Genomic DNA, 72,089 nt, shown 5'->3' on the forward strand with positions numbered 1-72,089 from the left:
TTTATTGAGGATTTTTCCATTGATATTCACTAAGGAGATTGGCCTATAGTTCTCCTTTTTGAAGGTGTCTTTGTCTGGTTTTGGGATGAGTGTAGTACTGGCTTCATAAAATAAGTTAGGCAGTTTTGCTTCCCTTTCTATTTCATGGAACAGTTTAGGGAAGGTTGGTATTAGTTCTTCTTTAAAGATATGATAGAATTCAGCAGAGAATCCTTAAGGTCCTGGACTTTTCTTTTATGGGAGACTTAATATTTGCCAGCTATACATCAATAAAGGACTGATAACTAGAATATACAGGGAACTTAAGAAACTAAACTCTCCCAAAAATCAATGAACCAATAAAGAAATGGGCAACTGAACTCAACCAAACTTTCTTAAAAGAAGAAATTCAAATGGCCAAAAACACATGAAAAAATGTTCACTATCTCTAGCCATAAAGGAAATGCAAATCAAAACCACACTAAGATTCCACCTCACCCCTGTTAGAATAGCCATCATCAAAAACACCAACAATAGGTGTTGCCGAGGATGTGGGAAAAAGGAGCATTCATTTGCTGGTGCAAATGCAAACTACTGCAACCACTCTGGAAAAAAATATGGAGGTTTCCTAAAAATCTAAGCACTGATCTGCTATATGATCCAGCAATCTCACTCCTGGGGATATACCCTAAGGAATGTGACACAGGTTACTCCAGAGGCACCTGCACACCCATGTTTATTGGAGCACTTTTCAAAATAGCCAAGTTATGGAAACAGCTGAGATGTCCCACTACTGATGAATAGATTAACAAAATGTGATACTTATACATAATGCAGTTTTACTCAGCCATGAAGAAGCATGAAATCTTATTATTCTCAAGTAAATGGATGGAACTGGAGAACATCATTCTGAGCGAGGTTAGCCAGGCTCAGAAGAACAAAAATCATATGTTCTCTCTCATATGCAGACTTTAGATCTAGGGCAAATATAGCAATGCTGTTGGATTTGGGTCACATGCTAAGAGGAGAACACAAACAGGAGGTATGGGGATAGCTAGGAAACCCAAAACGTGAAAAAGTTCAACGTACCCACTGCAGAGGAACTAACACTGAAACCTTAAAGCGACACAGGTCAATTTGGGAAGGGGATCTGGAACTAGTGAAAAGGTCAGGTAAGGATGAATCAATTTGGGTTGTAACATGCTTATACATGCAAGCAATGGTAGGAATCTCTCTGTATAGCTGTCCTTATCTCAACTAGCAAAAATGCTTTGTCTTTCTTATTATTGCTTATGTCTTCTTTTCAACCAAATTGGAGAAAAGGGCAGAACAGGTTCTACCTGGAAGCAGAGGGGGGGTGAGCGAGAGGGGGCAGAGGTAGGGGGGAGAATTGCCCAAACAATTTATGCACATGTGAATAAATGAATAAAAAAATTAAAAAAGAAAAGTGACATTTTGGTGAAATGGTCACTTAATTTGCAAAAACTAAAAAAGAAATATGAAATTTTATCATTTGCAGGTAAATGGATAGAATGGCAGAACATTATTTTAAGTGAAGTTAGAAAGGTTCAGAAGGCTAAAACTGCATATTTTCTGTCATATGTGTAATATAGCCCTAACACAAATATAGCAGTATTATGAAAACAGGTTACGCTAGGGGAGGTCACATTTGAGAGAAAGGGTATAAAAGAAGGAAGTTAAGAAGATGAATATGGTTAATGTACTCTCTATACAAGAATAAATGTAGAATTTTTAAACCTGTTAAAGCCACCATTACCAGGGGACTAAGGGAGAAAACAGAAAACTAGAAGAGATGAACCGATTCAGGTCATATATATAGAAATGTCACAAGGAAATTCCCTATTTAGCCATTAAACAAACAATGTCATTTTTTTCTTTTACAAAATTGGAGAACTGAAGGGCATAACAGGTCCTGCCTAAGGGTATTGGTATCAGTGGGAAAGGGAAGAGGTGGAAATAGGATGGGGAAGGTGAAGATGGTGCAAATACTGTGTACACATATATGTGTATGCATGTAAATGGAAAAATGATACCTGTTGAAACTATTCAAGGAATGGTGGAAGGAGGGGATATAGGAGAATAATGGAGGGGGTGAGTTCAAATATGATATATTTGATGTATTATAATAACTTTTGTAAATGATACAATGCATCCCCACCCAGCACAACAATGAAAAAAAGGATATATACAGAAAGACCTGTGAACCTCAACACTCATTTTATTTACTTTGTTACTGTTAATTTATTTATGCATTCATTCATTATTTTTGCAGCACTGGGCATTGGATTTAACACATGTATCTCAATATTTTTAAAAAGGAAATAAAAAATGAGATATACTTTAATAACTGCATAAAGAAATGTATACAAATTTCATGAAACTATAGACTAATGCTCAGCATCAGTTGTTATGGGAGAAATGAAAAACAAACTACAATGTGATCTCACACCCATCAGAAAGGTAAAAAATAAAAGCATACTAACTTCATCAAATATTGGCACATACATGGCCAGGTATTACAGTCCATACCTATAATCCTAGCTATGCAGGCTAGCCTCCAAGTAAATGTTAGTGAACCGAGACCTCAAAATCCAGATGGAGCATGTTTGTGTACGCCCACAATCCCAACTACATGCATGACCACCATCTGAAACTGGTTCTGTGTAAAAATATTTTACAAATAAAATAAAATTACACAAAAGTAAAAGGGTTGGAGGGTGGTGACTCAACTGGTAGAGCATTTGACTACCAAGGACAAAGCTTTAATTTCAAAACTCATTACCAAAAAAAAAAAAAAGAAAAAAGAAAAAACAACTTGCCCAAACAAAGAATTCTCATACACAATTGGTAGGATTATAAAACAACAAAATTTAACAAAATTCTGGATGGTTCTAAGAAAACTCAAAAGAAAAACTTACTAAGCCAAATAAAAATGAAAAAACCATGAAAGTATTATTCCCCATTACAGTGATTCCATTCTTACAACTTTCTTTGATTAAATTTGAAGCCCATATCTTCAAAATAACTCTTATAGAATGTTGCTAACAGCTTTATTCAGGAGCAAGCAGTCCAGGAAAGCACCAGTTGTCCATAACAGGTAAATGGCAAAACAACACATTGTATTCCCACAAGGGAATTCAATCAGGAATTTAAAAAGAACAATTGATGTATGAACAAGCTGGATCAACATCAAAAACAATTACACCGAATCTTTTATTAGCTAAAACTAAATAGTTTTGGCCTATGAATAGTCAAGCAGATTACTGAAACTGAATGAAGATACAGAAATAAAACCATGTGCACCTAGATATTTACCATATAGCATATGATAAAGCTGGCATTTCAAGTTACTAAGACAACAAAAGACAACTTAATAAATGATGCAGGATGACTGGATAATCATATGGAAAAAGATAAAATTAGATTCATACTTCACCACTATACTTGAAAACTTACCTCCAAATATATCATATATCTAAATGAAGGGAGTAAATATGGAACACCAGAAGTAATAGAAAAAAACACATAAATTCCATTTTCTAATAATACTTCAAAAACCAGAGGAAATAAAATACTGGTATCTTTATCTTAAAAAGACAGCAAATTTTATGACATAAAAACAGCACCATATATTGATCAGCTATAACATATATCTAAGATAATTAATTTTCAAAAGTAAAGGTTCATTTTAACCCCAGACTTGTTTTCCCTGTTTCTTTGGGCAAGACTTGAAATCATGGTAATGGTGTATAGCAGAGAAGATCCACTAACCTCATAACTGGAAAGAAGAGGAAGAAGCCCAGGGTCCACCATCCAGGTCCAGAGCATGTCCCCAATAACCTAAAGTCCTCCAACTATGCCACACGTTTCAAAGACTGAACTCCCTCCAAATAACATCACACTGTGGACCAAGCCTTTATCTAATGGGTCTTCAGAGAACACTTAAGATTCAAACTAAAGCATGCCATAAATTAAGTAAAAAAAAAAAAAAAACAGCTGACAAGATTATCAGGAATATTTGTAAAATATACTTATAAATCTTAAAGGTTAATATTGCTAACATGGGGTGACTTTAGCTATGATAATTGTGAGAATGTTTGTAAATGGCACTATGTATCCCCAATACAAAAATAATAAAAATAAAGTATAAAAGAAGGTAGACAGATAAAAAGAGAATGAAAAACAGGTCATACATGGAAAGGTCATAATGAAGCTCCCTGTATTGCCATATCAAATGAACAAAACTGTCTCCTTTCAAAAATGAAAGACAGGAAAGTAAAACAGGTCCTGTCTAGGGAATGGTACCAATGGGATGGGGGAGTACACAGGAAAGGGTCAAAGAGGACAATATGGTGGAAATACTATGTACTCATGTAAGAAAATGGGGGGATAAAGAAGAATGATGAAGGTGGTATATCTAACTAAGATGTATTTAAGCCCTTTTGTAAATGCCACAATGCTAAAAATATGCTAATAAAAATGACACATGCCATAATATGCTAATTTTAAAAAAGCTGGATAAAAAATTAAGGATACTACCCCCAAAAAACACAAATTATGAGAAAGATATAAAACACTTATATTAAAGATATAAAGATTGTCATGTAGACATATGTAGAGTTTTCCTCACTCATAGAGAAAGACAAATTAAAACCTCATTAAAATAACATCTCTCATCTATGAGACCAGGAAAATGAAAAAGTATGGTTTCCAATTCTGTTGGCAAGGCTGCAAGGAACCTGACACTCTCTTAAAGTGCTAGTGAAAAGGCAAATAATAGACGCATACTGGAGGATAATTTTCCAATAAACTGAGCCAATTACATATACACTTACCCTGTGGCCCAGAGCATCCATTTCTAGGGATTTATGCTGAAGATCTGCCTCTAACAAGAAAAACTGCATATTTGTAAGGCCAGTCATCAGCATTATTTGTAGTCAAATAATTTTAGAAACAATCTAAATGCTCATATCTATTCCAACGATTAAATAACCTATGGTACACACAATACTGTACATTCTGCACCAATGAAAAGAATGTGGAGGGTCACTATGTACAAATATAGACTGATTTTCAGGATATATTGCTAAAATGAAAGTTACAATTTACTGTGCATATTAGAAAGAAGGAAGAAATAAAAAAGAATATGTGTATCTCCTACTAGTGCAATAAAGGAAAAGAAAATTATAGTAAGGATAAATAAATTAATCAAATTGATTACATAGACTGAAGGGAAACTAGGTAAAAACAAAGTGAACTCTGAACAGCACTAGCTTAGCTTTACTTTACATAAGCACAAATATTTCATAATCATAGTTTTCTGTATAAAGATAAGAGCAAAGTAATTTTAATTAAAGTTGCTTCCTTTCTTCATCTGTTATGGGTAGATTTTTTTGTTTCTTATACATCTTGTTTTAACTAAGTATCCTTTAATGCCCAGTTGTCTGTACTGAAGCATTTTCTTTCTTTTTGATTTTTAGAAACCTCAGTTCACTCACAGATACAATTTTCTTAACAAAACATAATTTTTTTTCTTATTTGAATTATGTATAGATAGATAGATGATGGATAGATAGATAATATAGAGGTAATATTGCAATATATTTAAAATCAGTCTTTGAACTCACAGAATGATGAGCTTAACTCCTATTGCTTAAGACCTTTATTTTCTTTATGATATTTTGCAGATAAGCGAGATATATAAATTATCTAAGATCATGTAAGTAGTTTTCCTGTCCTTTCAAAGTCCTTGTATGCTTTATAAAGTAAAATATATAAGTTTAAGAAAACCTGATCACTAAAAAATTTCATATAGATTTTTCAGTGAAATTAGTTTAATACTTAATTTTTTAATTTATTTTGGTATAAAAAAATTAAAGTTAGCCAAATTTTAAAAAGAGCACTGAACTGAATGTTTAACAAAGTTAACTTTCAAGAATTTCAAACTTTATCTTCCATTTGGTCATTTTAAAAATCATTTACTTTAGTATAAGTAGATTTGACTCTAAGAAATTGTAATTTGCCTGTGTATTTATTTCATAAAGTCCTTCACTCTTAGGTCAATAATGAACTCCATTTGTGAAAGAACATATCCATTCTTCATAAATGAGCTGACTACACATGCATACTTTAAGAACATGTGCTTAAAGTGCTTCTTCAGGTATTTTAACTTGGTTTTAGTTCGAATGCAGTGAATTAAAAACCTCCTTAGAAGGTGCCCAGTCATTTGACAACTGAGATTACTTTAATGAACATTTCATTTTCAACTAAGCCTTGAACATCTGTTTTACCAGAAATTATGACCATTCAGAATGGTCATAATTCAGAATTTGACCATAAAAGAGTAACATTAAATGATTTAAATATATCAGTACAATCTTTGTTCAATGCAGCATATACTTTATAAGACTTTTCTGATTCAAGATACAAACCATGAAATATATTCTCATTATTTGTAAATTAGATTCACAAGAAGAGTACTATGATTGCTGTATATTTCTGACCATCCAGATATCAGATTAAGATTATAGTTAAGATCAAATTTATTAAAAGTGAGCTACTCAAAATGCAGGAAAATGAGCCATCCCATAATATTTCTGTCTCTTACCCCTAATGTTGCAGTAAAGGCTAATTCACATCACCAAAGTAGAAAACCCATCAAGATGGCAATGATTCTTTTGTCAGTAAGACTTCAGTCTAATATGAGCTTTAAAAAAACTGAATCTCATAAAGACTTAACTTTTAATGTAATAATTGCTGAGGTAATATTAATTTAATCTATGTTAATCAACAATGAAATTGGCCAGTAATCAACCCAATGAATGAATGATGAAGAGAGTAGTATAGTTTTTCTACACATAGCTGCTTCTCAAAATTCCAAATGCTGTGTGTTTCTATTTTCTGTTTCCTGAGGTCAGCTTAATCATGTATTTCAGCATAAACCACTTTAAATAAGTTGGAAAAAATTTCATTTAGTCTTTACCTGTAACAACCAGCTATTCAATTAAAATTCTACTCACACCCCCACTGTATACATTTTCCTTACATCTCTAAAGTTAACAATATGCCACTTCATATTTCCAGCTTGTGAAACAAATTCACCAAAGTAAAATGATAAAAACATGTTTTACATCTAAGAGTAATCTCAGAATAAATCATAACCTGTGATATGATTAGAGGCTGAGCCACATTTTAAATTTTAAGAAACTTAAATAAATGAGTGTGTGTGTAATTTGATGTGTGTTCAATGTGTGTCTCTTTCAACTACTAATTTCAAAATATTTTGAAAACTTAATTTCTTTGTTAGTTTTGTTGATGGCTGAACATCAGAGAGTGTACCCCGATATTTATTTATACTTGTAAAACTAAAAATGGTTATTTTATCCACATATGAGTTGAGGAATATGTAAACAGAATATGGGCCAAGAATATAGATTTGTGGTAGGTTTGTGTAGCATGCACAAGGTGCTAATTTCACTCAGTAGCATCACCAAAAACCAAACAAAATCTAAGTGAAACAATCATTTCTGGCACATAGAAGGAATCCCTAAAACTTCTGACATAATTCTTAATTTGTTATTTTCATTGACCCTAGAACATCTCCAACAAGCATTTCTCAAAACATTTTATAAACCTGTTATCATCTAAAGGATTGGGTTCGTTTCCTCCACCAGATAAAGAATTAAGAAGCAGGAAAAGTGAGAGAGTTTAGCCAATTTTTATTGGGGGAACAGGAAGTTAAAGGTCTTTATGGGGGACACAGATAGTGAAAGTGAATGTGGAGATCACCTCCAAAGAGAAGGAGACCTGGAAATTGGTAGTCTGTTAACGTTCCTCTTTGAAGATTCTCTCTCTCCTTCCCAGGGTGGATACTGTATATTTCAATTTGCCACGGTATTTGTCACCCTCTGTCCATGTGATGTTTCCTTGTCCATGATTGGATTCCCAGCCTGTGAGTTCTGGGAAGTGTGGGGGTCCTCCAAGTCTCAGGGCATGCTGGGAAGAAGTCCTTGTGTCACTACTGCCATGTCAGCCATGTGGAGTCTGACCCAACAACTGTGTCTGCACAAGAATAATAAGTTTGGAAAAGCAGAGTTTTGGTAACAGCACTCCCTTCTCGGATAGTATGCATACATGAGTCACAGTCCAAGGCCTGGGGGTCCCTGGGTAGAGAGCTGACCAAGATTAGCAAGACGAAAATACAGAAGGGACTCATCCTTACAGGTGAGATGGGTGACTCCTCAGGGTGACACCTCAAGCTTCTGCTGTGCATAGGCTAGTCAGCTTCCAGAGTGACTAGAGCAGGGTTGAGGTGTCATTGTTTGTGGTCTCCTGTTGTCTCCTGGGAGGCGGGATCCTGCCAGGGAAGGGTGCAGGTGTTCATAAGGGTTATCTTGCATGGTGAGGCTGGGTCAGTGATGCACTCCTACTTGAAGGAAGCTGGCTTCACTCACCTGTGGCAGATCCAGGGAACAATTTCTGCTATCTTAACCACAGTAGAGAAGGATAAAACAACAACAAAAGGGCCCCTCCAGTGGGGCTTTAGTAGTTGAATGTTGCCTTCCTTAACCAAAACAGCATCCCCTGGTTTAAAAGGGTGTGTGGGAGTTGTCATGCTAACAGGGATTCTCTTTCTTACCCAGTCAATGATTTTTGAGTCAACACAAGGGTCTGCATCTGTTGTCTCAGTGTGAGGTCACCTATTTCCTTAAGGTCCCCATGCAGACCCTTGACTAAACAGGATGGGCACCCAAAAAGAATTTCAAGAAAGAGAGAGACCCATCTGCTTGTTGGGGATAGACCTAATTCTGAATAAGGCAATGGGCAGCAACTGATCTCATTGTAGGTGGGTCTCCTAGCGTAGTTTTTCCAATTGCAATTTTAGAGTTCTGTTCATACATTCTACTTTCCCTGAACTCTGGGGTGGTAGACCATGTACACCTTTGAAGTTATTCCTAAACCCTTAGCAACCAACTATACTACCTCAGTTGTGAAGGTCAGCCACTTGTCCAATGCAATAGACACAGGTATTCTGAACTAAGGGATAATTTCCTTTAACAGGCACCTGGCCATTTCCCTGGCTATCTCAGTCTCAGTAGGGAAGGTGCAGATAAACACCAGCAAATATTTATATTCTCTGGCCCATGGTACCTCATTAAAATCCATAATCAGGTTTTTTAAAGGAGTTCTTCCAACACTTTGTACTTGGGGTGGCATTCTTGGCCCTTGTCAGGGATTGTTTTTGGCACACAGACTGCACCTCTCACTTACTTATGCTGGAGAATTTGGGGACATAAAAATGCTGGGCCAAGGTGATCTTAAGAGCTGTCTGCCCTGCCTGAGTTCCTTCATGGAACTGCTTGAGAAATGTGGGAGCCAATGACTGGAATTGCAATAAGGCTGTCGGCAAATTTCCACCATCCATCTGGCAAGAAATTTTCTCCTTTAGTCTCAAAGCAAGTCTTTTCTTGTGGTGTGTACCATGGGTCCCATTCAAATAAGAGGCATGAGAACAAGGTAGCCCTGAAGACAGTTCGGGATGGTCCCCTCGTGAGGGCCACTGTTTGGCCTCCCTGGCAGCTTTCAGGTTTCCCCAAGCAATTGTTGTATTTCCCTTTTGGTGCCCTCAACAGTGTATAGCTGCCATCAATTTAGGGACCCACACTGCATCTAGCAGTTTGAGGATATCCTGCCCATACTTGATACTTTTTCCTCCCAAGTTAATGAGCCCCCTTTTTTCATGTAAAGCTCCATGGACATGAATAGTAGTCAAGTCTGGCAGGCTGGAGAACAATCAACCAGTAATAAGGTGGCCATGTTTAGAGTCTTAACAATCTCTAGTTGGATACATGGTTTTTCACATAATATGTTTTGATATCTGACCATTCAGGAGTTTGTCAGCCAATAATTTTCTTTATTTTCCATAAGAGTCAAAATGGAGTGGGAAATTCAGACTGTGAGTTCTTTCCCAAAGTAAGTTTGTCTGCTTCAGCCACCAAGACAGCAGTGACCACCAGGGCACACAGGCAGGTTGGCCAGCCTCAGGAAACTGCATCAAGCTGCTTTGATAAATAGGCCACCAGTCAGTGTCAGGAACCTAGCAGGGGTGTCAAAACTCCTACATGAGAGCTGTCCCTAGTCTCTCATGTACATATAGGAAAGAGGGCTTCATCACATATGACAATCCCAGAGCAGGGACATTTGCGACTTCCCTCTTAATCTTTCCAAAGGCCTCTTTTCTCCTCTCCCCATACCATGGGTTCCCATTCTCCCTGCTTTGTGGCTTCATAAAGGGGTTTTGCCAAGAGAGGGTAATTAGGGATCCAGATCCAGCAGAAACCTCCAGCCCCTAGAAATTCTCTAATATGTTGATGGGTCTTGGGGACTGAAATGGAACAGACAGCCTGTTTCCTCTCAGGTGAAACCCAAGGTATTTGACAATATACTGGCATATCTGGTCTTTCTTTTGGGAAACCTTATATCCTGCCTTCCATGAAAAGGAGAGACAGAGGTGAATTCCTTCCATACAATCCTCCCAAGATGGTCCAGCCAACAGAAGATCATCTATGTACTGGAGGAGTGTACAGCCATGCTAAGAAAGCCTTAAGGCCAAGAAAGCCTTAAGGTCAGACACAACCATATCCAAGTCAATTGTCCCTTCTCTCCTATACTAGAACCTTCCCTTTGGAAGGCAAAGATGGGTTGGCTCTGTGGGCTAAGTGGATGCAGAAAAATGCCTACTTAAGGTACAGGCAGGTAAAGAACTTTGCCTCAGCAGGGATAAGGCCCAAAAGCACATATGGGGGTTTAGGACCACAGGGTGTAAAGATGCCTTTGGATCTCAATTTGGGCCTTGCAAGGAATGTAGTATTGCCTCAGGCTAACAGGAATGGCTCATGGCTTTAATTCTACCACCACCTGAGGTATGTTCTGACCAGTCAGGGAGGTTTGTTCACAGCCCATACCCCTGAAATCTTAAAGGGAAGCTCAGGCATCTCAGGAATCTCTTTCTTACAGGCGCAGAGTAATTGCCACTCCTCCTCTTGTGAAACCTTGGCTTCAGGCCTTCTCAGCTTTAAGGCTGACATGCCATCAGAGTAGTCAGAAGTTGTTGGCAGTTTGTCCAGGTGGGCTTATGAGTTTGGATGATGTACTGCATTAGATCAATAAGATCCTGAGGCTTTTGCATGAAAGAGGAGGTATGGTGCTTCCAATCTCGGAAATTTGTGGTGGTAAAAGGCTGGTGGATGAATGTCTGCCTTCTTCCTTGTATTTAACCATGCTGATCGTAATATATTGGACCCTGGACCTCTCTCAGGGCCATCTGCAGGGCAGTGGGTCCCAGACAGGGAGGCTAGGCCCATATTGGGGCTGTTCAAATGTTCCTGGTTGTACCTAGGGGCCAATCTCACAGGGAGCTATGGAGTGAGCACTCCATAGTGAGCTCAGAGTGAGCATGAGGTTCATGGGGCCTGAGGAAAGTGGGGTTGATGCAGTTTCAAGGACTCCTGGTCTTTTAGGTGTATTTGTTGCTGGGGCTTCCCCATCTGTTGCTGCTTCCCATTTTGAGGGTGGAGGCAAAGAAGCAGAAAGGGTGGGTACAGTGGCACATGAGAGGGCAGGGACTCCTCTGATCCCCTACAAATATGAGGTTCTCTGGCTTTTTACGTTTTTCCATGCACTTGGGAGATGCTGCCACCCTGGCTACCATGACCATATACTTCCTCTTGGGAGGCTTTGGCCATGTATGTTAGCTGAGGACTGCATCCTGCCAGCAACCAATATAAGGGAATTGATGTAATCCTGGTGTCCAGGCTCCCCTACAACAACTTTAAAAACTCTATTGACTATGACTCTATGTAATGACCCTTCCAAGGGCCATCCTACACCAAAAGCAGGCTGGTCCATTTCACAGAAAGTCCTAAGCCTGTCAGGAGTCAGCTTGACTCCATAATATCCATTAAATCCCCTTTTAAAGTTCTTCAGCACTCTGGGGGGGGTGGGTTCTTATGCTGACCTCCTCCCATTCCTCTTGCTACCAGATATCAAGAAAGAGAGAGAAATGGAAGGGATAAGGGTTGTGGAGAGGAGGTAAGGGGTCCTCCTCTCTGCCACACAGGGGAAAACAAATAACACCACTTGCTTCATTCATCTCTGGCTGCTCCCCTTGTGGGGAGTTAGGTGTCTCTTAACCATAATGAGTCTGTATAAACCCTGGACCAGAGGCCCTGTTAGGGCTTACCCTGGACCATATAAGTTCACTACTGACCCAAGGATCTCTTTGTAGCCAGCTACATCTCATTCACACATGTTCACATACAGACATCCAATACTTCTGCCCTGTACCCTGAACCTGAGAGGCACCCTGAACCTTAGAGACACAGTTTCACCCTGAAAGGTGGCTACTTGGGTGTCTTTGGGATTTGATCAAGCTTCCCTTCTGCCTGCTTAGGAAGGCCAGAATCGAACCCAGGTTCTTACCAGTCTGATGAGTGGGGCTCCCAAGTTGGTTCTTGAGCCTTTCTTGTATCCTTTGTGCAACCAAAAATCACCTACTCTTTTTTGCCGGGAGACAGGCTCTCTCCGCTTGGATCAACACATCCAGTGGCTCCTGGCAGTGAGCCAGGGACACTGAGCCAGGGACAAGAAGTTAAAAACACCACCCTCTGACTCCTGGAGCCTCCAGAAATGTTGCAAGATGGTTCAGACTGAGAGGTGGGGCACCATAGCTTTCAGGAAGTAAATTTATTAAGCAAGCTGGCAGCAACTCAGCAGACTCTAGTTCAAAGTCTGAGCCCTGAACAAAAGGAGTTTTCTTATATACCATTTAGAACAGGTTACAGAAATGGGGAGTATAACTTGTCCTGTACATGGTCACATACTATTTCATTGGCCACTTTAAACTCTGGGGCAAGGTGAACCTTCTCTGGTCTCACCCCAAGTGACATTCCTCAAATCTGGTTTTTCTTTGTGTCACTGTTGTACTCATTATCTCTTATTATCTCTCATTATTTCCTTTTCCCCTCTCTGCCTTTCTGCCACATTGCTTTTGAAAGTTATATCTGTGCCCCTGACTGTTCTTCACTTTCTGCTTTCTGTCATGAAAACTGCTGCCTCATGATCCATATACTCTCACCACCAATTGCATTTTGCCAAGCAACTGTGGACTGAACTCTGAAATCAAGACCCCAAATAAATCTTTCATTTATTAAGCTGTGTCTGTCAAGTATTTGGTCACATCAATACAAATATAAGTAATACAGAAAAATGGTATTAGAAATAGGTCTGTTGTACTCACTCAATCTGACCATGTGGATGTTAACCCTTTTGAACTGGTTTGTGGGAAGTAAATACAAAAGTTTGGAGATATGAACTAGAAAAACCCTAGAATAGTGTAAGCAGAGTTCAGTGAGTAATACCCTTTGTTAGACAAGTCTTTTCCTCTGTCCATTCAAAGATACTGGTGGCTTAACATTTCAAGACAAGGCAGGAATAGGTAGCTCCTTTGTCTCCCTGTTCCGGTAACTTAGCATCTAAAAGAAGATGGGTAGAGGGCTAAATGTTCTGGCTTTTTAGCATTGATGTCCTCATTTCAGAGATTCAGTCTGGCCCTTTAAATATTTATTAAAATAATGTAATTTCCCTTTCTCCTCACCTACCTCTCCTGACTCACTTTCAAAAGTCACAGTCAAATGCTGGATATAGCTCAGTGGTAGATTACTTGCCTAGCATGCACGAGGACCTGGCTTCAATCTCATCACTGCAACAACAACAAAAAATCACAGATAACATCACAGTGCAAAGCATTAAATGTTAAAATCTGAAAGAAATGAAAAGCTATAAAAATTTGAGATTGAGAAAGAAGATACAGTACAATAGACATAATACTTATATAAGAAAAAAAATAAAGACATAAGATTAATAAGCTAAGTATTGAATTCAAGAGCAACAATAAAGAAATAAGAAAGGAGCCAATTAAGAAGGAAGTAAACAAAAAAAATCATTAAGGAAGATATAGCTGACAGTGACAAAAGAAATAGTATAATCAGTACTTAAAATCATGTGTCTATTGTTGAGGAGACAACTGATTTTAGATAAGAATTAAAATATGAAAGACAAAAATATAGAATATGGAACACTTAAAAAGAATATAGCCACAAAGATAGCTATGCATTTTGAGACAATATTTATTAAATGACTAAGAAAAGGATTAACCCAACTTATTCAAAATATTTATTAAATATTTTACAGCAATAAGATGACAGGTATTTTACAATATCTAGTTTAATATGATAGTAATAACACAGAAAGCAAAATAAGTTGGTTAATTTTACAACTTGACTGGACTATAGCTTGCCCAGATCTTTGGTTACACATTTTTTCTATGAGTATAGTTTCCAGATGGGTTTATCATTTTAAGTGTTAGACTGTGTAAAGCAGGTTGCACTCCATAATGCAAATGGACAGGCTTCAGATTAAATGACATGACCAACTCTCCTAAGTATCCAGTTTGCTAATTCACCTTGTAGATCATGGGACTTGTCAGCTTATGTAATCATGTTATATGAGTGTGTATGTATATATGTACATGCATGCATATGTATGTGTATCATGTATTTGTATCCTATTGGCTCTATTTCTCTGAAGAACCTAACATAGTATTGCAAAAAATTGGTGGGCAACTCTCTTAATGAACATAAAATACAGATAATACAACAGAACAACAGTAAGATGTATATAAATAGCAGACAACAGTGGCTAATGCATGTAATCCTAGGTACTTAAAAGGCTGAGATCAGCAGGATTATACTTTGAGGTCAGCAAGGGCAAAAATTTCATGAGACCCAACTGGACACCAGTGGCTTATACCTGTAATCTTAGCTACTTAGGAGGCAGAGATCAGGAGGATGGCAGTTCTAAACTAGCTCTGGATGGACTGGCTCAAGTGTTAAGCCTCACAAGCATGAGGCTATGAACTCAAACTCCAGTGCTACCAAAAAAATCAAAATTCCATGAGACTCAATGTCAATCAATAGCTGGGCAAGGTGAAAAGAGCCTGTCATCTCAGCTACAGTGGGAAACTTAAAACAGAGGATCAAATTACAGGCCAGTCTGGGCAAAAAATGAAACCCTACCTCCAAAATAACCAGAGCAAGAAAAGCTGGAGGCATGGCTCAAGTGGTAGAGCACCTGCCTAGCAAATCTGAAGCCCTGAGTTCAAACACAAGTACCACTAAAAATATATATATATATATATATGCTTATTTCCACATATAGAAGTGCATGAACACACACACCCTCACACACCATAATGAAGTTGACCTATATCTAGAAACAAAAACATCTTTCAATGATTTTGATATGGTTATTAATTAAAGGAAAAATTGGTGATAGAAAAAAAATTAGATAAAATCTAAAGCTCATTTATGCCAAATACTCCCTGTAAAACAGAACTCTAAGAAAAATATTTAGCTTAATAAAAGTTATCTATCAAAACTTTACAGTAAATATAGTAATTATAAAAATACGATCTTACAACAAGGAACAAAACAAAATTATTCACTTTCATTGATTCTATTCAGCAAGATATTTACTAGGAGTCTTAGGTAGGCCAGAAAAGGAAAAGAAAGAAAATATACTAGAATTAGAAAGGAATGATATTAAATTTCATCATAATCTTCTTCAATGATAAATAATATGGAAAATTCCATAGACACTACAGACAAGAAAAAGAATAAGCAAAATTGAAATATAAAAATCAACATAAAAAGTAATACATTTTACTCTTAGCAATCTTATGCTTAGCATAACTAGCTTTGAAATAAAAATTTTAAAACACAGTTCACACAAACAGCAACTAGGAATATAGGATGCATAGGAATAAATCTAATTAAATGTATTATAGCACTTAATAGACAAAATTATTAAAAAATAGCTGTTGTGTATAAAAGGACCTAATAAATAAGTGGAGTAATAAGCCAACTTAAGGTAGAGAAAGATCCAACATCACAAGTATAATAATCTCATGACGAGTTTCAAAAATCAATAAAATATAAATAAGCACAGGACAGAAACATGAATGACATATAGTTCTCTCCATAATACATATGTTTATTTATTGCTTTAATTACTTTTCTTTTTAAAGAAAATATATAACCTTCTGAAATATCTAGGTTAGGGTTATTTGTAAAATTTTTAAAATGTAAATGTGGAGGAGCAGTGGAATTATTCAAAAAGTTTTAAAGTGTATCTGATTATTAGTTAAATCAATATAAGTGTGTAGTTTACTTGAAGTGGTCTTTGGCAAGGAATTCCCATTCCACAGCTAAAGATTCATTTAACTAAATGTAGTAAAACTAAAGGGCATTATAATCAGGCACATTTTCAGTGATCAAAATGTAAGCAAATATACACACTTAGTAGAGAATAACTTCTTTATTATTTGCCTATTGCCCTATTTAATATAAATTTCTTTTTTAACATATAAAGAATTCTTAGTTGAGTTCTAGATCTTTATATAAAGGTTAAAAAATTTCTGCTTTAATGTCTTGTTAGCTATTTAGCTATTTTAGATATTTTAAGTTTTTATGGCTCTTTTAGCACAATTAAGAGTTATGAATGCAATTTACACATCCATATAGATAATATATACTACACTGTACAATACTATAATATGGTATTTCATCACCAGAATTACCTCCAGTCTCAACTTCATTGATAATTAGCTTTCAAGAGCTTTCCTTTCAAGTTCAGCTATCTTGAAAGCAAGGCCATGCCTGTACTACCTTACCATACCCAAATCATTCTTTCTGTTCCCTCTAAAATATTTCCAATTTTAAATTACATGTCAATTCTTGCCTCAATCACAATATTTAATTATACCAGTATCTACATTGAAGACTCTTCCATGTTTATGAAAATATTTAATATTCATAAAAACCCTTTGAGGTAAATATTTTCAATTTGCTATTATAACAAAACTCCTTGAAAGCACTATCTGTATTCTGAGTTTCCAAATACTGTCTTTCACTTCTCCATGAAATCAATCTCAAAAGGTTTTCCTCTTCCAGTACAACTCATTACAAATGAATATCTCCAACAAGACAACCATTCTTAAATTTAATGATATGGGTAATTGACTAGCACTTTTATGAACATCTCAAATTCCCCACATCTAAAATTCTTTTTATTAAAAAAATGTGTGGTTCTGGGAATGAAATCTTTGTCCTTGTGCATGCTAGACAAGTGTTCTACCACTGAGCTATACTTCCAGTCCAAATATTCAGTGTCTAAAATTCTCTCCCCATCTAATTCTTCATGTGACTACACATACCTCAAAAATGATAAACTTACACTTTCAGTTGCTCAGGAAAAAAAAAAACAAAATATTTTGACCCATTTCTTTCTTCAAGTAGTCTTTAAGTAAGCCATCCATATATCCTTTTTGTATCATTTTCCAAACACATATAGATCATAACCAGTTTTTTTCACCTTCAACATTAACCTCCCACTCTAAATAAGGTCACCATAAAGTTATCTCAACTGATACACATTCAGCAACAAAAAATTAGTGGTGATTTGTCAGAAAATCAATTATACTGGGATTGTTTCAGGCAAAGCAGAGCATGCATTCACCCTCTGTCAGAGCTACCATAAAATTCTAGCCTACTTAGTTAGAAATACATAATCTCTCCAGTAACCTTGAATCCAATTAACAATCAGCACTGCACCCATGGTGACCACACCCAGTGTTTTCTTGTCGTTAGATTTAAATCCCAAATTCCAGTGTATTGCTTTGTAGCCCAGGCTGGTCGCAAACTCATAAGTGTCCTGCCTCCACCTCCTGAATGCTGGAATTACAGAGATGAGCAACCAAGCCTGGAAATTAGTTACATATTAATAGCCTATTCTAAACCACTGTAGCTGTACTTTCTCCTAGCTAATCCTAGAACATGATGGTTCATTATATTTGTTATTTTCTCTGCTTGAAATGTCCTCTTCAGATATTCAGTGACTTCTCTATCACTTTTGCATATTCTATGCACAAATATTACCTCAATACACTTATTTAAAATGACAACCCAACACTCACATCCCTATTCTCTGTGTTATGCACTCCGTAGCCTCTAACATCAAATGACATACTACATTATATTTAATTTTATAATACTTATGTTATACTTAAACTTACTGTCTGTATCCCCCACTATTATGTAAATTCTATTACAATAGACAAGTTCTTTTTAAATGAAATAGATTTACAAAATCTAGAAGTTCATAAAGTATTCCCAGATTTTGATTGGTGAATTGCATACTTCAATAAAAATTAGAGATAAAGTATTATCGTTTGCTTGAGAGAGTTTCAAATAATAAAAGATATACCTAAAGTTAGAAATCACATATCTTTATTATAGGAGGAAAAGGGAGCTAGAAATACAGTGACAAAATCTTTTTAAAATATATATAACATGGAAATTATATAACACAGGAAGATAATACAGGAACACAAAAGCAGTTTTTGCAATAGCTGTAATTTTATTATAATACTTATGTAGTTTGATTTATTTGAAAGTTATCACATCTCCTAATATATAACAGATTTTAGAAGGGTGATTATTCTTTTTATCTTCTTTCCAGTGCATACTTAAATTTTTAGTTTTCCACACTGGAAAACAGGTAAAATGCAATGGTGCATTCTATGGTCGTGCCTACATTGAGCAAAGGTTACTATTATAGTTGAACAAAAGTCTAGTCATCACTTCTTTTACTATGGAATTTAAATAAATGGGCCCTGAAGAATAGTTCCTGAGTGAACTTTATTAAAGATTAGTTTTCCAGTGATTTTTTTCCTTATTACAAAATCTCTCTAGTGTTTGCTCTTCTGACATCTTTTCCAGCCTTAAATTTTAAAGAAAAACTTAATACATTCTTAGTTCAGAATATCACAACTTTTCAACCCTCTCCTGTGGTTAAAACATACTATTCACTTAAGGTCAGCATTATGAACATAATCAAAAAATTGAGTCCTGGGAAGGATTATGCAAACCAACTACAAAAATATATCAAAAGCAAGAATAGGCATATTCATCTCTTAGTAAAGTCAGTTTTGTGTCAAGACTGTCTGCAGAAATATTGGCATATTTTTCTTCCCTTAAACAATCAAACATCTTTTCATTCTTTGTAATCCTCCTATCATTTAGTGCAAGAAATTGTTAGACATTTTTGTCTGAGAACAAATCTAATTTTAACAATTCATTTTGTCATTTTTTTCAATAAAAAAGTACTTATATTTAAATAACTGTTACTATTAGAATGAAGTTATACTGAATTTCTTACAACTGGCCAAGCAAATACTAAGCTGCAAGCATAATTTATGCACATATTTTGCTTATTATAATTGATAGATCATCAATCACCATTCAATATAAGTCAAACTCACTGAGCAAATCTTAATCTGATGAAAGTTAAACTTTATGTATTCAACATTGCACTAGCTCAAATTATAGCATATTAAGATGACTGAGTAAAATGCAGCTAATTCATTATTAAATTTTCTTGTCAAATAATATATATTGACTTTTAATATGACTAAATAAAAAAATAAAATGTCAATAATAGATGTGTTACAGTTAAAAGATAGAAGCAATGTGAAAATCATTCTAATTAAAGATGACAACTGAATGTATTACATCAATTCCAGTTTTGTTTCCACTTAGGGACCCAAAATGATATTGGCCTCTGTCAAAGAAACTGACTTAAAATTGGACTTTGCATGTACTACCTAGATCAAAGACTTCAACTCTTATTCTTCCAAATACAATATAACTAAAGGAGTTTGGTCAGATTTCAAAAGACATCGAATTCTGGAAATAATAAAAGTGTTTAATAACAAGTATAAGTAATGACCAAAATCTGAATAAACCATAGTGTTAGAACAGGGTTCTAGAGCTGCTTGGGATTGGCCCTTTAATTGCTGAGTGTAAAACAGTCCCTGTGAGAGAGGTCATGTGTCCAAAGTCAGTACTGAAATAGTTCATTATTTTGACAACCATTATGGATAAGCAAACCGAAATAGCCTGAATGAAAGTTATGTCTTGAACATAGTCCAGCTTTAAGGATATTATTATTCCAAAATGCAAGTCTATTAACTGGTTTCCCTGATACAAGTCAACCACAAATACCAAAGAGTCTGAGTATTGACAGCTAGAACCTCCAAAGTAGTATATCCCTCATATACATGGGGTCCCTGGGCAGGAACTTTTTAAATTATCCTTTTTAAATTTCCTTAGTGCAGTGGCTCATACAGTCTTCTTAAGCTATACGACCTACTATAACTATAACCTCACCATCACTTTATATACAAATTCTCCAAAGTTTAAATATGTGCATTACATATTGAGCTCATTTTATCTCCTATCATAGCAATTTGACTCTATGATACATAAAATAAGAACATTATTGACAACAAAAGCTATAAAATGTGTCAGAAGAATGAAGGGTGGACAACAAAGGAAAGTAAATGTTCAGGATATAATAACAGTTGTCTCGAATTAAAAATTATATGTCTAACATACAGAAAAGGCAATGATGTAAAAAATAGGTCAGAAAATTTTAAATACACTTATTATATAAAAATTGAATATTACTAGTTATCATTTCAGTCAATCCTGGAATAATCCTCTACTTTCCATAGTATAAAAGTTGTGTTTCACTCTATAATTTAACTTGTTTCCACTTCTGAATTTTGAACAACAAAATTGAATAATGTAGTCACATTGAAATTCATACCTCTGAAACAGATGAACACCCCTCTGGTCTACAATATTTAATTATTCTACTACTTTGAATTCAATGGTAAAATAAAAATGTATATTCTTTTTGCATTTAAATATGTAGTCATTTGTCTGCATAATTCCAGTATTGCTAAAATTAAGAGGTGACTTAACTCCATGAGAACACTTTTCACAAATGCATATTGTACACTTTCAGAACCATCCCATTACTTCAGCCTCATTCCAGGCTTAGTTTTAATTTAGAAGTAGTATCATATGCTACAGAGGGTACACGGAAAACTTCTTTAAGAAGTTGCCATCCAATTGAAATGAAACCACTCAAAATCTTTAATAGAAAAACTAAAAATATGCTCTTATATGTTCTCTAACTTTTCATACATAAGTGCTAAACAAGGCTAATATTTCAGCTATGAATTTTCAGTAAATTTGGACAATAAATTAACTTTTCCATGCATTTCTCTTTCCCAAAAGAGAAATATATCATTTATTTGCTGATAAATAAAACTGACAATATATTTTTCTACTTAAACTAGACAGACGAAGAATTGTAAATCTTGACAGAAACATATCAGTGAAAAACAATTTAACTGGATCAAGTTTGGTTCTAAGCAATGATTGATATTCCCAAAGTTTAAGTTCATTAAATCAATGTATTCCTGGTTTCTTTATAATTATCAAAGCTCAATATTAATTAAACTATGTGAAAATTATACAAATATTCATGTGTTAATCATAGAAAAATTGAAAATCAGGAATTGTATTTAGTAAATATATATTTATTATCTTACAAAAGTAAGAGAAATTTCAATATGATACATGTCTGATGCATTGAAGCAAGTAGCTTGCAACAAATGTGTGATTAGTGGAAGAAGAGTGGGTCTGAATGTGCTCAACCATAGTAAATTTTACAACTAGACAGATGATAGATAGAAAGATAGATAGGCAGAGAGACAAAGAGATAGATAGATATAAATATGAGATAACATATAAAATAATTATGTGTCTTTTTTAGAAAGTAATAATACTAAAATGTACTACGTGGATGTATATGTAAGACTGTCAAAGATAAACCTTATGTATGTGTGCTAATAGATGTGAAGAGGGTAGAAGAACAGTGGGACTCACAGAAATGGGCTGTCTAAAGTACTTGGATGTGGAAACAAAGCCTCTGCCTGTCTACTTGTTGGCTGTTGAGTAGCACTTAATTGGGTAGAGCAGCCCCTCATGGATTCCTGCATCAATGCATATTGTACATGGGAACTTTAGGAAAAAAAAACCTCTATTTTTAAAAGCCTTGTAACAATTAGTTTTTCTTGTAACAGGATGTTCTGTCATACCATTCAATGTTAGAGGCAGAGTTATGGTTGCTTAGGCTATTCACAGAAAATAACTCACTTGAAATCTTCATTTTTAATAAAAAAATACAAAAATTAAGGAGCTAAATGGAAGAAAAAAAGAGCTTAGAAGATTTTGATGTAACATAAACAGTGGACACACTTGTCAAATTCATTTTCATTCTTACTGGATACAGATAGAGTACATTTTCTACCCTGTTTTATAATTAAATGTGGCCAAAGGATAAATGCCAATCCATGGAATATAAGCAGAAGTGGAGAAGACCATTAGTGACAATATTCTATGACTTTTACATTTCTGGAAGCTTTCTAAAGATGAACAGAGTGACCTCGCAGGTGTGGATGCAGAGCCATAAATAGAAAATGAATGAATGAATGACTGCATTATTACTTGGAGGACACCATATGCCAGTAACACCACTATTTGTGCTTTCCAAGAAAGACAAATTTACCTTCCATGTTTAAACTATGTCCAGAGATATTTACTGTTACCACAAGTAGCCCCTAACTGACACAAAAAATTGTTTATAGAAGTGGGGAGCTTCATCAAATTTTTCTTAGTTCTCCTCCTCCCCTTTGAAAACAGGCTATTAAACATTATCATTAGATACATGCCTGAAAGGTAAGAATTTAGTTTTAGTAAAGTAATAAGGGTGAATCATAAAAGAAAGCTGAGAAATTAGAGATTGGTCTCAAGTAAGAGAAAGACTTCTTTTAAAAAAGCATGTTGTCTAGAAATTTTAGCATAAAGGAAGACAAGTATAATAAAACATGCATTTTTTATTTGGAGGATTGAGGATGAATTGAAAGCACTCTTTGAAAATTCATAATGAATCTAGGCTGCATGGCACATACATGCAGTCCAGCACTGGATAGGTCGAGGTGGGAGAATTGAGAGTTCAAGGCCAGTCTGGTTTATATAGTGAAACCTTGTCCAAAATATCATAATCAACTTATTGCTTATGCTATAACTCTACATTAGCCAAAATGGTTCCGATTTATTTATTATTCTGTGCAAACAAGATCTTGCTGTGTATTAAAATGTGTAACTGATTCAAGCATCTATGAAAATGCCAATTATTTTCAGTACAATCTTGAAGACTTTAAAATTGCCTCAAGGACTTTATAATGTTAAACACATTCTGGGAAATCTACTCGTAAATCCCTAACTTGAAATTGTTCATGTCTTTAAAATTCAGACTAATTCATCTAGAGAATTAAATTGAGTGGATAGTTTTTAAGAATTAGATCAGATCCCTAAATGCTTACAACATACCCTAAAGGCATATATTTTCATTAAAATGCTCAAGAACTTACAACATAATTTTATTATTTCTTGTCTATCCTTTCTTTGCCTATGTCATCATTTGGGAATTAAATTTCTCTCATGCCACCCCTCTGTAATCATGACATTAATCATCTTATGTGCTCTCAGTACAGTATTCATCTTCCAGTTAATTTTCTGAAGTTTTCTCTGACATTCTACATCTCTCAAAATAATCTGGAAAATCAATTTGCCTCATTATTGTACAACATATGTATGAATATAAAACAGCATTTGGAATTTGTCATATAGATTATTTTTTAATCACACTTAAATTTATCCTACAATGAAGAAATTATAGTTCCCATGCAGTTTTGTCTAACTTCCAGGGAAATTTTGAGTTTTCTCTAGGTAATCTTTTGTACATTTACTTAAAAGTAAAGTTAAAAAGATATTAAACTAAAATTCAAGTCCTTAAATGTCTGTAAGATTTTTGAGCATGTGGAGGTTTTCTTTGGCCCTGGGTATATATTAGAAAACTTGTAAAAAGGAAACACACTTTGAAATTGTAGATTAATCTGAGCAGCAGTGTCTCAGAAATGGAATGTGTTTCCTGGAGAAATGTCAAGAACGTGCTTCTTCCAAACTGTTCTCTTTGATTATATCTAGTAGAGTTTTATCCCATCAAATTATTGTTTTTCTTTAATCTGAACAATCAGAATGGCCTGCTATTTCCTTTAAAAGAATGCCATAGAGATGGGAAAAGGATATGAGGGAAATTTACACCAGAAACTGACTCGAAAAAATGACTTATCAGTTGTTCTGACTAAACATTCCAAACTATTACCCACAACCCTCATTGCTGCAATAAAATAGCTGTCCTATTATAATGTTAGCAAGAAGAGGTTATTGCAATGCAGTTTACATATTTGAATAGGAGCATCTACTAAGTGAATGTGGCAAAGGAGAGGAAGCTAGTTACTTCTGAACTATACAAAACTCTGCCTCAATATGGCTGCCACATTTTCCTAATTAGTGTAGACAAGGCAGATGGGCAAACTTCCTTATAGAGTTTTCCATCACTGAGACAATGTTCTGCTCTTTGCAAACATTTCATATCCATAAAAATATATTATGTAAATTGAATTCTTAATAACATATGTAACCATACAATAGGCAAACCATAGCTTATGAACAGTCATTAGGTTCTAGAATCAGCAAACACAAATCTTATTTATGGTATTTGACAATTATGCAACTTATCTTTAGTTTCCTCATTGACAAATTACAATTTTCCTGTAAGATAAGATATGAATGAAATTTAAGGTGATACAATGTTAGTTACAAATATGGTGAGTCTCACATTGGCCAATTTATATAATCATATTGCTTCATGTGACAAAAATTGTAGGTAATACTTATAAAGATATGTGAATGTGAGTAACAACCTTTAAGAAGATAAGGATGTATTACTCCTGTAGTGTAAATAATTTACTGCAAATCTAGTCTTTATAGGAAATTAGAAGGTGGCTAACAGATGTATGTGTATATATTAAAGAATGTTTCTCTTTATCAAAAATCTCTAATTATTATGTATGTAAAGACTTGCAGGCAGACTACACATTACAAAATTTTTGACACACTTCATATTCATTTTCTCAAACATTAAGATTTAGTAGTGACAGAAATTTTGCTAGTCATCCCTCATTTCCCATTTATTCAATTGAATATCTAGCGTAATTATGAGTTTATTCTACACTACAGGCAACAAAATCAGAGGCACCATTTATCTGGATAGGCTAGTCACAAAATAATCTTACTCTATTTTTCAATTATGTGCACTATCTTTATTTTTCATTATTTCTGTCCTCCTCAATCCTCCTATCAATGTCTATATGCAATAACAAAGTCTACTTGCAAGTCATTTATGGAGGACAGTATAGACAGCCTCATACTCACCAACCTTGTGGTTTATGACTTAAATATGCTCTCTAAAACTAAAAGTCAGAAAGTTAGCTATGTGACCAAGGTTTTTCTCCCTGTTAGCAATCTGGTTGTTCTGTCTAGTAGTCCAATCATTCTCAGATATGGGCTGAAGTACCCACAATTCTTCCCACTGACATTTTACCTTAAGTGTGTCTCTATTTTCTCTTAATATCTTCTCATCCATCTCTGAATCATCTTTTGACAAACGCTCCCATCAGAAATCACTTTCTTTCCACGTATTGTTCCCATTGACAACTGCACTGTCTTCTGCTGTGCTCACCCTCACCTCAGTTTTCCATCTGAATTCCAGGGACACCTCTTTAATCCTGTGCTTAGGATTCATACTCTATCTCCTCTTGCCCATTCTCCTGCTACTGGTTCCCCCACACATCCCTGTATCAATCCGGTGCTGTCAAAGCTCCACCATAGCTCATCTTCCTTCTTCTACCTTAGTGTCAAGAAGAAGCCAATCTAATTTTCTCCCCTCACTTATTTTGATATATTTATATTATAACTGAGTCTCTACTTAATATTTTAATTATTTTCATGAAGAATGTAATTAGGATAAAACATCTAGTCCTTTAAAGCATTGTAATCAAGTCTCATGTGTTGATGTAAGGGATAATACTCTCTTTAACAGAACTAGACTGAGGAGCATGCAACCTATGTAGTCATATGGTGTCCTATGCTGAGAAACTGTGATTTCTTTATGCTTTCTTGTTGTCATGCTTCAATCTATGTGGTGCAGTAACTTACAATGAGATGATAAAAGGTATGCATGAGTGGAGGTTTCTTGAAACTTTATGTCCTCTGTTACTTATCACCCTATTCACATATAGTATTACAGGTCCCCTTAACACAAAATTCCAGTGGATCTATAATTCAGAAGAGTTTGATGAGATTCAAATGAGTACAAATAACTTTAATTTGATTTCACTGGGTAAGCAAAGGCCCTGACAACCAGAGAGGCCACACACCGCATCAGAAGAATTGACTGTGAAGATATTAAGAAATACAAATGACAAAGGAATCATTTCCTTTTATTTCTTATTTGTGCTCCTTCCCTTAATTAATGAAGCTACACAATACAATTTGTGTAATTTCAGTATTATTTCATACGGCTTAAATATTCTAATATTTGCATTTAAAATTGGCATTGCACAGTATAGTGTCAAAATTCATACTAATGGTCGATGTATTTTTATTTAGGAATTAAATAGGAAATAAAAGCACCAATTTAGGTGAAAGGCACTTTTAATAACATTTTTCCTGTTTTTTAAGCAAAAGGCTCTGTATTTTCATTTTTCACTCAGTTCTGCAAATTATATAGCACATCCTGATCTTTACAAGACATTTGAATGTGCAATTGAGACTGAAGCTAATTAATATTTCGCATTGTTAGTAATCACATTGTATCAATTATGAGAAATAGTCTATTTTGTTTCTGCTCTAGAAATATCCATAGTTGACAAAAGTATATGTGTTGGTTTCAGTCCTCTCTTTTATTTTTATCCCCATACCCAGTAAAGTACTATATAAAACCTAGCCATGTTTCTCTTTGATCAATGAGATGTTTCTCTTTTCCAACAACAGCTTCTGTATCAGACTCTGTCTTCAGAGACTTAAACACATTGATGCTTCTATTCTGCTATTTTTCTTCATTAAGTATCTCATCCTAAGAGAGCACATGAGGATAAACAGATTGCTTATCCAGGTGTAGTGTGACTATTGTTACACACATAACATGCTGACTCCCTGTACCTTTCCTATACTCAGTGGGATAAAGCAAAACATATCCTAATGTATATTTTTCTGCTGTTTCATCCCAGGTGCTTTATTGCTATTTTTTCCCCTAGCTGAATGAATAACCCTACAGATTTCTCTAGACTTGGAGTAAAACGTATGTTCTAAGGTGGAACTTTATTCTCCTTATCTGGTAACAACCATTTTACCCAGAAAGTACTGGAAAGAACCACACAGAATAAATCTTGTCCTCGAAATGTAAGTCTTAAATAATATTAATTCCATTGTTCTCCAGTTTAACGTCACCATTTGAAATAACAGTTGCTAAGTATTATAATTTTAAAGATACATCAGCTGTTATTTGTGGGTTATTTGTTTTTGCTTTTAGATTAGAGTGACATTTAAACATCTGGGGCTGGTGGGGTGGCTCAAGTGGTAGAGTGGCTGCCTACCAAGTGTGAAGTCCCAAGTTCAAGCCCCAGTGCCACTAAAGAAAAATAAGAAATATTTGTTTAATAATAGCTTATTATATTCAATGCTATGGATACATAAAAATAACAAAGGGAGAATATTAAATGGAAAATACAATTTCTACAACATGATTTATTATTTAAAAGATGGAATTAGTATGCTAGGTTTATGTATTCCTTAATTAAATTTTTAGAGTGACCTATAAATATCCATTAATTAATCCATTGGGCCTACAGAGACAGAGTAGTCAACTTCTATATATTTTTTAAAAATTTAATATTCATTGTATTTTCTTTTATTAACCTTTTTATTAGCATAAAATAGTTGTACAGAGAGTTTCATTGGCACATTTCCACATATGCTTACAAGGTACCAAAGTTAAGTTCATCCCCACCATTATGCTCCTTCAAAAAAGTAGACTAACACAATATTTGAATAGAGTAAAACAGTATGGCATTTCCTCAGAATACACGAACTGTTGACAAATTATTTAAATAGCAAACTTTGAATCTTTTTAAGCATGGCATAAAAGACAATAAACCCTGGATATGTTTTAATCCAAGCACCAACATTTTCCTGAAGTACAAATTCAGTACTTGCTTCTCTGTGACTTAGCTAACTCATCAGAAAATGAAGATCTAGAATTCACTCTGTAGGTATAATAAAATAATTATTGAAGTAAAATTTGTGACGTGCATAGGACAATTACAGATGCACAATAATCACTACATGTGTTTTGGTACATGAAGCTTAAGATTAGTATAATTTATGACATTAGTATTACTTATTATGTCCAAATATGTAATTTTAAATAGGTGAACAGATATCATTCTGAAAACTGTCAAGCCTATAAGGAAATGAATTGAGGAACAGCATCTGGTGATGTTAAAGATTTTATATTTGTAAAGAATTTTAGCTAATGTCTGAATGCACAATGTAAGTTATAATATGAGTGGATTACATAAGCTTTATTAAATCAACCTGTTAAATTCAGGTTTAATTCACATGCCTACACAGTAATGCAGGGAATAAGAATGCCAAAGAGAACTGTAGGAATTTTAGTTGAGCAAAAAGTCATAAGACTGACATGTTGCATTCTTCTTCATTCTTTAAAATTATAAAAGAAAACATAAATGTAATTAATGTATTCTAAATTTCCATCAGATACTTTAGAGGTTTTTTTTTCCATTCTAAGTTTTGATTTTCATTTACCTTGAGATCACATTTTAATTCTTTCAAATAGATTGTGAACTGTCAGTATTTCACCTGTTGGTATTCCATCATTTATCTTAATATGAAAGCCACCTTCATTATATATCAAATGCCTATCTATTTAAGGGTATTTCTTGATTTTTTTCATAATGCTAAACAATTTGATTGTTCCTTCAGTTCCCAAATTACATTTTCATTAACTGGCCATAGCAATCCTGAGCAAAAATAGCAATGTTAAGGTATCACAATACCTGACTTCAAATTACTCTACAGAGCTGTAGTAACAAAAACTGCATGATAAAAAAAAAAAAACAGGCAGATATATCAATGGAATAGAATAGAAAATTGAGAAGTAAGCCCACATAGCTATAGTTGTTTCATACTTGACAAAGATGACAAAAACCTATGTTAGAGAAAAGATAGTATTTTTAACAAATGGTGTTGGGAAAACTATATCCACTGGAAGAAGACTGAAACTGGACCCATTTCTCTCAGTCTGTGAAAAAATCAATTCTAAATACATCAGAGATTTTAACATAAGACCAGAAAATTTGAAACTGTTAGAGGAAAACAGAAAAATCCCTTGAAGTTACAAGCATAGGTAATGCTTTTCTAATTGCTCAGAACATAAGAATATCAGTTGAAAAATGGAATTCTACCAAATTAAAAATCTGAACAGTGAAGGAAAAAATTACCAGAATCAAAAGAAAATCTATAGAATGGGAAAAAAATCTTTGTTAGTTATTTGTCAGATAAAGGAATAATATTCAGGATATATCAAAATCAAAATATTGAGTACCAAAAGAATAAGCAATCCAATTAATAAAAGGGCAAAATAATTAAACAGTTTTCTAAAGAAGAAGTACAAATGGCTAATAAGCACAAGAAGAAATGTTCAACCTCCTTAGCTATAAAGAAAATGCAAATCAAAACATTATCAGATCAAACCATGGTCAGTCAGAATGGCCATCATCAAGTAAATAAATAATGTCAGAGGCATATCTCAAACAGTAGACTGCCTGCCTCAAAAGTGAAAAGCCCTGAGTTCAAACCCCAGTATAACAAAAAAGAAAATAACAAATGTTGGCAAGGATGGATAGATAAAAGTACCCTTGCACACTGTTTGTGGTATATAAATTAGTACAGTCCCTATTAAAATCAGTATGGAGATGCATTTAAAATCTAAAGATAGAACTACTATATAATACTGATATGCTATGCCTAGGCATATATCCAAAGAAATGTAAGTCAGCATAAAATAGAGATACTTGTACACCCATGTTTTTAGCAACACTGTTCACAATAGCCAAATAATAGAACTACACAGGTGTCCATCAACTGATGAATGGATAAATAAAATGTATATATATACAATGGAGTATTATTCCTACTGTACCAATGGTACACATCCCATAAACAAAAAGGAAATTATGTTATTTATAGGAAAATGGATGGAACTGGAAATCATGATGTTAAGCAAAGTAAGGCAGATAGATGGAGACAGATAAATGTCATAAATTCTCTCTTATCTGGGCAATCTAGTCTTTAAAAATGAATTACAGGAAAGTAAAACATGGCCTGTTGTGGAGTGAGTACCACTAGGGGGGAGAAAAAGAAAAGGGTGACATTGGGGAGTTGAGTATGGTCAAAGTAATTTGTACCCATGAATAAATATAGAAGTTTGAGTCTTTTGAAATTTCTTTTAGAAGGGAGGAAGAAAGATGAGGAGAGTGATAGAGGAGATGAATTTGAGGTATATTGTATGCACATGTGGTAATACCACAATGAAACACTTTTGTACAAAGTATATATCCTAATACAAAAGAGGAAACAAATTAGAAAATGTTAACCAGAACTTTTTTCGGAATAGTAGTATTTGCATATTAATCACAGACAGCAACTTTGCTCTAAAAAAGGGAGAAGAAATGTATTGGAAAAATATAAGATAATTAGAGTGTTTTCAGCTGAAAGGCTTCCAAAGTCATATATTAAAATTTAATCCTCATTGCAATGATATTGATAAATGGAGTCTTTTGGGAATTAAGTCATTGGGCTCTATTAATCCACTACTGCCTCACAAAAGGGTTAGAGTAACACACTGCAGTGTTGTCCCTTCTGTTCTTCAGCCCTTGTAGGATACAGTCCTCTTTCCTTCTTCCATGTAAGAACCAAGGACAAAGACCCATGCTAGAAACCCAAGGTGAAATTTTGGTCTTGTACTTCCCATCCTCAGGAACTCTAAGAAACAAATTTCTGTTTTTATAAATTAAAAAAAAGTGATGGCTAGAGCACAGGCCCAAGTCCTACCTCTTCTTTCTACTCCTTTATTTTCTTTTCTCTAAACTATATCTGGTCTATACTTTCACTATCACACATCTGTCCATGAGTGTAAGAAGTATTGGCACTCTCTCAATTTAAAAATAAAAACTGATTAAGGCTGGCAGAGTGGCTTTAGTGGTAGAGAACCTGCCTAGCTAGTGTTAGACCCTGGGTTCAAACCCCAGTACCAAAACACACACAAACACAGAATGAAAAGCTCTCCACAATTCTTTGTGGAATATAGACCTTATAAAAGTACAGCAATATTATGAAAAACAGGTCTCACTAAGGGGAGGTAACATACGAAAGGAGGAGGTTAAAAGAAGGAAATCAAGGTGGATATGGTTGATGAATTCTGTATATAAGAATGAATATAGAATTTTTAAACTTGTTGAAACCTCCATAAGAAGGTGGCTAAGGTAGAAAGCAAAAACAATAGGAGACATGAACAAGTTTGGGGGTTATAACACACACACAGTGTGTGTATATATATATATGTATATATATGTGTATATATATTTATATATATATATATAAAATGTCACAATATAATGTCACAAGGAAACTCCCTGTAGAACTATCTTTCACAAACAAAAATGTCATTGTTTTTTTCTTTTACAAAATTAGAGAACCGGAGGGCAGAACAGGTCCTGCCTTGAGGGGTTAATACCAGTGGAAAGGGAGAGGATGTAGGGAAAAGGGTGAAGGAGGATGAATATAGTGCAAATACTGTGTACACATGTATGTACACATGTATGTAATGGAAAAATGATGCCTGTTGAAGTTATTCCAGCAATGCAAGGAGAGAGGAATGAAGAAGAATTATGGACAGGACAAATTCAGCCATGATATATTTGATATATTGTAAGAACTTTTGAAAACACCACAATGTATACCCAACCAGCACGGCATTATAATCTGATGAAATTATAACCAATACAGAAACATTGAATATAATCAACCTCTGTAAAACACGGAGTTTTCTGTCTTATCAAAGTGGCATGGTTCAATACACTTAGGACTACTTTTACTACCCTTGGGAATAGTTTATATTGTTTATCATAAAGAACTGATGCATTTTTACTAAATAAGTTACTAAACATTTTATAATTTTTCTCAATTGTTTTGGGATCTTTATTCTATTACATTTTGTAGTTGATTACTCTTGTACTATTAGTTTTCTTGTTTTGATCTTGTTTCTGACCAACCTGCTCAACTGTCTTAAATCACATTATTGTCAGATGACTTTATAATTTTTTATACAGAGAAGCACTTCACATAAAAATAATGAGAATATTAGCTCTGTCTTTTCAATATTTATGCTGCACAATTTCCTTCCATTAATACATGTTAGCACCTCCTATATCATCTTCGATGTAAGTAAAAATTGTAGCACCTTATTTCTTAATCCTGAGACAAATTAGAATAATTTGAACATTGGTAATTAGATAAAACTTTTTATATAAATTTATGGAAAATAAACTTTCTAAAAATTACAGAACTTTATTTATAATCCTTGTTACTTACCCCATTTGCTATAAATGTATGTTCAATTTTGTTAAACTTTTTGGAAAATCCAAGGAGTTTATCATGTCTTATTCTGATAATCTCTTATGTAATAAGATTATGTTGATGAGAGTTTCTAATGATGATCAAGCTTGCATTTCCAGATTAACTCTTACTTCTGCAGGATACAGTCTTCTAAAGAATTTCTTTTGTGAATCTGAGAACATTTTATTAAGAAATATTGACTCTGTGTACATAAGTTAATTTGATTTATAGTTTAAATTGCCTTTTGTTAGCTTTGTATGGTTTGACTGGAATTATCTTAGTTCTTTTTATTTTTTATGTTTTTTCTTCTACAAAATCAGAGAACAGGAGTATAAACAAGTATGATATATTTGACAAATTGTAATAACTGCTGTAAATGCTATAATGTACCCCCACCCAGCACAACAATAATAATAAATAATAATTCATTTTCCAACTTTTTCATGTTTTAAAATAATTTTACATCATGAATTATCTTTCCATAAATGTAATCTAAGGCCCAGTTTTAGTAACTCACACTTATAACCCCAACTACTTGGGAAGTGGAGGTAGGAATCAAGGTCAACTTGATAGAAAATTTTTGAGACCCTTTCTTAAAGAATAAGCTAGGTACTGTGATACATTTATGTAATTCCAGTTACTTGGTGGCAGAGGTAGTAAGATCATGGTCTGAGGCTGGCCCTTGGCAAAATCCCAAGACCTTATTTGAAAAATACCTGAAGGACAAAGGACTGGTGGCATGACTTAAGTGGTAGAGTGCTTGCTTAGCAAGCACAAGGTCATGAGTTCAAACCCCAGTACCTCAATCTAGGCAAATATATTTTTATTAGTCTATGTTTTTAAAGAGTACATTTTAATCATTTTTAATTCTTTCATATGATCATTTCCTGCCTATTTTTCACTTCTGAAAAGAATGAATTATATTTTTTCTCATGAAAGTATCTAATTCTCTTGTGTCTTAATTCAAAATTTGCACAAATAATGGGAAATTTTGGCTTGTATCTACTTGTCTTCTTGGTTTAATGAGTGCTTTTGAATTGTATTTTTTCTCTATTTTTCTTTTCAGATTTTTTTCAAATATTTGTCTTTTCACAGATTTTGTAAACATTCCACCACAGTGTTATATTTGTGACAACTGGTCAACCTGCTATGACATATTCTGAATATCAACTGAAGTCCATAGTTTACATGACAGTTTATTCTTGACATCACATATTTCATGGATTTAGACAAAGAAATCTCCCATTATGGTATCCACAATTATTCATATAGAAAGGAGTTCCTGTCCTAAAACAATCTGTGCTCCTGTACTCATCCCACCCTCTGTAGCAATCTCTAACCACCACTAATTTTTTGTATCCATAACTCTACCTTTTCAAGAATGTGCAATAATTGCAACCATACAGAATGTAGTGTTTTCCAGACAGCTTCTTTCACTAGTAACATGTATCTGTTGCCTTCTCAAAGTCTGATAACTCATTTCTTTTTAGCACTATAGAATATTCTATTGTCTGGATGCATCACAGTTTTCCCACTTACTTACAGAATGACATGTTGATTGCTACCAAATTTTAGCAACATGAATAAAGTTGCCATAAACATCCAGGTTCAGGTTTGTATGTGGACATAAGCTTTCATTTTCTTTGGGTAAGAAACAGGATTTCTGAGTCACATCATAAGAATTTGTTTAGCTTTGTACGAAACCACAAAATGTGTTCCAAAGTGCCTGTATCATCTTTTGTTCCCATCAGCAGAGAATGACATGTTCTGTTGCTCTGTGGGTTGGACAACATTTAGCACAGCCAGTGTTCTGGATTTTGGTCATATACATGGATCTTTACAAAGGTCTTTTCATGGTTTCATTGATTATTTGTGTATATTTATATTTTATTAATTTTGCCTTTATTTTCATTAATACTTTCTTTCTAAGAGTTTTGATTCTATTTTCATTCAGTTATTTCTCAATTTAAATTTTCTAAACTTCACAAAAGAGTAATTTAGGGATACAAATTTTTCTGAGTTAACCTTTGTCTGTTCTAAAGATATCCATATTTTCATACGTTGTCATTACTTTCAATTAGTATATATTCTGTTTTGATTCTTCAGCAATGTTCCCATTGAAATTGTCAGATATATGGACAATTGGTATTATATTTTATTGGTCTCTATTTTATTTATTGTGTCTCAGTTTTTAAAATATCATAATTTATTTATAGTTTCTCAATTGTTTTTCTTCCCACTTTCTTGGGACTGAACAAACAATACTGAACAAGACAAACATGGCCAGAGTCTTGTTTAATTTTGTAGTCTTCCACTGGTTTATTTGGCAAATGTATAAGTAAAATGTGTTCCTAAGAAAAGATATCCCCTAATAACCACACTTTCCAGGCACTTTACAGTCTAAGGGGATAATGAAAATAACTAGGAAAATCTAGTTAGGTAAATTCTACACTGTTTTCACTGCTTCTGTTAAAATGCTAGTAGCAAAATTTGTGGACAACACTGGTACTAAAGTCATGAGGGCACTCCAGATAAAGTTAATTGAGGGAATTACACTGGATCCTGAAATGTAGGACCCTCTTTGTCACTGATACTAACCATGTCATGTGGAGTCAGCAAACAAAAGAGGAGTATTCGGAGAATGTGTATCTCTTTAACTATATAATACTTGAACAAAGGGGTGTACATTCCTAATCTACACATTACTCTGAGAAAATATGCATTTTACTTTTCTTTTTCTAAGACTACTTATAGAAATTTAAAGTATATGAAAAAAACTTAAATGCATTCAAACAATGATGTATATAGGATCATCACAATAAAATTTCCCAAGAGTATAGCTTTACTTATTTGTTTTTCTCTACTTTCTGTCCTTCATTATGGCAAATTACTTGCAAAACTGGCACTGTTATTTACCCTATTAATGCCATTTTTGAATAGTAATCTCTACACTGGTTCTGCTTTGGTTATATGATTGTGTTGGACAATGGAACAATAGCACATACAACATAGGCAGAAACTAGAAAAGTTCATTAACAATGGAACTTTTCCTGAAATAGCCTGAAATGTAAAGTGCAGCACATCACTGAAGCCCACTGTGAAGCCTCATCTAAGAAAACTCGTTTGCATATGGATTGACTTAAATGGTGAAATCACAGGATTTTGCTTTTAGAGCAGAGGAGAGTAAATTTTCTATGTGAAAGAGATGCAAATTAGTACATCCAGATAGTGAAATGAAATATTGCTTGCAAGATGACTATCCTAGTTCTCCTTCTATGCGCTGGGCATTCACTGAATCTGGGATGGCCAGGTGTGTTGATTTGGGCAATCTGACCATTTCTAATGTGATACAAAGAGAAACTGAAGATCCAGTGAATGATTGTTGCTTTAAGCCACTAAATTTTGAGATACATTATTAAGCAGTAAAAGCTAACTCATTTAACCCAAATCCTTGCTTCACCTTGATCAGTCATGGTATGTATGACATTGACAGTAATTACAATCAGAGAATGGCTTTTTCTGTCCTAGTAAACAAGTTAAAATAGAAATATTTTTGCAAACTTACTAATGCAAAAATATTTTAGCAATAAATATTTCTTAAATAAGTAGGGTAATAAGAATATATAATATTTTCTTGTCATTAATAAATCATCATTAGCCCACTTTTTTAATTGGGTAATTGAAAATATTTCTTCCAAAAATTTACATCAATTTATAATAAATTTTCAATAAGTAAATTTATTGCAATAGACAAATCAATCCTTAAAATTTTGATACAGTTTCTTATTTTCCAATAGCTAATAATCAACCAATGCAGGTTTCTATATAGACATGGATTTTTCAAGAAAAGAAGTTACCATAGCAACTCTAAAATCATATTACATTGATTTAAAAATATTACTAGTTACTAATATTTGTTCAAACATGATACATGTGTAAATATATCAACTATCAATTAAATGCATTGATCTATGATAAGTTAGTTTGTAGCCTTTTCAACATTGTTGTCATTGAAAATAAATACAATATCCATCATTTAGGGCTGAGGATGTAGATCAGTGTATTTGCCTAGCATGCCTAAAACTCAGGTTTCAATCCTCAGTACTGCTAAAAAAAAAATACTTTTGATCATTTCAACTGCAAGAACAAGTAAGTAGAAATCCAACAAAGGATCAAGCCCTGAAATAGAGTCTCTTTGTAAGATATTGAAAGAAGTGCTGGGTCCACAAGAGTCTATAAATTAGGAAAACTTAGTAAGTACCTGAAAATACTAGATTCAGTTCCCAATTCTCAACCATTAATTAATGGACAGGAGAGATGAAACAATGTGAGTGAGAGCAAAGAAGCAAGATGACTACCTAATTCCAAGTGTGGTGTTAGTTATTGAAAAGTAAAGAAAAGAAGGGTGGCTTAGAATCCTCAGCTGTAGACTTGGTGACTTCAAAATTTCCCTGGTGGGCTCTTTGTTGAACAAAGGGTCTTCCCAAGGTTTTATTTATTTATTTATTTACTTATTTTTATTGTTTTATTATTCATATGTGAATACAACGCTTGAGTCATTTCTCCCCCTGCCCCCCACCCCCTCCCTTACCACCCACTCCACCCCCTCAATACCCAGCAGAAACTATTTTGCCCTTATCTCTAATTTTGTTGAAGAGAGAGTATAAGCAATAATACGAAGGAACAAGGGTTTTTGCTAGTTGAGATAAGGATCACTACACAGGGAGTTGACTCACATTAATTTCCTGTGTGTGTGTGTGTTACCTACTAGGTTAATTCTTTTTGATCTAACTTTTTCTCTAGTTCCTGGTACCCTTTTCCTATTGGCCTCAGTTGCTTTTAAGGTATCTGCTTTAGTTTCTCTGTGTTAAGGGCAACAAATGCTAGCTAATTTTTTAGGTTACCTATCCTCACACCTCCCTTATGTGCTCTCGCTTTCATCATGTGCTCAAAGTCCAATCCCCTTGTTGTGTTTGCCCTTGATCTAATGTCCGCATATAAGGGAGAACATACGATTTTTGGTCTTTTGGGCCAGGCTAACCTCACTCAGAATGATGTTTTCCAATTCCACCCATTTATCAGTGAATGATAACATTTCGTTCTTCTTCATGGCTGCATAAAATTCCATTGTGTATAGATACCACATTTTCTTGATCCATTCCTCAGTAGTGGGGCATCTTGGCTGTTTCCATAACTTGGATATTGTGAATAGTACTGCAATAAACATGGGTGTGCAGGTGCCTCTGGAGTAACCTGTGTCACAGTCTTTTGGGTATATCCCCAAGAGTGGTATTGCTGGATCAAATGGTAGGTCAATGTTTAGCTTTTTAAGTAGCCTCCAAATTTTTTTCCAGAGTGGTTGTACTAGCTTACATTCCCACCAACAGTGTAAAAGGGTTCCTTTTTCCCTGCATCCTCGCCAACACCTGTTGTTGGTAGTGTTGCTAATGATGGCTACTCTAACAGGGGTGAGGTGGAATCTTAGGGTGGTTTTAATTTGCATTTCCTTTATTGCTAGAGATGGTGAGCATTTTTTCATGTATTTTTTGGCCATTTGAATTTCTTCTTTTGAGAAAGTTCTGTTTAGTTCACTTGCCGGTTTCTTTATTCGTTCATTAGTTTTGGAAGAATTTAGTTTTTTAAGTTCCCTATATATTCTTGTTGTCAGCCCTTTGTCTGATGTGTAGCTGGCAAATATTTTCTCCCAGTCTGTGGGTGTTCTCGTCTTTTTAGAGACCATTTCTTCTGATGAACAGAAGCTTTTTAGTTTTATAAGGTCCCAGTTATCTGTGCTATCTCTTAGTTGCTGTGCTGCTGGGGAAAAAAATGCATGTCTGAGCTACTGTCTTCCAGCCACTTTTATTATCTACAACAGCCCCTAAAGGATCGTTCTCACATTTATTAAGGGTGCTTCTCTGAAACCAATCATGTGAATCCTTGCTCCAAAATCACTACACCTCACTCCTATCTGCATCATACTTCCACAGTGCTCTATTATGGTGAGCACCTATTAATTTGCCTACATCATTGCAGCCAGTTATTTAAAAGCTTGCTTAACTTTTTTCCTTTAAAGTTCTTTGCTTTAATTGGCTACACAGACCATTTGCAGTTCAGCCCTCTCATTCCAGCTCAGCTGAGCTCCTGACATGTGGCACTCAGGCTGTGTACTAGTTGACTTTCTATCATCATTATAAAATACCTGAGGAAAAATGAAGAAAATAGAGACGAACCCATTGGGGTTATAATGCATATGTACATGGAAATGTGACAAGGAAAAACCTTGTGTAATTATCTAAAAAAATTTTTTTCTTTCATTTTTTTCTTCTATAAGAGAACAGAAGCAATGAACAGGTATTATTGGGGGAATAATTGGTTCCTGTGGGAGGGGGGAGGTGATAGGGAAAGGGTGTAGGAGGGTGAATATGATGCAAATACTGTGAACACATGTATGTAAGTGTAAAAATGATACCTGTTGAAACTATTCCAGGAATTGGCTGGTGGGGAGAAATAAAGGAGATTGAGAGAGGGGGTGAATTCAAGTATGATATATTTGATACATTTTAAGAACTTTTTGTAAATGCCGCAATGTACCCACACTCAGCACAATGATATTTTTAAAAATATCAAAAAATAAAATATCTGAGGCAATTAAGGTATAAAGAGGAAAGCATTTATTTGGGGTAATAGTTCTGAAAGCTACAACCCAAGCTCAGGTGGTCTCTTTGCTTTGGCCTCTGGTGAATGTGACACCTCTTGTGTAGAGTACCTAAATGAGAAAAACTACAAAACCTTACAAGCATGTAGGCAAAAGGAAAAGAAAGACTAGGTGTCACAAAGCCACTTGAAAACCTGCTCTCAGTGACCTAAGGACTTACTACTAGGCCTGAGGCCTGACTTACTGAAGTCCCATGACTTTCTAAAAGTGCCCTGTTGGGAACCAAACCTTTAATACATGGGCCTTTGGGAATAGTCACTCAAATGGTAGCAAGCCTGGCCAAAGTTTGGGCCAACATGTCTCCAGGGCCTCTTCTCTCCCCAACTTTCCCCACACCTCATATTCAGTGGCACTGTACTTATAGCAGTCTCTTCACTCATCCTTCTCTGTCTCAGTGGTTTTGAACACTGATTTTTTTAGATGTCACCTTACTCCTCATCAATGAACGATAGAAAATTACTGATAATTTTAAATAACATAATAGTGACTTTTTCTCCAAAGAGATTACTTTTTCATATATGTGGAGTCAACATTGTGTTCCCTTGAGCTTTCAGGAGCTTTGCCATGATTTTGCACATGCTAGATTCTATTTCAATATGGAGGTAAACAGATTGCTTTCTTTTAATGATGACTGAGCTCTTGGAAGTCTAAGGCTGCTTCTTACTTTTGTCTACATCTGTAGTTTCTAACACAAAAGGTGCTTTAAAAAATCCTTAGATCCTTAGTGTAGAATTTTGATTACATTATAAAACCAGCCACCTGTTTTGTTTATTAATGTGTTGAACAGACCAAAGATTATAAAAGGGAGGAACACTTGACTTCAATACATTTATGTAAAGAATATCCATACTTGAATTTATTTTTATTCAAAGATTGTTACATAAAATTATAGCTATGATATTCCTATGAATTAAAGTAATTGAAATGTTGTGCAATGAAAATCCTTTTCTTTATACATTAAAGAATTTCTATAAAACATGGATACCAAGTAATAAATGTGTTGAAGCTTGAGTTTCACACAATAGTATGAACATTGCTAAAATAAAGAATGGTATTCTTGAAGCTTAATGTTTGCCTAAAAGTTTGCTGTTTTTTTATTTTCGTAGATAACATAATTAAAATTGTAACTTTAATTCCCCCAAAAATAATTTTGACAAGCTTTTGGCTTCACTTAAAGCCAAGAATTATATTAAAAACAAATGTAATGATCTCTGCTTTACTGTTTGTTTTAAAATAGAAGAAATACGGGATAGAAAATTTGGTTTGTTTTTTGTTTTCTTTTAATTTTTTTGAAACAGGGTCTCCTTATGAACTTCAGACTACCTCAAACTTGTGATCTTCTGCTTCAACCCCCAGAGTGCTGGGATTGCAAGCGTGAACTACCACACTCAACTTTGCTCAAAAAATGAACAATCCTCATAACTCCCTTGTATCAAACCCTATCCATCTGGTTCCTTGGTTACAAATGTCTGTTCATTTAAAAATTTCCATGTATTCTATATTTTAATTTATTTTATTTCAATTTTGTTCTCATGTCACTCCTTTACTTTGCTGTGTTTCTTCCATTTTTTTCCTTCTTGTGCTCAACATAATCAGTCACTTTTTGAAAAATCACACATATATGACACAATATTTTTATGTAATGTTTGCAGTTGTATAATGACTTTTTTAGGCAGCCTGATAATAAATTTTCTGATACAGCCAAAAGTAGTTTTTAATTTCTATCATATGGGAAAATATATCCTATTTTATCTTTGCCATGTGTGAGTTTTGCATGTGATTTTAATATTTGTTTTTATTTAGCTAATAATTACTGATCATGAAATGCACATCCAAGAGTATTGTTTAAAAACAAAATCATGGTTTTCAAAAGTTTCCAGTTTAGAAGTTAAAGCCATATTTGAAAATATTTGCTAAAACCAAGATAAGCACAACAACCACCAAAAAGAAAGTTCTTAACAATCCAAGCCATCCTGAGACCTGAAGGATGCATTGAAGGTGACAGATCACCAATTACTTATCACCATGCTCTGTATCCTGGACTAGGTTCTGATGATCTAATGGTGAATAGGAGAAGCATGGTAACTCCAGGTCAATAGTAAAGACTTACTAGATGAGAGGGAAGATAAAAGGGGAAGGAACTCAAGATGAGGGAAGGAAGGACATGTCCAAGCTGCTAGAGAAAAGGTTAGTTCAAGAAGAATTAACTTAGGTAACACACATGTATAGGAAAGCAATGTGAGTCAACTCCCTGTGTAGCTATTCTTATCTCAACTAGCAAAAACCCTTGGTCCTTCCTATTATTGCTTATACTCTCTCTTCAACAAAATTAGAGATAAGGGCAAAATAGTTTCTGCTGGGTAGCAAGGGGGTAGGGAGAAGAGGGAGGGGGTGGGGTAGGTAAGGGAGAGGATGGGGGAAGGGGAGAGAAGTGACCCAAATATTGTATGCACATATGAATAAAAGAAAAAAATTTTTAAAAATAAAATAAATAAAAAGATCATGACCCCTAAAAAAAGAAACCAAAAAAAAAAAAAAAAAAGAAAAGAAAAGAAAGTATGCTACATGTGGAAAACTTTAAAGTCTATTTTTTGTTTAGGCTTATTTTCTGTTAGTTTGTTTTTAGATGGTGGGGGTCTTATCATATTGTGGGAACACTAGATGCAGAGTAAAATTAACTAATGGGTATCATTCAGTAGAATGTTCTTCAGTGGGTTTCTATAGGCTGAAAGGATTAAGGCACTTTTTTTCTCAAAGGTGGAGAGTCTTTACCATGCACTCTGAACTGATTCAGTAAGCAGAGTTAAAAACGAAGGGATTAAAGGCTGACATTTGTGTATTTGATGAACACATCTCATAGTTACTATGTGTTTTTCTGGTCTTCATCTACTTCATCAGCAGTATAATGTCTAAGCAATTACAAGAAAAAATTACACAAGAATTTGTTCTTATTTGGAGCCTGAATAGGTAAAACTGGCACTTTCCAACTAATTTGAAATCCTTTGATTTCAGGCATGTCAATTCAGTTAACTATAGTGTTTATTTTACAATTGGTTTTCTTCTCACCCTACAAATAATTTATTGAATTCTTACTATACAATCAACTTTGTTTAGTGCACTGAGTCTCCAGCTATTATGCATAAAGAATCAAGACAAATGGACAGCATATCTGTTATATAAGTTATTTATGCTTTCTAGAGAAAAACGAAGCAGAAAGGAAGAGAGAAATAACAGTCACTAGATGTAGTCAGAGATGTCACCAAAGAAGTACTTTTTGCTGAAAAAGAGCAAACAAAATATAGAGATATTGGGGTGAAGTGCAACCTAGGCAAGTGAAAGGAGCAAGGACCAAAAGCCCTGAATTGTGAGGGAACAATAAGGAAGTCTACCCAGAGAGTATAATTTGAAAAAAACAGGAAAGAAGGAAAGGAGTAAACTTTTATTCTAAGTGACATGCAAGCTCACCCTAGAGATTTCAGTGGGAATGAAATCACCTTCCACCTTTCATGAGTACATGGCCTTCAGACTTTTCTTCTTCCTCTTCATTCAGATACTGTACAGGAGTTAGACTGTAGTTGGTGAAATGAGAGAAACTCTTAGACCCTAGTTTCACTACAAAATACAAATAAGAAACTGACTCAAATAAATATCAACCTGGTTACCAAAATTACAGTAAGCCTTGGAACCTTCCAGAATCATAAAAAATATTTGTGCTACAGGTAATAGACCACAGTGCAGTCTATGGATTCCACTCACTAGATATGTAGCCTTAGAAGGGTTATATAGCATCTCCTTTTAAATGGAGTTAATCACAACCCACAGTACAAGGCTGATTGTGCAAGTTAATCTGTAAAACAATCTCAGAATGATGTCTGAGACATAAAATAGCTTTTTAAGTGTTATTGAGTTAACTTTCCTAAGGTAAAGAGAAAAGGACTCTCCTCATTATTTAATTCATCATTTTTCTCCAGAATTCAGCCTACACTAGAAATCAGGATAGCACTGCTGTCTTTAAAGCAGTGGTTCATTGTATATAGATACCACATTTTCTTAATCCATTCGTCAGTGGTGGGGCATCTTGGCTGGCCCAAAAGACCAAAAATCGTATGTTCTCCCTCATATGTGGACATTAGGTCAAGGGCAAACACCACAATGGGATTGGACTTTGAGCACATGATAAAAGTGAGAGCACACAAAGGAGGGGTGAGGATAGGTAGGACACCTAAAAAATTAGCTAGCATTTGTTGCCCTTAATGCAGAGAAACTAAAGCAGATACCTTAAAAGCAACTGAGGCCAATAGGCAAAGGGGACCAGGAACTAGAGAAAAGGTTAGATCAAAAAGAATTAGCCTAGAAGGTAATACACAAGCACAGGAAATCAATGTGAGTCAATGCCCTGTATAGCTATTCTTATCTCAACCAGCAAAAACCCTTGTTCCTTCCTATTATTGCTTATACTCTCTCTACAACAAAATTAGAAATAAGGGCAAAATAGTTTCTGCTGGGTATTGAGGGGGTGGGGGTGAGAGGGAGGGGGTGGAGTGGGTGGTAAGGGAGGGGGTGGGGTAAGGGGGGAGAAATGACCCAAGCCTTGTATGCACATATGAATAATAAAAGAAAAAAAATGCAGTGGTTCATGTAACAAAGAATTTAGGATTGAGAGTCAGATATTGCTTGGACTTAGAGATCTCATTGGAATAAAATACAATACAAATAATCTGCGTACTTTTTCCAAAGTATATGAGAATGAGAATAACAATAAATGAAGTCATTTTAGAGTATATCTAACAACAGTAAGTCCTTGTTTGATGAATTACAATTTCAATTTATGTACTACATATAAATCTTCATTAAACATTACTTTAAAATGTACTCTGTCCTCTTACATTCTCAAATTATGCAGTATTTATTTTAAAAGTTTTAACTGTGGAAAGCAACTTACCAAGTAAACAAAACTGCTAATTTATATGGTTTCACAAAGTATGATTGACATATTACTTCTTTTGGATTTCTAAGTGGGATAAATATTTTAATATGTTTATTGATTCATAAATATATGTTATATATTTAATATATTTATATATTTATCATATATAATTTTCTGTTCACTAATAATCCCATTTAAGGGGGAAATGTAGTGCTCTAAAATGTTTTTGCCATTATCCAATCTCACTAACTCTTGAAAAAATCTTGTTCAGTTACATGGTACTTGGTTGTATGGATCATGGTATCACATGGGGACTAAAGAAATAAATAATAAGTCATAATGATATCATCCTTATGTAATTGTTGATAAGCTCAAATAAGATCATATAATGAAATGCCTTATAAAAAGTAAATTCTAAGCACTTCTTAAAAAGACTAATTTCTTCTTCAGTATATCAGTTTGGTTTTCAAATGAAAATGACCTGAAATAGAAATATCTAATGTACAGAAAACATGTTTTTACACTGAACTCTCATACCAGAATTTACCAGAATTGCTTAGCACAATTCTGCTTACGTCAGAAGTCTGAAATATGGCTGACACTAATTTAAAAAATTAATTTCTCACTGGAAAATTATAAGAAAATCATGTCTTATTGTTCTTGTGAATAATTTTTAAGAAATTACTCTGACTTTTGGTAGTTAGTTATTTAAAGGAGCAGCCTCTTTTGGACATTTAACAGAACAATTATAATATTTGTATCAAAACACATATTTCACAAAATCAAAAACTAACCTTGAAATAATTTACTTTGGTGATTGTATTTCAGTAATGCTGCTATAAAGATAAAAAGTTGGCATAATTTTAAAGAAAAAAAATACTAAATTTTTACATAAGATTCCTGATTTACTTACCTATTGTTATTTAAGTATTTCATTTTATTTTATTTTCCTTACTTTAGTCATCATTCTTTTTCAAAAACTGTTACAGAATATTTAATTTTCCACAAATAGATTGATATTTGCATATTTATATTGGAAATTCACACTATTTATATGTCCACATATTTTTGCTTGCACTGAAAGTATAATAGCATATCTAAGTTAACAAATTACAACATTCACACCAGAACTATATGCAAATACTGGATCATTACAGTGCTACTTTATAACAGTTAGTCAAATGATTAATTCTCCTTTCAGCTTAATGTTTTGATGTCTATCTTCAAATAAACATCAAAATTATTTTAGAGGGAATGAACTTTCTTGCTTATGGCTGACCTTCTCCCAGTGACACTGGATAAAACTAAAAAATAAATAAAGCCACTAAAGTTCCTGGAAATGGTCCTAAGGGCAATACAAATTAATAATATGTATTCAGTAATTAATATCTACAAATATTTGTTAAGAAAGGCAGAAGTTCCTGGTACTGGAACCAAGAGTGTTCCCCTCACCTCCATAACAACTCAGTGAGGAAGAGACTGTACCCTAGACTGCTGTACCAAGAACACAGAGACTTTCTGGGAGAAGGAGGACATAAGCCTTTCTCATCCTTTGCCCAGCTCTGTGTTGCTGAGATTAAGTTCTGGACAAGGATAAATAGAAAGGTGGAAAACATGTGGTACATAGGCCCTACTCTGTTTGTGGCAGGCTCAGAGTCCTATGTTGGATGACCCTTCCTTTAATTGTGATGTGGTTACTTCACACCAGGAGAAGCATGTCAAGAAGATCCAGGAGAGCTTACCCTTGTCCCCATACTCGCTCCACAATTCTGGTTGAGAGATATTTTACACAGAGTCTAAAACAGATACTTTTGTATCTCTAAACTCTTTCCAAAGGAACTAACTTCATTTGCAACAGCTGAACTCTAAAGGTACTCTCAAGAACAGAAGATGATATGGTGAATGGTAATTGGGAAGACAAAAGGTAGATAGAACTTTTGAAGAAAGAAATGAAGAAATAGGACAGTTGAGTGAGGCTTCCAGTAAACACAATGGAACAAAACCGATCACTTACCTCAAGAACTTCTTGAGAGAAGCAAAAATTTGATTGGACTTGCAGGTAGAGAAATTTAGGGCCTTGTTGAAAACAATACAGCAACCAGTAGGAAATTAGTGAGGATTAATGTTGGGTGTGGTAAGAGAAAGTTCTACCCATGCCACTGTCATCTCAGGTTGACTGAGGACATACATTTGTCATGCCTTCCTGAGGATCAGCATCAAAGAGTGAATAGTGTGGTGATAAGGGGTGGGAGGGAAAGAGTTCACTAAAATAATTCAACTCATCACTAAACAAATGAGCAAATTAAAATAATAACTGAGGTATGGGAGACCAGTGCCCTGAGTGATATGCTATCTTAAATGTCTAGTTCTGAACAAAAGCATATAAGACATGCTAAGAAACTGTGACCCAAACACTAAAATATGGCAGCAAACAAAAACTATGAGAAAGCACATTGGTTCTACCAGGAAAAGCCTTTGAAGTATCCTTAGAAACATGTTCACAGGACTAAAAGAAACCATGTTTAGTGTAAAGAAAGGTATGATACCATACTCAATAAAGAGATAAGAATAATCAAAAAAACCCAAATGAAAATGTGAAAACTGAAAGTTCTAACAATGAAAAAATTACTAGAGAGGCTAAGCAGCAAATCTAAACTTGCAAAAAGAATCAGTAAATGAAGCTAAAGTTAGATTAGTACAGGTTACAGAAACCAAAGAATAAAGGAGAGCTACAGATACACGTGTAGTGGGACCACCAGAAAGAAAAGCAAATGAACATTTTTTAATGAAAAGGAAAAAAAAAAGCCTTAAGGAAATACTGGCTTTAAAAAACTCAAACTTAGCAAATAAGTTACATACAAATGTAAGAAGCTCAAAAAACTCCCAATAGGATAAGCAAGTACAAAAAGACCCACAAACCAATATACCAAGTAAAAATTATAAAAGTGAACTATAAGGAGAAATTTTAAAAATTTTATAATTTCTTCCTAAAAATATTTTGATTTCAAAGTGATCATAAGGCTAAGAGTCAAAACCTGTGAATTAAGGCCAAGCAGGTTGACTTATACCTGTTATCTCAACTACTCAGAAGGTGAATCAGAATTTGAAAGACTCCATCCCAAACAATAAAGCTGGGTACCTGAACCTGTCATACCAGAAACATGGAAAGTGTAAATAGGAGGACAGTGTTCTAGGCTAGTCCACGCAAAAATGTAAGACCCTATTTGAAAAATAACTGATGCCAAAGGACCTGGGGGCATGGTTCAGTAGTAGAGAAACTGCTTAGCAAGTTTGAAACTGAGTTCAAACCCTTGTGTCATCAAAAAAATAATTGTGAATTCAGGTCTGACTCCACCACTTATTAACAAGATGCTTGGCCTCTCTGAATTCCAATCTCCTCACCTGCAAAATAGACTTCATATTTTAAACAAAATTGTTAGACCAGTACAAAAGTCTTTAATAAACAATAAATATCCCAAGTGACATAAAATGTAGAAATATTTCAATTAAAAGTATCAAATGAAAATGTTTTGTGAACTTGAATAAAGAATCTAGAATATTACAATTCATCCTTTGCATTAGTATACAAACCCAACCTAATCCAGGCAACTGACAGAAATAAAAAGACCATTTCTATACTGTGAAAAACATTATTCTTTGTAAAGAGACAAAATGTGTATAATATTACAGGCAAAGAAAATACATTAGTGACATTTGAAGAAGCACTAGAACTAGAACTAGAACTAGAATAAGTTCTAAATCGAGGAGTTGAGGATTTATTCAGTTCTTTAATGTTAGCATTGTAATAAAATGTACCAGGGACTCCTATAAAGTAAGGTCTATATCCACAGTGATCAATCTCTCTAGAAGAGAAGCATATATCCATTTCTTTTTTTTTCATATAAAACCAGAAAGAAACTTTTTCCAATGAAAATAATTTTTATCCAGAATATTTTAATTTTAACTTTGTATTATCTATATAATAATGACTACATAACATTACCTACATGAATTTCATAATTTTATATGTATATATATATGAATTTTTGATACAACTAGAATCTAAAACGAAGACATTATTCTTAGAAATTAGTTAGCTTCTTGGAATTTAGTGGAAATCACAATTCAAGTTTTCAGCGAAACAGCCAAAATGCCTTAGAACAATGCATTAAATACCAATGCTTTTGAATAAACTTTGATTGTATTTATACACTCAGTTGAATTCATGCATCAGCTGTGACATTTTTGTCCCATTGCCATGTGATTTGTAATAAGGGATTTCTCCCCAGTCCTGTTGGTGGGGGCTTTGTTGGTTAGTTTCTCCCAGTGGGAAGCGAGTGGATGAGGTGGACTCAACACCTGACCTGAAGCTGTAAGAGTCATCACACAATCTGCTTTGTTCTCTTTTTGCTTTATCCATAAATACATGAAACAAAAATTAGTTTATTATTTAGTAATACTACCAGAATAAGCAAGAGATTAACTTGAGTTTTGATTTTTTGTTTGTTTTGTTTTGTTTTTTTGATTTGTTCTTGAGACAAGATTACACAGACTGCCCTTAAACTCCAGAGTGATGGAATTCCAAGTGTGTACCAGCATGCCTGGCAAGAATAACCTTTTAAATATTAAATAAGCAAGTACTTAAAATAGCATGTGGTCCATGTAAAAAGTCAATAATTGTCATAGGACTACATTGCCTCCTGTAAGGAGGCATCCCCATCCAGATGTACTCTAGAGAATTACATCTACATATGTTGTTCAGACAAACTATGGGAACAGGATGGCTAGCAGTACACTCTCTCGGGAAATATGATGTGGGTACATTATCTCTAAGTTTGGAGGGAGGCGTAGTTTATGGTTGTTATTAAATAAATTGACTAAGTCTTCTCTAGCTGGTAACTTGGGTTCACCATGGTCATAACAGGGTCAGACAAAGAACTAAGTTTCTCTAGGAAACAGCATATGGTATTACACTCAAAGGCATCATGATCCTAACTGAGACAGTGTAGAAATTCTAGGATTAAAGGAAGCTTTGCACATAATTTCTTTCTACTCTTTAAATGCAGGTTTATGTAGAGGTATTTAATTAAATAATTAATCTCCTAAATAATTAAATACTTCAGACAATTTGTTTTATACCTCCAATTTCTAAAAATAAGAACATAAAAGCCAAATAGTATAAAAACATATGTGTATGTACCTATATATTGCAAATTCATACATAATATGCACATGTATATACTAATTCAGCATCTTTTTTCCCATGAATATGGATAGTTATTTGCCTTAGTTACAGACCAGGCTGATTATCTCAATGACAAATATGATTACACCACACATCTCATCATCCTCTATCCTTGGTATCATAGATTCAATCATCTTTCCAAAGAAAATCAACTTACATCCATGAATAAGCTAACCTAGGTGTAGAAAAGAATTTATAATTATTTATTTCAGACCTTATCCCTGATTTTGTTTGGTTGCTTTCTGTCTTTATGTCAAAAGTAAAATGCATGAGCTTAATTCTTGGCTATCTTTGACTCAATAAAGATTAGGAAACTTTTAGAGCTCCAGAAGAGTTGATATTATCTTATTGAGTAATTAAAATAGGGTCCAGCTTTAAGGTAAGCTTCAACAATTATCTTTCTTCTGTTGAAACATGTCTTTCAGTCCAGTATGATATCCTTTTCTGGGCAGGTTTCACAATTATAAAACTTCTTTCTCCATCTGTACAAACTCTATCTTCTTAAATAGTGCATCAGTGTGAAAATTGGCTTACAGTCACTAGCACATATCTGTTTGGGTCTCACAACAGAAGAAACATAAACAACTTATTCTCTATTTTTCCTGTTATCCCATCACTTTGATTTTTAAATTTCATTGATATGACCATCTATCTCGTCCCTCTGTGTAGATGGGGTTAAGTTTATCTAATATTTCATATGAACTCAACAAAGGAAATATTCATCCCTTGACCTCTACAATCCCTTATTTACTCAGTGGAGAAGTCAAAAGCATGGATAAAAATAATCTTTCTTAATTATAATGATATAATAAGACATCTGTAGGAAAAGAATGTTTAGAGTGGTGCAAACAAAAGGAGAATTTAGTCTTCCTCTTTGAAAAAGGAAGTTGTACAGAAAAAGATGTTTAAACACATGTTGGATGATAATTAGAAATTTATGAGCTAACAAAGATACCGATGAAAAAAATATTAAGGCAAAACCAACATATATGTATATATATGCAATTTTTGGTAGATAGAAACTTTGGTCTAATTTTTCATCTCTCCCAGATCCCCACACTGACTGGACCTCATTTTGGGTAGTAAGTACTTCTCTAGTCTTTGTTTATGGGCCTGACCATGTAACTTGTTGTAGGTAATGAACTATGGAAATAAACAATGATGTTTATGCCTTGAGAGGCATTATATATTTTTAATCATTGTCTTAAGCTTTCACTCTCTCTATGAGAAGAAAATACTGTGGCTAGCTCATTGTTTAGAAAATGATGGAGACCTGCAGAGAATATGCTGCTCTTAAAATTCTGTAGCATAGGTAGAGGTACCTAAGTCCACATCCAAATCCACATATGAGAAACATATGTTTAAAATTATAGGATTCTGAAGTTTGTGGTTTCAATTTTATACAAAAATACAGTATTATCAAGCATAAATAAATATTGGAAATTGGCTTAGGAAAATAAAAATAAAACTGCACAGCAGAGTATATATAGAAGATGAAGTCAAAGTTCCTATGAACCAAATTTGAAAACCACTGTTATAACCTCATTTTTCAGGCAACTGAAAACAATAGAAGACTTTTAAAGGGCAATTGTAAAAATTCAATTTTAAAAGATTGCATTGGAAGAATCATAATGAATAAATTAAGAAGGATAGATGCGAGGGACAAAGTTTGGGTAGGACATCATTGAAAGTGTTCAGTGAACAAGTCTGAGATAAAGAAGCAAGAAAATCTCTTCTCAGGAACTAGAGAAAAGGTTAGTTAGAGAAGAATTAATTTAGAAGGTAACACACATGTACAGGAAAGCAATGTGAGTCAACTCCCTGTATAGCTATCCTCATCTCAACTAGCAAAAACCCTTGGCCCTTCCTATTGTTGCTTATACTCTCTCTTCAACAAAATTAGAGATAAGGGCAAAATAGTTTCGGCCTGGTAGTGAGGGGGTAGGGCAGAGAGGGAAAGGATGGGGTAGGTAAGGGAGGGAGCAAGGAGAAGGGGGGAGAAATGACCCAAACATTGTATGCACATATGAATAAAAAAAAAAGAGGCAGAAACAAAGAGAAGAGATTTCAATTTCTGCCTGGAAGCAAGAGGGTGGGGGGTAGAAGTGGCTCAAACAATGTATGCATATATGAATAAATGAAAAAGAAATAGAGGAAGAGATTTCCCAGAATAGTGTGCATGAATGAATGTGGTGAACAGCTACCCTGTCAGAAATTTAGTTGCTGCATTTTCATTAAACCTCATTTGAGTTGTTACATTCCATTACAGCAGACAGTTGTTGAAGTGGTGAGCCAAGTACCAAAACTCTCAACAAATTCTAAGTCATAATTTTGGAGTTAATAGCTGATGATATGTAGAAACAAATTGGTAAAATGATACCAGTTGATTCTTAAACTTAAAGAATTTAAAAATAAAGAGAAATCAAATAAATTGGAAAGTGTTATGAAAAACCAGAAAAATCTTTTTTTACATGTTCACTTCTGGATTTGGGCACCCTGGGCAGAATCCTCCATGCTGGAGTGAAGAGAGGGTTTCAAATGGGTAAATATCTGGAAAGTAAAAAATTTAAAACATATAAATTGTATTGTGACATTTACTAATATCTAGATATATTTATTAAATGTATAAATGAACAAATTAGACAATAATTCAGAAGATGGATAAAAGTTCAGAGTAATGGGTGTTGACAGAGGCAGTTTTGCTATCCATGGGCAATTTGGCAAGTCTGGAGGCATTGATGGATGTTTAGCTAGGGTAGAATACAGGGCATGTACTACTGGCACCTAGGAGGTAGCAGGATGTTGATACATTTCCTATGAAAGAGAGGCATTCCTCCACAACAAGGAACATACCTGGCCAAGATATCAATACTGTTGAAGTTGAGAAATCCTGGTCTAGGACTAGTCTGGGTGTTGTGGATAAAAACACATAAGGAAGAGGTGATCTAAGAGAGAGAAGAAAAGAGAGAACAGAATTATAACCTTCATAGGAACCTTTGTTTCTTTTGATCCTTGTTCATATAATCTTAAATCCTAGCATATATTGAAACATATGGGAAATCTTTGTGTGTTGTAAGTTTTTAAAAATGCTACAAAAATAATAACCCTAAAAGAAGGTGAACATAAGTGTCTATTCCCTACGTGTAGGCATTGCAAAGTGACTTCTTTCCAGAGTGCACTGCAAGGTATAATTTTACAGTAGAGAAACCTGATCCATGCTGTTACAACCTGTTGATCAATTCAACATGAACGTGATAAATCATATTGATAGAAAATGCAGCTATTGATATATGACAAAATGACTTTTATCCCAACAGCCCATAACCCAAGTTTAACCATGAGGAAAATCTAAAAAAAAATCCCAATAGAGCTAACAAGTGCTTCACAAACCTATGGAAGTGGGCACTTTTAAATATGTGTGTGTGAAGTTCTAGAGGTGAAAAATCAAAACACCCAAGACAAAAACATATAAAGCAGTTATTCTAAATTATTCCACAACAGGTATTCAATGTTATTCTCATTCCAAATCCTGAGTATGGCATATGTATGCTACAGAAGAGTGTTAAAAAGAGAACTCAGTGCTTCCTCAAATCAAAGAAAGCACAATTATATGTGTATATACACAAAGGTGTATAAATCTTTCTGTTGTATCTACTGAAGACTTTGTCATTAAAAAGCATTTGAGTTTTCTATATATTTTCTCTATTTTCCTCATCTACTCAAAAAGTTGCCATGAAGTTGCTTTTGAAGTGTTTATCATGCTGATGTTGTTCGGCTGTTATATAAACCTCAAAAAGCCTTTGTTCTTTTTAAATTTCTTTATTATCCTATTGTACTGGAGGTACAGTGTGACATTTATAAAAAAAACCCGGAAGGTTTGAAAAATTGTCACAGACAAGACAAGCTCTAGGGAGATATGACAACATAATATAACATGGTAACCTGTATATATTGCTAGTACAGAAAAATAAGAATTATTATGTTTTGCCTAATACTCTATTTCATTCTAATTGACTAAGTTAGTTCATAATTAGCTAATGAAAATAATATGTCAATTGATTTATTAATTTTAAAAAATGTGGTATGCTATTGAAAGATGGTAATGTCAGCAGAAACTGTGTGCCAAGGATGGTGACACATGAAAATACTCTGTATCACTGCCTAATTTATCTATAACAACAAATCTATAGTTCTTAAATAACAGAATTAAAAATTTTTAACCAAAAATATGTAAATGTAGTCTATTTTAATATTTGATTAAAAAACCTAAAAACAGAAAAGATCTCTGGAACTTATTTAGGTGTTTGCTTATGAAGTAATGTTCAAATATGAGATACTTATTTTTATCCCTTTTTCATTGATTCATTAAACAAAAAATAATTGTGCTTCACAAGTGAGACTATATTGAATACATACATAGATAACAGGAATGAAATATTTTATCAGATATACTATGAAACATTAGCCTGCTAGACTCTAGTCAATAAAGACGACAGCTATCCTAGAGAATAAATTCATTCATAAATTATTCATAAGAAAATACAAAAGATTAGAATCAAAAAGTCAGTTATGTTTAACCAACTGACTCTTTCTAATGGCTCTTCTCCACTAAGATACACATATGAATTTAAATTTTACTATATTGTAACTTAGAGTAGAAATAAATAGCCACATTATTTATTTTTTTAAATGAGTCACCACTCTGAAAGAGTATCCAACTGAAGAAAAATAGAGATAATTAACACTTATTGAGGTTTCTACTTATGGCATATAACTTCTCACTCATTTTCATTTGACAGAAAACATAGTAAAAGAACATTGAAGCATAATTATTTTTCACAAGAAATTAGTAAATAAGAGTGCTAAAATTTGGACTCAAATCTGCCTAAAATGCTTATGCTTTTTTCCACTTAAATTTAAAGAATGTTAACACATTTAGTCAAATACACGAAAGGGATTGCTAAATTAAAATGAGCACAAAATCGTGGCATAATTACTGAATGATATAGATTTTTAAAGAATCAATGCATTCTTGAGCAAGTAAGTTTCATTGTAAGGGCCAAGTTTGGCTGTGGAAAACATTCTGAAAGATCTCATCTCAATACAAAAAGCTTTGTCTTCACTCCTAAAGTGAAAAAGTGACTAAGACAAAAGGGCATGAAATAATTTGTGATAGAGTCTTTTTTTCTCCTTTTATTTCATCATTCTTACATTTACTTACATGTGTATGCATTCTTTGTGCCACCTCTCCCCACCCCTCCAACCCAGGCAGAACCTGTTCCACCCTCTTCTTCTCCAATTTTGTTAAAGAGAAAACATAAGAGATAAAAAGGCAGACATATCATTTTTTGCTAGTTTGGGATAAAGATAGCTATACAGAGAAATTCCTAGAGTAGCTTCCATGCACTTGTGTATTGCAACCCACATTGTTTCATTTCTACCAGGCCTCTTCATTCCTTCCTGGTCCCCTTTCATAGTGTCCTCTGCCAATTAAAGATTATTTTATTCACTCCTCAACAGGGAGCACATCAACCACATTCAAGTTTCAGGTTTCCTTTCCTTTCCCTATTCCTCCCATGTGTGTTCTCCCCTTAGTGTGTGACCCATGTCCAATAGTATTATTGCTTTTGTTTTGAGTCTATAATCCGCATATGAGGGAGAACATGCAATTTTTGGCCTTCTGAGCCTGGTTAACTTTGCTTAAGATGATGTTGTCTAGTTCCATCCATTTACTAATGACTAAATTTCATTCTTCTTTGTGGCTGAGTAAAATTTCATTGTGAATAAATACCACTTTTTCTTAATCCATTAGTTGGTTGTGGGATGTCTTGGCTGTTTCCACAGATAGGCTATTATAAATAGTGCTGGAATAAACATAGGTGTGCAGATGCTTTCATAATAACTTGAGTCTCATCTCTTCTGGTATATCCTTAGGAGTGGTATTGCTGGATCATATAGCAGATCTGTTTTTTAAGAAGCCTCCATAATGTTTTACAAAGTGGTTGTACTAACTTACATTCGCACCAGTAGTGTATGAGGGTTCCTTTTTCTAGCTGTTATTAAAATATCTAGATCTTGTTTTGTGTATGGTTAGAATAATATAGTTGGTTGATTCAAAATTTTGCATAATATTCTGGGGAGATTTGAAAATAGTATATTTTTTGCATTGAAGGGCACCCAGATTACCTTCCATCTTGCTGAAACCACAAATAATAGGACAGTGAACTTCCTCAGGTGTGCCCATGTATAGTAACTGAATAACAGTTACCACTGAATAATACTGGCGAATAGAATTGTTAAGTTCTATGCAGGATGCACACACAGTGAATTTTCCTTGGTTGTTTACCAGAGTTTGTTCATGCAATTCCTGGTGTGTTAATTTTCTGTTCATCACCATTGAGAAATACCTGATATAATCAACTTATAAATACAGAAGTTTAATGTTGGCTCACAGTTTTGGAGATTCCTGTCTTTACCTGATTGAGTCCCACTGCTGTGGTCCTTAGCAAGTGAGCACACCACTGTTGGGACTTTGGCAAAGCACAATTGATCATATTATGGCAAAGGTGCAAAAAGTAAAGAAGGAATCCAGTCCCAGTATTCCCTTTGAGGACCCCACTCTCCTTTGCTATAAGTTTCTCTCTCTATGTCCCACCTTCCATTGCCTTCCAATAGCACTGCCTTGGGGACCATGCCATTATCACATGCGCCTGTGGGAGATGTTCAAGATTTAAACTACAGCACCTGGGAGTACTTATTGTTAAGGTTTGAATATGAAATGTCCCTCACAGGCTCACGTGTTAAAGATATGGTCTCCGAGCTGGTGGCACTATTGAGAGGTGATTGAATCATGAGTTTACAGTTGAAAGGGCTATTAGTTGGTGAGGCACAGTTGGAGGAATTAGGTCACTTGAGGTGTACCTTTGAAGAGCATATATTGTCCCAAGACCTCCTTTCCCCCCTTCCCCATCTCTCTCTCTCCTTTTCATTTCCTTCCCACCATAGTGGTCTGCCTCACCACATCAGAAACACAGAGCCAAGAAACTGGGAACAGAACCTCTACGACCATGAGCCAAAAATAAGTCTATCCTCCTTTAAGCTGTTTTTCTCAGGCATTTGCCATGGTGACACATAGCTAACTAGGACAGTTACTGGCCATATATCCCCATGAAATAGGCACTTATCCAACTTTGATTTTTTTCAAGCTTAATAAAGTGATAAATCAAGGCTATGTCAATGAACATATCCCAAATTATATTTCAGAGTTTGGTATTTCACTTCAATGAGCTTTCTGCAAGTGAATTTTAACAATTATTCTATTGTGTTTTGTAAGAATTTTATTTGAATTATAACTATTAAACCATTGTCAGTTTGGACATTATAGATATTCTCTATTATCTACCTATTAACTTTGTCCATGATGATAATAATATATACATAGATAGATGATTGATAGACATAGACTAAAATTTGGTACATTTAATTTTTGGTTTTTTGCATATACTTTGAAAAAGTTTTAAGAACTTTAATGAAGTATAAAGTTCATACTAGAGAGATGATAGTCTTCTCAATAAGTGAAGTTGGGAAAGAGTGAATTCCATACAGGAAAAAAATAAACCTCCTTTTTCTCACAAAAATAAAAGTATATCATAGGGAGTAGAGGTGTAGCTGAGTGGTAGATCCACCGCTTTACGTGATCAATGCTGATGTTCAATCCCTAGCACCACAAAAAAAAATAACAAAATTGATTATTTATCTAAAAGTACAATGCAAGACTATAGACGCTCACCAAGAAGATGCAGGAGAAAATTATGTGATCTTGTGCTTATAGTGAGCGCACAGATACGAAATCTACAGAGGAAAAGATTAGAAAGTTTGATTTCTTTAAAATTTAACATGCTTATTATGTGAAGACACCATTAAAAGAATGAAAAGACAAGCTATGGGCTTAAAGAAAATATATGTAAAACTGTTTTTCTATCAAAAAGGAATTATAGATAGAACATAAAAAGAACTCTTTGAAATCAGCAATAAAAAAAAATCTGAATTAGAAAGTGAACTAAATATCTTCATATCCACCAATCAAAGAAGCTCTTTATGTCACAAATAAGCATAGGAAAATGTGCCAACACCATTTGCCATGAGAAAAATTTAAACAAAGCCCTACTAATACATCAGAATGCCGCAAACCATAAAGCTGGCAATACCAATTGTGGGTAAAAATTAGAAACAATAGGAACCCCATTCATTACTAGTGAAAATGCAAATGGAACAGCCACTTTGGGAGATGTTTTTCTCAAAATATAAACCTAAACGTAATCTTATCATATGATTACATATCATCTGAATCTTATCATATCATATCATATGATTACATAAGATTACATATGATCTGAAAAGCACACTCCTGAGTAATTGCATTACTGATTTGAAACTAATGTTCACATCAAAACCTGCAGGTACACGCAGTTTTATTCATAATCAACCAAACCTATAAGCAACTGAAATAAATCAGTTGACAAACAAGCTTGGTATATGCATGTCTTGGGTTATCATACCGCAATATAAAGGAACTAGCCATCAATATATGCAATAGCATGTATGAATCAGGTTTGCACTGTTAATGTAAAGATTCCAGTCTTTTTTTTTCTTTCATTATTCATATGTGCATATAAGGCTTGGGTCATTTCTCCCCCCTTACCCCACCCCCCTCCCTTACCACGCACTCCACCCCTCCCTCTCACCCCTACCCCCTCAATACCCAGAAGAAACTATTTTGACCTTATTTCTAATTTTGTTGTAGAGAGAGTATAAGCAATAATAGGAAGGAACAAGGGGTTTTGCTGGTTGAGATAAGGATAGCTATACAGGGAGTTGACTCACATTAATTTCCTGTGCGTGTGTGTTACCTTCTAGGTTAATTCTTTTTGATCTAACCTTTTCTCTAGTTCCTGTTCCCCTTTTCCTATTGGCCTCAGTTGCTTTTAAGGTATCTGCTTTAGTTTCTCTGCATTAAGGGCAACAAATGCTAGCTAATTTTTTAGGTGTCTTACCTATCCTCACCCCTCCCTTGTATGCTCTTGCTTTTATCATGTGCTCAAAGTCCAATCCCATTGTTGTGCTTGCCCTTGATCTAATGTCCACATATGAGGGAGAACATACGATTTTTGGTCTTTTGGGCCAGACTAACCTCACTCAGAATGATGTTCTCCAATTCCACCCATTTATCAGTGAATGATAACATTTCGTTCTTCTTCATGGCTGCATAAAATTCCATTGTGTATAGATACCACATTGTCTTGATCCATTCGTCAGTAGTGGGGCATCTTGGCTGTTTCCATAACTGGGATATTGTGAATAGTGCCACAATAAACATGGGTGTGCAGGTGCCTCTGCAGTAACCTGTGTCACAGTCTTTTGGGTATATCCCCAAGAGTGGTATTGCTGGATTAAAAGGTAGATCAATATCTAGCTTTTTAAGTAGCCTCCAAATTTTTTTCCACAGTGGTTGTACTAGCTTACATTCCCACCAACAGTGTAAGAGGGTTCCTTTTTCCCTGCATCCTCACCAACAACTGTTGGTGGTGGTGTTGCTAATGATGGCTATTCTAACAGTGGTGAGGTGGAATCTTAGTGTGGGTTTAATTTGCATTTCCTTTATTGCTAGAGATAATGAGCATTTTTTCATGTGTTTTTTGGCCATTTGAATTTCTTGTTTTGAGAAAGTTCTGTTTAGTTCACATGCCCATTTCTTTATTGGTTCATTAGTTTTGGGAGAACTTAGTTTTTTAACTTCCCTATATATTCTGGTTATCAGTCCTTTGTCTGATGTATAGCTGGCAAATATTTTCTCCCAGTCTGTAGGTGTTCTCTTCAGTTTAGAGACCATTTCTTTTGATGAACAGAAGCTTTTTAGCTTTATGAGGTCCCATTTATCTATGCTATCTCTTAGTTGCTGTGCCGCTGGGATTTCATTGAGAAAGTTCTTACCTATACCTACTAACTCCAGAGTATTTCCTACTCTTTCCTGTACCAACTTTAGAGTTTGTGGTCTGATATTAAGATCCTTGATCCATTCTGAGTTAATATTGGTATAGGGTGATATACATGGATCTAGTTTCAGTTTTTTGCAGACTACTAACTGGTTTTCCCAACAGTTTTTGTTGAAGAGGCTGCTATTTCTCCATCTTATATTTTTAGCTCCTTTGTCGAAGACAAGTTGGTTATAGTTGTGTGGCTTCATATCTGGGTCCTCTATTCTGTTCCACTGGTCTTCATGTCTGTTTTTGTGCCAGTACCATGATGTTTTTATCATTATTACTTTGTAATATAGTTTGAAGTCAGGTATTGTGATACCTCCTGCATTGCTCTTTTGACTGAGTATTGCCTTGGCTATTCGTGGCCTCTTGTGTTTCCATATAAATTTAACAGTAGATTTTTCAATCTCTTTAATGAATGTCATTGGAATTTTGATGGGAATGGCATTAAACATGTAGATTACTTTTGGGAGTATTGACATTTTTACTATGTTGATTCTACCAATCCATGAGCATGGGAGATCTCTCCACTTTCTATAGTCTTCCTCAATCTCTTTCTTCTGAAGTGTATAGTTTTCCTTGTAGAGGTCTTTCACATCTTTTGTTAGGTTTACACCTAGGTATTTGATTTTTTTTGAGGCTATTGTAAATGGAATTGTTTTCATATATTCTTTTTCAGTTTGCTCATTGTTAGTGTATAGAAATGCTAATGATTTTTCTATGTTGATTTTATATCCTGCTACCTTGCTATAGCTATTGATGATGTCTAGAAGCTTCTGAGTAGAGTTTTTTGGGTTTTTAAGGTATAGGATCATGTTGTCTGCAAATAGGGATATTTTGACAGTTTCTTTACCTATGTGTATTCCTTTTATTCCTTCTTCTTGCCTAATTTCTCTGGCTAGGAATTCCAGTACTATGTTGAATAGGAGGGGAGATAGTGGGCATCCTTGTCTGGTTCCTGATTTTAGAGGGAATGGTTTCAGTTTTTCTCCATTAAGTATAATGCTGGGTGTAGGTTTGTCATATATAGCTTTTATAATGTTGAGGTACTTTCCTTCTATTCCTAGTTTTCTTAGAACTTTTATCATGAAATGATGTTGGATCTTATCAAAGGCTTTTTCTGCATCTATTGAGATGATCAAGTGGTTTTTGTCTTTGCTTCTGTTAATGTGCTGTATTACGTTTATTGATTTTCATATGTTGAACCACCCCTGCATTCCTGGGATGAAGCCTACTTGGTCGTGGTGAATAATCTTTTTGATGTGTTGTTGAATTCGGTTTGTCATTATTTTGTTGATGATTTTCACGTCAATGTTCATTAAGGAGATTGGCCTGTAGTTCTCCTTTTTGGAGGTATCTTTGCCTGGTTTTGGGATAAGTGTAATATTGGCTTCATAAAATGTATTAGGCAGTTTTCCTTCCCTTTCTATTTCATGGAACAGTTTAAGGAGGGTTGTTGTCAGTTCTTCTTTAAAGGTCTGATAGAATTCATCAGAGAATCCATCAGGTACTGGACTTTTCTTTTTGGGGAGACTCTTGATTGCTGCTTTAATTTCATTTTGTGTTATAGATCTATTCAGGTGATTAATTTCCTCTTGGTTCAGTTTTGGATGATCATATGTATCTAGAAATCTGTCCATTTCTTTAAGATTTTCAAATTTATTTGAATATAGATTCTCAAAGTACTCTCTGATGATTTCCTGGACTTCCATGGTGTTGGTTGTTATCTCCCATTTTGCATTCCTGATTCTAGTAATTTGGGTTTTTTCTCTCCTCATTTTAGTCAGGTTTGCCAGGGGTCTATCGATCTTGTTAATTTTTTCAAAGAACCAACTTTTTGTTTCATTAATTCTTTGTATGGTTTTTTTGGTTTCTATTTCGTTGATTTCAGCTCTTATTTTTATTATTTCTCTCCTTCTATTTGTTTTGGGATTTGCCTATTCTTGTTTTTCTAGGAATTTGAGATGTATCCTTAGGTCATTGATTTTGGACCTTTCAGTCTTTTTAATATATGCACTCATGGCTATAAACTTTCCTCTCAGGACTGCCTTTGCTGTGTCCCATAGGTTCCAGTAGGTTGTGTTTTCACTTTCATTGACTTCCAGGAACTTTTTAATTTCCTCTTTTATTTCATCGATGATCCATTCTTCATTAAGTAATGAGTTATTTATTTTCCAGCTGTTTGCATGTTTTTTGTCTTTACTTTTGTTGTTGAGTTCTACTTTTACTGCATTGTGATCAGACAGTATGCACGGTATAATTTCTATTTTCTTATATTTGCTGAGACTTGCTTTGTGCCCTAGAATGTGATATATTCTGGAGAAGGTTCCATGGGCTGCTGAGAAGAATGTATATTGTGTAGAGGTTGGATGGAATGTTCTGTAGACATCAACTAGGTCCATTTGATCTATTGCGTATTTTAGATCTTGGATTTCTTTAAAGATTTTTTGTTTGGATGACCTATCCATTGATGATAATGGGGTGTTAAAGTCTACCACAACCACTGTGTTGGAGTTAATATATGTCTTTAGGTCTTTCAGGGTATGTTTGATGAAATTGGGTGCATTGACATTGGGTGCATGCAGGTTGATTATTATTATTTCCTTTTGGTCTACTTCCCCTTTTATTAGTATGGAATGTCCTTTTTTATCTCATTTGATCAATGTATGTTTGAAGTCTACTTTGTCAGAGATAAGTATTGCTAATCCTGGGGCCATTGGCTTGGTAAATCTTCTTTTCCAGCCTTTCATCCTAAGCCTATGCTAATTTCTGTCAGTGAGATGGGTCTCCTGTAAGCAACAAATTATTGGATCTTCCTTTTTAATCCATTTCACCTAGTGGTGCCTTTTGATGTGTGAATTAATTCCATTAACATTAAGCATTAGTACTGATAGGTATGTGGTGATTCCTGTCATTTAGCTGTGTTAGTTGTTTGAAGGTTTGATTGTGTGTACCTAAGTTGAGGCTACTCTCTACTGTCTTGCTTTTTCTTTTCCTGTGGTTTGGTGCTGCCTGTCTTTTCATGGTTAAGTTGGGTTTCACTTTCTGTGTGCAGAATCCCTTGCAGAATCTTTTGTGGTGGTGGCTTTGTGGTCACATATTGTTTTAGCTTCTGCTTATCATGGAAGACTTTTATTGCTCCATCTATTTTGAATGACAGTTTTGCTGGGTAGAGTATCCTGGGGTTGAAGTTATTTTCATTCAGTGCCTGAAAGATCTCACCCCACGCTCTTCTTGCTTTTAATGTTTCTGTTGAGAAGTCTGCTGTGATTTTGATAGGTTTACCTTTGTATGTTACTTGTTTTTTCTCTCATACAGCCTTCAATATTCTTTCCTTAGTTTCTGAACATGTTGTTTTAATGATGATATGTCGTGGAGTAGTTCTAGTTTGATCTGGTCTGTTTGGTGTCCTGGATGCCTCTTGCATCTGTATGGGAATATCTTTCTCTAGATTTGGGAAATTTTCCATTATTATTTTGTTGAATAGGTTATGCATTCCCTTCGCTTGCACCTCTTCTCCTTCGATGAGAACAAGGTTTCAGACAAGAAACTTTCAAATGTATAAACAGGGAGCGTTAGTGTACTAATTGACAGTAAGCTGAACAGACATTAGAGAGACAGAGAGAGGATTGAAAATCAAAAATAAAGTAAAAAAAATAGGTTAGAATAAAAATGAAAAATAAGTAAATGAAAGAAACATCTATATATAAAAGTAAATTAAAATAAAATGGAAAATAGAAAATTAAAAAAAAAACACCAAAAAACCAAAAAAAACAAAAAACCTCCAAGTTCAAATGCAATGAAGTTTCAGTCTTAATAATTTGGGTGTCCGTCTCAGTCTCCAATCCTGGAGATGGTGCCTCAGATGTTGTTCTGTAGTTGTCTTATCAAAGGGGATGCATGAAGTAGAACAAAACTACACACACACACACACACACACACACACACACAAAACCCCACCAAGTGTCCCAAGTTCAAATGCAATGCAGTTTCAGTAAGTTTTTCCCCTTGCAGGTGTAATTTGGTTGTTCTCTCATCAAGGGTAGGGAGAAAAAGAAAAAAAAGAGTCTGGAGACAGTTCTGAGAATGGTATCTGCAGCTGTGGCTTGCCTGCCTGCTGCTGTCAGCCTGCTGTTGCTGAAAGTGTTGTTTATGCAGATCTCTGGGGTGAGCTTAGTACTCACCTGGCCCTGCAGGCTTTGTTTGTTCAGAGTTCTCCTGTGTGGGAGCCTCTGCTACAAGCTTTCCCCTTTCCAAGCACTGGGAAAGGTGACACTGCACCTGCATTGTCAGGCCTGCATGTTTATTTACAGTTTATGTGGGAAGTGGGTCTTCTCTCCTCTCCTGTGGAGTTTTCCTCCCTCTGCCACTCTCACCAGCTTTCCCACTCCTGGTTGCTGGGCACATGCCCTGCCCCTGCTCCCACCAGAGCCTCTCTGGCCCACCCAGCTTGTTTATTTACAGTCCCGGGAAGGCTTCCCTTCCCCCAATCTTAGGTGCTCAGTGCATCCCACCCTCTTTCTCGCATGTCTTATTTGTTCTTATTGCTTATTACTCAGTTTCTCTTTTCCCCGGGTGGAGGTCAGTCTGTCCAGGGGGCTATGCTTCTCCCACCCAGGCTTTTCTTTGGGAGTACCATGGCACCACAAAGCTCACCTGGTCCACGTCTTCACAAGCCGTCTGGGCACTGGTGACTGGCGGCCCGGGGGCCCTCTGTGCTGGCTGGAGGTGTGGGGGGGTCAAAGTTATGCCTCTTCTCAGTGATTATGCCTGCAAAATGTGTTCCAGCGTCTCTCCAAGATTTCACTATAGGAGGCTTGCTTTCTGCTTCCTCCTTCTAGCCTCCATCTTTGAATTCCTGCCAAGATTCCAGTCTTTAAAGGTCACATATTGGCAGTGTGCTTCTAGGACATGCCTGTAATCTTAGCTACACAGGAGGAAGAGATCAGGAGGATCATGGTTTTGTTTTGTTTTATTGTTTTTTTTTTTGTGATTAAGTAAAATCCCTTTTATTGTTTTTTCTTTTTTTTTTAATTCTGTTTTTGTGTTGTTTATTCATATGTGCATACAATGTTTAGGTCATTTCTCCCCCCTACCCCCACCCCCTCCCTTCTACAGCCACCCCCTGCAACCCACTACCCCACCATCCCCCAACCACCCCCCTCAATGCAGATAGTTCCTGAGATCCTATCTTGAAAAATCCTTCACAAAAACATGGCTGGTAGAGCGGCTTAAGGTGTAGGCCCTCAGCTCAAGCCCCAATACCAAAAAAAATGTTAAAAATTGTATGATTCCAATTGTATGACATTCTGGGACAGATAAAATTTTAGAGATCATCAAATAATCAATTGTCAGAAGTGCAGTGGAGTAGGGGACAGTGTGACCAAGTAAAGCACACAGGGTTTCTTATAATTGGGCAACTGCTTCTCCATGACATTATAATAATGGATTCTTGACCCCATGAATTTGTAAAACCTGTAGGACTTCATAGCACAGAGTGGACTTTAATGTAAGAAAATGATTTAAAAAATAATTCAGGAGGTTGGGGAATCCCAACACCACTGTAAAAGCTAACTTTATGCATTATTTTAGTCAGTATCCCTGTATGTAAAATAATAAACACTTCCCTCTTTCTAATCCCACATTTTATTTCTGACACTCATGAGATGTAAATAATTCATGTTCATATCTTTACCTACTGTGCATATAGTGGTATATATCACAATTTATCCATGCTATTGTAATAGACATTTGTTGATTTTATTATAACAGTACAGTCATTTTTTTTTGCTACTTAAACACTCTAGTTTATGAAAGCGGAAAGACTTAAGGACACAGTTTTGTTGCTTCTATATGTAGTCATATGTATGTATATGGAGAGCTTTAGTATATAATGCCATATGTCCAAAATGCATTTACCAATTTTTACTCCTATCTGCAGATATAAGATTTTAAGTTGTTCCATGTCCTCTCCAAAATTTGGAAACTGTATTTTTAATTGAACCGTTTTTCAGAATATGTTGTCTATCTCAGTGTTATATGTTTTGTATTTCCCTGAAAACCAACAAAGATGAGTACATTTCAATGTTTACTAAACACTTGTGCATCCCCTTTTTGATATCTTCCTTGAACAATCTTGCCCAATTTTGCTATTCGGTTCCTTTTCAATTTGCCTTGTTAATTAGTAGGAATTCTTTATTATTGTACAATATTTTTGTCAGAGAAAGGTGCTGGAAATGTTTATCACACTATATAGGCTGATTTTTACTTTCAAATTTTGTTTTGTCAACAGTGCCTGGAACATATGGGGCTTGGGCAGTTATTTCTCTCTTTATGAATTTTTGTCCCCCAAAGTTTTTTTTCAGGATATTTGGAGTATTATATGACAGTTTTACAGGAGTCTCTCAGAACATGTACTTCTAGCAGTAGGAAGCGGAAGCTGCCAGATCTTTTAAAATTCATCCTTGAATTTGGAAAAGCATCACTTGTGACACATTTTACATGTAAAAATCCATTTTCCAAGAGAGTAATAAGAAATTTTACTTCTCCATGAATAAATGGATAAAGAATTTTCAACTGTCTTTAATAACTACGTATATTCACTCCTCTACTGTTCTGTGGCTAAGCTACCATTATTTTTCTAATTGAAGTATAATAACAATAAACTTCAATAAAAATTAAACTGCTGATGTCTTAGTTTTGCATCTACTAGTAAAATCATCAACACAGTAAAATAATGAGAATATCTTCTATTTCCAATTATGGCCCTTTGTACCTTTGTCCAGTGAATTGTCTTTATATGTTTGTCTAAACCAGTTGGTAATAAGTGGAAATCTCCATTATGCTCCATTAAAGTATTTGGCTATCCTGACAATATGCACTGTCTTGATTATAGTAATTTTGTAACAGTTACTTATGTCAGGTTGCATTAACCTGTGATAATTGTGTTATATTTTGTTATTTTGGCTATAGTAGACCATTTTTATATCACCTTTTCACTTTCTCAAAAAATTTAAAGCTTCTGAGGATTATTTTGAATCTATAGGACAATTTTGGGAAGAATTGATGTCTTAACAATATTGAAACCTCCAGACCATGAAGATTTTAAATGTGTCTTAATTTCCAGTGAGCAGTTCCTACACATCACTTGTCAGATTTATTCCTAAGAATTTCACATTTTATGCTTAATATTGCTGTCATGAAATCTCACAACTTCTGTTATGATTTATATTCATTTTAATCAGTTCAAATGACTTTCTACTTGTCTGCTGAATTTTTATTCTCTTTTCTTTGGACTACATTACTTACAAGTGTTTTGTTTAGATTATAAATATATGGAATCTTTGAGACATCTTTCTGTTGTTATTTATATGGAAATTCATGGAGGTCAAAGAACTCTACTTTGTGCAACTTTAATATTTTTAAATTTGTATATACTTTGTTTATAGGAAAAAGATCTATGACAAAATTATACTATTTGCTTTAAGTATTTCTATTATTAATCAAATAAATGTTTAAGATTATCATGTTATTATTCTGATCATTGTCTTTACTCTGAAATATATTATCTATTAATTTAGTTGATCCTGATTTCTTTTCCTTAATTTTACCATGATAAGCTTTTACCCTTTCTTTCATTTTTAATTTATTTGTATCCTTATGTTTAAAGTGCATGACTATAATCAGAATTGTCAGACCATTTGCATTTTACTGGTTTTCTATTTGTCCCATTTGTGTTCATGACAATTTTGGAATGCTTTTTATTCCATCTTATCTTTCTCATTGCTTAATATCTATAAGCCATTGCTTAATTATTTTATTTTTTGATTTAGAGCTTATTGACTTCATCTTTCACTCATCATAGTTTGCATTAATATACTATTATACACAATTCCATACATAGTATAAACCTTACAAATTTTGTTTGCATTTTTCCCTATAATTCTTTATGATTATTTTCCTTTATTGTTGTGATGGGTGTGGTTACACTGTGGCATTTACACAGGTTATTACAATGTATCAAATATATCATGCATGAATTTTGATCATGCATTATTCATGCTGTGTATCCTACATACATTATTATTTTCAATTATTTTTATAGAGATGTAATTTTTTTAAATTTCTATATTCTTCCATGTACCTGCTAAGTTCAGTGTTCTGATGAAAATATGGATCCATATTTTTCTTAGGCCTAAAATTTTTCCTTAACACTTCTTACAAAACAGAACTACTTATGCTGGAGTTTTTCAGTGTTCTAATATCTTAAAATGTCTTTATTTTATTTTTATTTTTGAAAAGTATTTTTGCTAGACAGGCAAAGTGTCACATGCCTGAAATTTTAGAAACTTGGGAGGAATGATTTGAGGAACTTGGTTCCATACCAGCCTAGGCATAAAGTTAACAAGACCTTACCTCAAAACACAAGCCAGGCGTAATGGATGTCTACAATCCCCACCATGTGGGAGGCCTAATTAGGAGGTTTGGGGGCCTAGACTAACCTAGAAAAAAAGAGCAAGACCATACCTGAGAAATAATTTAAAATAATTTAAGCAAATAAAGTTGGAAATGTGGCTCAAGTGATAAGAGTTCCTGCCTAGGAAGCAAAAGGCCCTGAGTGGGAATGCTAGTACTATCAACAATAAAAAGGTATTTTTACTGACAGTTACTTTTATAACAGTATTTTAAATAACTGCCATCTGACTAATTTTCTTGTGAGACAGGATCTCACTATGTAACCCAACTGATCTCTAATTTGAGGTCCTTCTGCCTCAGTGATGCCAGTGCTACAATGATAAACATGCACTACAGTACCAGGATGCTGACTGACATTCTTTTAGTGAGATGGTTTCTGCCATCTTCATCTTTATCCTCTCTGTATGATACCCCCTTCAGCTACTTTTAAGATGTGTCTTTATCACTGGTCTCAAGTAATTTGATAATGATGTGTCATGTAGCTCAATTGGTTTTTCTTGGTCTTGGGTTCACTGAGCTTTTTAAATTTGTGAATTTAATTTATTACCATTTTTAAAGTACTGAGAGCCATTTCTATAAATATTTCTTAAATATTCTCTTTCTCTCTGTCTCTCTCTTTCTTATCCTTTCCAGTTGCACAAATATTAAGTAAATTAATTAAATAACTAAAATTTCCCACAGTTTACAAATGCTCTTCATGTTTAACAATTCTGTTTTTGTCTTGGCTGCCAATTTTACTCATTGATTAAAACACTTTTTCAGAAATGTGCAAAGATCCTTGTTCCATCCCTGGCACCACAAAAATAAAACGAAATTCTGTCATCTACTTATTTATTTTGAATAGCTTCTGTTGCTATCTTGTCTGTCTTTGGGACATCACAGCTATATTTATCATTAACTCTATCCAGTGTATTATTATCTTATATGCTATAGTTTTACTCTTCATAAATTGGATTTGGAATTTTTTAAATCTTCCTTGGCTCTCTTCAACTCTTTGAACATATGTAATAAATTCTATTATATTTAAATATTCTTGTCTTTCAATTGTAATACCTATCAGTTCTGAATTGTTTTCAGTTGGTATAGACTGATTACATGCTGCTTTTCATAATTTATAATCTTGATTAGATGCCATTTAGGGGAATCTTAACAAGTTAGCTTCACTATTTTTTGTATTCCTATTAATATTCTGGAGCTTTTCTTTGTGTAGTAGATAAGCTACTGGAAACACTTGTCTCACTAAGACTTGCTTTAAAGATTTGTTTAGGTTGGTACCAGTGGGAGGGGGGAAGAGGTAGGGAAAGGGTGTGGGAGGGTGACTATAGTGCAAATACTGTGTTCACATACATGAGTATGTATATAAATGCAAAATGATATCTGTTGAAACTATTCCAGGAATCGGAGGGAGGGGAGATAAAGAAGAATGGTGGAAGGGATAAATTCAAGTATAATGTATTTGATATATTGTAAGAATTTTTATAAATGCCACAATGTGCCACCACCTAGCACAACAATAAAAAAAAAGGATTTGTTTATCAGAAACTAAACAGAATGTAGGTGAAAGCTAGTTATTACCTATGTGATTATTGGCAGTACTTGAACAAATTCCCTAAAAATTTGGTATCATTTCTTGCTAAAATATTTGACATAATTCTTAAGAGAATTAACCTAGGCCTCATCTTTGTCTTGGTTTTGTTTTTTCACAATTTTAAATTAAAGATAGATGGATTCTTGTACATAGGTATTAACCAATTCTGATTTAACAGGCATTCCATAGCACATAGGCAAGTGCAAGCCACCATGAGCAAAAAGTACCAGAAATAATAAAAAGGCAAAAATAGATTTTTTAATTAATAGTAAATACTGAATAGTCAGAGCAGACCCACACCAACAATGGATTTTTTTCCCAACACCTGGTTTAACTAAGAACAATCACAGGCAATCACCAGGTGCAGACGGAACTTGTAGTACAAGGAACCTGAAACTGTCACATGCAGCTTCTGGAATGTTCCTTCCATCCTGCATTGGGTTGTTCTTTGGTTTTGAATTAATTGGTCCATTTTAAACAACATCTGTGAAAAACTACCTCAAAACAGGCATTTTGGTTTGGAGCCTCCTATTTATGATCCTCCCTTATCTACACAAATGGTAGTTGACTGTCCCCAACCCATAAACCCATAAATGTTTATTTTATTTGTAATAAAATACATGGACTAATATATATTCTAATAATATGATATTACAGATAATTATACTCTATAATAGGTAGCTAATACATATTTTAAGTTATTTTTAAAGATTCCTGGTCAAGATCATTTTACAGGATGCTCTAATCAAGGACATGCATTCTGCTGTGTATGTCCTGGTGGGAAAGGAGGAATTAGGTATGTGATGAACCCTTTCCCTCCAAGATGAATACAGGCAACAGATTAGGAACACAAGACACATTCATATAGACAGTCATTTAACATAACATTGCAAATTTGTGCACATAACTTTGAATAACTATAATCTGACAATTTCACTCTGTAAACAAGAGAACTCTCACAAATGTAAGCAAGGAGACATGTACAGGAGTACTAAAAGATATTGCTTGTGAGCAGCAATGGTACATAAACAAATGAAGAAATAAAATGCTAAAGTAAAACACTTATCAAAACAGTATCAAAAGGGATATAGTTGCATACACCTTAGCATATGCACGCAACTTAATACTATATATTATTAAAGCCAATGAAATAGAGCTATGCACAATAAGTGAATCACAAATATATCGTAACACCTTAGAGAAAAATCCTTTGTATATTCTGTGTATATAAAAATATGCAATTTTGAATAATGAAAGTCCATACATATATAGAAAAATTACAGGAGAATTAATCTAAAAGCCAAACCTATGATTTTAACCTTTCTCTAGGTTGGAGAAAAGCAGAGGTGTTCAGGAAATGGTAACAGAAGGGCTAAACTATATCTGAAAAGTGTACATTCATTGTCTTGGTCACTTCAGGAATTTGCTAAACTCATTTTTTAATTAGGCACAGTGTAAATAAATTAAAGTTGTCTCAAGTTTCTCAAATGCTTATCAGACATTGTTAAACCGATTTTTGTTAGATAATAACTTCTTAGGCAATAAATAATTTATAGATACCTGTTAAAATATGCATATATTTTCAACATTTTTACTCCATGAAACATATAAAATAGAAGAAAGACATTACTGCAGACAAAATAATGTTCTGTGTGTGACCATAAATACACAATTTTGCACCTGTAGTTGGTATCATACTTATTTAGGTAAGCATTCTTCAGAAAAACAAAATATGTAGCTAAAGTTTCATTGAGATAATATCTCATTATCTCATTCATCATGAAGACCCTAAGATTTCACCCTAGTAGAAAGTGAGAGAAATTGGTTAAAATTTTAGTGCTGCATTCTCACTAGACAAAAATTATCAACAGTATAGTCTGGTTGCAGACAATTATTTCAGAGGACTGAAAATTTTAATTTATTAGCATATGATATTTGTGCAGGAGGGATATATTGTAATATTACATATGTGCTTAGAGACTTGAATTTTTATGGTGCCCTTTACTTGACGATAGTGCTCCCTCATTTACAATACAACTAATTTCATATTAGTTTCCATTCCCAAAATTATAGTGTCAGAAATATGTTATTTTTCACTTACTGGTCCATCATTCCCCATAATCCAATGAGAACAGTGGGATTCTAGTTGACATTAACTATTTCAACAGGAGAATGTTTAGAAGCCTAGACATTCATTTATTGGACAATGTCAGGCATCAGTTGATAGCTGTGAGTTAGTAATGTCCAGTTAAAATATGTTGAGCAAATGAATCCCAATGTTACTATATCAATATTTGTATATTTGCAAAGTAAATAAAATCTTTTGACTATAAAACCTTATTTACACTGCTACCTAATTCAATTTTTTATTCTGATAAAAATTAAATATTACTAATACAAATTCAGTAA

Source organism: Castor canadensis, chromosome 5 (genome assembly GCF_047511655.1).
Source record: "Castor canadensis chromosome 5, mCasCan1.hap1v2, whole genome shotgun sequence".
In the NCBI taxonomy this organism is placed as follows: Eukaryota; Metazoa; Chordata; class Mammalia; order Rodentia; family Castoridae; genus Castor; species Castor canadensis.